Source organism: Stegodyphus dumicola, chromosome 8 (genome assembly GCF_044657685.1).
Source record: "Stegodyphus dumicola isolate Sdum_Otavi_A_Nest chromosome 8, ASM4465768v1".
In the NCBI taxonomy this organism is placed as follows: domain Eukaryota; kingdom Metazoa; phylum Arthropoda; class Arachnida; order Araneae; family Eresidae; genus Stegodyphus; species Stegodyphus dumicola.
The window spans coordinates 5,660,210-5,732,298 of record NC_140775.1 but is presented as its reverse complement, the minus strand read 5'-3'; the positions used below and the strand labels follow the sequence as shown (position 1 = coordinate 5,732,298).

Sequence of the window (72,089 nt, the reverse complement as noted above, 5' to 3'; positions counted from 1 at the left end):
AAGACTACACCACCCCACCACGTTCGAGAACAAAATGGCGCTCGATTCGCATGGCACATTGGAGGCATGTTCATGCGCAGATGGTCTCTGCGCAACCAGTCGTACGTTTAGCATTTTTACCATGTTTCAGCTAAACGTCCGACGTCGTACGGGTAGACACTTCCCTCTTCCCCGCTAACCTCTTACTTACAATACAGATGAATGTTGCCAAACATTTGTGTTAAACAAATTCTAAAACTTAAGGCCCGTCTACACGTACCGATTTTATCGGCCGACTTTCTCGTACGATTTTATCTGCGAGAGCTTGCTTGTCCACACGCAACGATTTTGTCTTCGGTACAGGAAATGCCTTAACCAATCACTGTCCGAGGAAGAATTCCCGCCCTATGTAGCGTCACACTATCAACAACTGTGAAAACAAAACTGTGCGGGAGTGAATTTAGGCGACAATAATAAAAATGGATGAAGATTTCCCGTTAATTGCTACTGTAGCAACATCTGCGATTTTGATCCTCGCTGCTGCTGCTGCAGAAGAAGAAAAAAGAAAGCGTATTTGGACGAGAAATTGGGTGAAACGCAGAGAAATTCATGGAGCCCATAATACCCTGTTCCAAGAGCTGCGTTTTGAAGACAGGGTGGAATTTGGAAAGTATTTGCGAATGATGCCGTGCGATTTTGATTATTTATTAAACTTAGTGAGCAGCAAAATTAAAAAACAGGATACGATTATGCGTTGTGCAATTTCACCATCTGAGAGGCTGCATGTTACTTTACGCTTTCTAGCTGGTGGTAAATTAATTTTTATTTTATTGAAAAAAAATCAATTAATTTTTATAAAATTAATAAACAAATTCACAAAAATTGGAATACAAATTCAAACAATAATTTTAACCACAATTTTTTAAATTTTGAGAAATTTATAATGAATAAATATCATAATTATATCACTACATCATTTTTAATAAATTTATTTTTTAAGTTTTTTATTATGTTACAGGGTGTTCCTATTCAAATTTACAGTATTTGTTTAGAATACCTAAACAAACATTGTCAAGAGTGATACCAGAAGTATTGGATGCTTTATGGGAATGCATGCAAGATTACATAAAGGTGAGTTAAAACTTAATATATCAATGTTACATACATGAGGTCTTATAATTCACAACAACATCATGACCTTTTAATTTTTAAAAAAAATGTTCATTTTTACAGGATCAGGATACTAATGTTAAGTTGAATTTTTCTCAAATTTGTAATATTGAATTAACTTCAGAGCTTGTTTTCCTTGAAATGTGATTCATTTAAAAAGAGTATTACAGGAGTGCAATGTATAATTTTCTATTTAGAATTAAGAGCCCCACCAGTGGTTGAGTGGTTAAGACAACTGAATACTGGTAGTTCGACCTGGCTTGGGTTCCGTCCCAGGCGAACAGGTTGGCTGCATGGTTGGTTTTTGTGGTTACCCCATGTGTAACATAAATATGAGCTAGTTTCCCTTAGAAAGGCCTCTACGAAGGTATCCCTCCTCTTACACAGATAGTCCTCGAGGCTTTGCGATATTTAAATTTAAGTAACCTATTTACAATTAAAGTCATAAAATAATAGTTGCATTGGGGTATCTGGATAACGGATAACTTTGAGTTTTTTCTTTGTAAGTACTAGCAGAGAGAGATTTAGTATAGCAATTGGAATTTCATTACTCATGTAACATTCTCTTGAAAATGTTATGCAAACACCGTACTGATGAAATGTCTCTCCAAGTTATATTTTACACTAACCATTATACTTCAGTTGCATAAGCATGCACTTTTTACCATGTAATAAATCAGGGCTTTTTAAACTTTTTTGATTGACACTTTTGATTTTATGGTGGTTAGAGATGAAAATGTCTCTCACTAATATGTTGCAGAAAAAGGTAAAAGTTTATGGCAGTTTCAGAAATTGTTGGAAATCTTTTGCAATTGCTAGCAAAAAATATTCTGAAGACTTCGTATTAAAGATAAAGTTTCAATCCCGAATTATTTGATAAATCAGCAAGTTCTTCTTGTGATTTTAATGGCAAATGAGTAATATTTTCCACATTAATTCTAAATAGTTTCACAATCCATATTAGTTCTTTGACACTAAAATTTGAAGGGAAATATTTCTTAAAGTTTTTCTCAAGACATCATCTTTTTGATTTATCTATTTCATCATTTTCATTTAAAAATTCAATTGTTGCGACAAACATTTCTAACAAACCCTTTTCCATCATAGTTTTCCATATGGTCATTTTCTTAATAAAGCATCAATTTTTAATTTGAATATGACTATGTTGCAACCTTTTTCTTGAAACGACAAATTTAGATCATTTAGTTTTTCAAATATGTCACTCAAATAATGCAGCTTTTGTAGCCATAACTTATTATGAATTAAATTCGCAAAATCAGATTTTTGTTCAGTTAGAAAGAGAACTTTATGCATTGCCTTATCTTTATCTATTTTCAGATACATTGTGTAAAAATATTTGGTAATTGTAAAATTATTGGAATAAGTTAAAGGATTATCAAAAACTGCTAAAATGTTTTGGCGACCTCCTATGGGGGTCGCGACCAACAGTTTAAGAAAATAATTTTAAGTTATAAATGAAATTGTTTTTCCCACTCAACATTAAAATATCTCGTCAGCTTCTTAAAATTTTACAATTCTTTTGCAGGCACCAGTTTGTTGGTCCATGCTCTAGATTATAATTTGACTCAAATTCTAGAATGAACCATTTTCAATGGGAATGTCTGTCATAATGTTGTTTATGCTTTTCAGTATATTTAAATAAAATTTTCATTTATAAGAAGAGATATGATTATTTGATTTTGGAAAAATCATAATAAACATTGTTTTATAATTAGGGAGGCATCTAGCAATAGAATGTAGGAACTGCAGAGATTGCATTGGACAGCAAATTGACAACCTAGTATCCACCCTGTATAAAACACATAATGAATCTGCTAAATTGACCACCTATGGGTTCATCCAAAATTCTTCAATAGACACTTTTAGTTTTGAGTTTTCTTCAAATTAAGAAGCATATATATTCAGTTATAAAATGTTTAAACATCTTGTTTAAATGAAAATTCTGTTTCTGTGTACAAACAAGCATAAGCCCTTTTTGTTTATTGTATTATTGTTTGTACAACAACAGCTTATTTTTTAATCATTTATTTTCCAAAAATTATCAGTTTTTCTGTCTGTATGGGTATTGTGATCAAAAACATTCATTTACCCACAGTCACTTAGCTTTAATTCCATTTATTGTATCTGACACATTCATTACTTTAAAAACTTTAAATAGAATCTATGGTGTAGCTTAATCAAAAACAAGAGAGAAAAAAATGGGGAAAAATTAGATAAAAAGTGAAACATAGGAACACAACCAAAATATATAAGCACATTTTTTTATCTATTTCTTTGATGTGAATTTTATTATAACAAATGAGTAGCTAATATTCGTTGATAAAATATTTGATTTTACTATTTGCCAATATTTAAATAGCATTTTCTGCATTTATATTTTGTATTCGCATCCTTTTTTCAGTTTCATAATTAATACTTATTTTCTCATTTCGTAGACACCAAACACTGCTCAGGAGTGGAAAGCCATAGAAGAAGCTTTTGCTGAAAAGTGGAACCTGCCACACTGTGTTGGTGCCATCGATGGAAAACACGTTATGATAAAAGCACCAGCAGGGGGTGGCAGCACTTTTTACAATTATAAAAGTTTCAACAGCATTGTGCTGATGGCATCAGTTGATGCAGATTATAAATTTACATTTATTGATGTTGGATGTAATGGACGAATATCAGGCGGAGGAGTTTTTGCCCAAACAAGTTTATTTTCGATGCTAGACAATAACTTGCTTGATCTGCCCAGCCCAACACCTTTGATTCCAGGTAGTGAGCCTGTGAATTATTTTATGGTTGCAGATGAGGCGTTTCCTTTGAAATGTTATCTGATGAGGCCATATCCTGGTAAAAATATCTCTCCTCAGCAAAGGATTTTCAATTATCGACTGTCCAGGGCAAGGCGTGTTGTTGAAAATGCATTCGGGATATTATCAAATAGATTTCGTATCTTGATGCAACCAATACAGCTACCTCCTGCGACAGTTGATAAAATTGTTTCTGTATGTTGCTGTTTGCATAACTTTCTACGAGAAAGACCGTCCAGGCAATTGTATACACCAAGAGAACTAATCGATCATGAAGATGAGGACTTTAATTTTATACCTGGATCATGGCGAAATGAGGAATCGCTAAGTAAGATGAAATCCCTGTGTAAACAAAATGGTTATAACACAGGGTCTGCTGAAGCAAGGCTAATGCGAGAAAAAATTTGTGATTATGTAAATAATGAAGGAAAAGTTGCATGGCAAGATAAATTTATAAAATATTATTAATTTCTCAATATATGTTATTCAATTTATGTTCCCTGATTTCTCAATATGTGTTATAATAAAAGATAAAGAAATAAAGATTATTTATAAGTATTTTTATTTTATGTTACAAAATAATGTGGTAAGTAATAAATATATCTAAGTTTCTTATTTATTCTGTGTTGTTCATGGAATCTAATACATTTTGTTCTGTCTGTGCATCTGTGAGAATTTGGTATATTTTATATTTTGTGTCTGTGAGGAGTTGAGGGTCACGGATTAGACTTAGTTCGGAACCAACAAAGGAATCGAACTGTGTAAATGTATTTGGAGTAGTGTTTTTTTATTTTAATATTGTAGAAATTTCTTCCAGTGTTGTTGTGGCTGCTGTGTAAATGTGATCGTGTTTCTGTTTTTTGTTTGAAGTTGTAGTGTTTGATGTGTGTCTTTTTAGCTGTGGTAGTGTTTGTGTATGACATAGTTCTCTCTGTGTCTCTTCAGTGTCTTCAAAATCGTTCATGTCAAACATCTCCTCAGAATGACTGGTAACTTCTGCACTTCTTTCTTGTGTACTAGTATCATTAAAATCCTGAAAATTAAAATAACTTTAATTTTTACTATTACAGCTATCATTCATTCATATATAACAAATCATAATTAACAAGCTATGGGAAAACATGCAGAAATAAATATTTATAAGGATAATAAATATATTTCCTAAGCTTGATTTTTCAAGAGATATCAAAGTTGAATAGTCAAATATCTTGAATAAGAATACGAAAAAACCTCGTAATTCTGCTGTCTAAGTTGTAGCGTATTTGGTATCAATAAAAACATGCAATACATATATTTAAAAGAAAATATATAAGAAGTTAATGCTTATGTTTAAGTATGTTAAAAGTAACAAAATATTGACTAACTTATGTCTGATTTAGCTGTGAATATAAGTTTATCATTGAAAATGATATATATATATATATATATAATTTACAAATATATATATATATATATATATAAACTGAGAAGAAAGCAAAGCTAATAATTACTACAGTAAAAAGAAATAATTTGAGTGTTTTTAAAAAACAGTATCTGTGCATGTACATCCCATATTTTTATAACTTTTCAATGTGAAGCGGAGTTGGACTTCATTTACTTGTAAAAACTTGAACAATATGAGTAAGATTTTGATAGTAATAATTACTTAAAATGCAATAAGAATTCATGTTTCTCTATTAATATTTTAAAATTAGAGGTAGTCACATATTATCTCAACCACCTTAATAAAAATTGCCATACTCTGCACATAAAAATTTCACAGGCAACCTTGTTCATAAAAATCCTTCAGTCAAGCAATGTTTCAATTGTTTATTTTTGTTGTATTTGGAATTCTAATGATTTTGACAGACATCGTAATTTTTTTGGGGGGAGTTGGGAACCTTTAACTTACTTTTAAAATATCACTTGTGGAATCTGCCAGCAATGGAAGAAACTGCAGTAAAAATTCTGCAGAATATAGTATTTTGTCACAAAACCGTTAACGCAAACAACGATGAGATGTGTTTGGTAAACAGTTGATGTGCAGTACAAGTTTATGCAATTTATTGGTTTTTTAAGTGAAAACAGATCACTGTGTACATGGAGAAAAGAATAACGCTAAAAGTTAGAGAAGTATTTTGCAAATTCATAAGTGTTTTATTTTTTAGTACTTAACATATTAGCGTAATCACCTCAAGTTTGGCAAATTTTTATAAATGAAAAAGAATGAGGGTAATGTTGCTTGACTGAAGGAATGTTTATGAGCATGGTTGCCTAAAGTATTGTTATGCTCATGGTCGACAGATTTTAGCACATTCTGGAAATTTAAAAGAGCTTGTACTAAAGTGCTTGTGATAACATGTAAGAACCTATTTTTTAATGTATCATATAATTTTTACTTAATAATTAAAATTCATGTTTAGATTTTTCGGCTTTTTTCGGTAGGTCGATAATACTTTGTTGACTTACTATCAGATATTTGGGAATGGTTTTTTTTAAAAAAAAGTCATAAAAACCACTAACTTGTACCAGTAAGTAATTTTTACCTTTACATTTTACCTTTACATTACATTACTTAACTCTCATTTCAAAATAAATTACATATGCTTTTCTGGATGTTAGACTAATTGATTAAGACAACGCAATTCAAGGACTATCTGCCTATAGAGAGGGATGCTTCATAGAAGAATTTTTAGGGGAAAATGGCTCGTATCCATGTTCTGCATAGGAAAAAACAAAAACCAACATTACAGTCAGCTTATTTGCTGGCATTCGAACACTGGTCAAATTACCAGTTATTTAGCAGTTTTACTGCTCAGCTATTTTGGAAATTATCAATAGAATATCATTCATTGGAAAAAAGATTAGGTCTTCATATAAATTCAAAATATAACTTCTACTAACTCTGACACTTCTGATTTTAGAAATTAAGCCCTGGTCCTTCAAACAAGCTTTTACCTATACTTTAATGGGTATTGCACCTATACTTTAATGGGAAATGGGATTATTTTTAAGTAAATGAGCTTAAGAATAGTCTTTAAATATAAAGATTTCATTTAAGAAATTAAATAGCACACATAGTTGTAAAAGGATAAATAAAATAATACTTTTGTACTGAAGTTATATAGAAATTGCTGTGAGTGTGAACTTTTGCAGATGACCCATCTGCTGCATGAGCTTGAAGATTTGGCTAATATAATTTACACAGCTAAGTATGTATAACAATATTATTTTATTTATCACAAAAACTGTTAAAGTTTTGCCTATATTAAAAACAATTCTATAAATTTTCAAATAGTAAAGGGAAATTATTTACTTTACAAGCCAAATTATATAAATTTAAAAAGTAATCACTTACCAAAGAAGTCACAGTATTCCTTAAGGACACGACATCACTTAAAAATTGTAACGATGTGTAAAACTGCCATGCCGATTTGTACTGCATGGCAGTGCTTGCACCAGATGTATAATTTTTTTCTCTTTATGTTTCTCCTTTGTAAATTGAGTACGCAGGTTACTCCATTTTTTTTTTTTTTAATTTCATTTTCTGGAACGCATATTTGTGTGCTTAAGTCCTGAAATGTTAAAATAACCATGCTTCAGAAAAAGTAAATAACTACTGTGCTTTAAATGATAACCTTTACTATTAAATAAATAGACAATAATGTTATGAAAACCGCAACAATATGAGTAAAAAGTACTAATACAGAATAAAGATTACTATAGTAGAAAGGAATAGTGTAATTTCAATACAAAAATTTCAAATAAGAAATATAAATATGCAAAATCTTAAAATAGCATATCATACTGAATATTAAAAAATACTATCGGTATAGTTTAATAACTAACACAGTTCTGAAAACTGTAATCATATTGCTATATCAGTCAATCAGCTAATAAAATTGAGCAATATTGTATTAAATTGAGTTGTAATTTGTTTAACCAACATAAAATAATTTTCATCACGAATAAAAAAATATTTGATGATAAAGTAACGGGAAGATAACTTACCAAAATAAGGGAATCCTTTAACTTTTTATTTTTATAATTTATGTTATTTGTGTCCCACAACACAGCATGGTCTGTATAAAAATCAATCAATTGAAAAATTTGATTTTCGCTCCAACGAAAAAGCGCCATGTTTCCAAAATGAGAGAGAAAAGCACGTGATCTCTGGAAGCAATCTAATTGGCTAGAGTCGCCGATTTTATCGTCGGCTAGTGAGCGGTGAACACTAGCTCTGAAATCGTCGCAGAGAACATGACAGATTTTTAGCGCATGCGCACATCCTGAAAATTGTTCCTCTGCGAGAAAGTCGGCCGATAAAATCGGTACGTGTAGACGGGCCTTTAAACTAAATTCTGCGAAGGCACTAGTCCAATGCTTTCAGCCTTTTTTTTTTTTTTTTTTTTTTTTTAATTTCGAAAAATAAATACAATTTTATTGCACTCTGTACTGAAACTTACGTCGCGTACTTAAATTATCAAAAATAAGGGAGGGGAGACAAAGAAACACAACCTTTCCGATTTTTTTATTACCAGAACTCAAATGCATTGACATGATCAGTATCAAAACAAAACGATTTATTACATTTTGTAAGAAAATGATAAAAAATTATTTACCTTTCTTTATTCTCCTGTTTAATTTATATTAACATTTAAAGAACAATTTTCAAATTTCTGCCAGAGAGAACTGGAGCAGGTTTGGTGGCATCTATTCTAACCTCCTTGGTTTTAAGTTCCGGGGACTCCTAAAGATTTTGCGCCCCTTTCTCTGTTCCAAGATTGGGAAATATTTCATTCTGAAATGTGTATCATCAATTTGGCGCCCCTTGGATACTGCGCCCGGGGCGTAATGGCAGACCGCACATTGAGTTGAACCAAGGCCAACTTATACTCAAGGCCTGCCAGCAAGGAGGTTAGAATACATGGAGATGCCCTGCGCGCAGTCCAAGTGAAGCCAAAAAGTGGGGGAAAGCATGCCCTTAGTAGTCGTGGCTTTAGAAAGATTGACGAGCTCTTCAGCCAATGAGGCAGAACCTAGCCACACCCAGTTTCGTAAATTAAAGACCGTGGATTCTTCGCGCGCTTTTTCCTTCACTTTTTCCCGCCATTTCATTTTATTTCTACATTTTCTATCATCTTGTAGACGGCTGCAATATTGTTCCGAGAAGCAATTTTTATTCTTGCCAATATGGTAAATTCCTGCGTCGCTTTCGGCTGTACAAATAGAAGAATAGCAGGATCCGGTATTACATTTCACAGGTAAATATTCTTTTAACATATATACTATCATTTATTTAATTATATTTTGCTCAAAGTTAGATAAAAATTTGCTGTGCATGTTTAAAACATATCCAAGGAAACGGCTGCAAGTGCTGATAATTGTATCAATTCTAATGATTATCAGGATATGCAGAGGGAAAATATATGTACAAAGGGACTGATTCCATTAAAATGAGTTAAATGAGAAATGCATTATGTAATTACATGCTGTCATTAATGAATGCTAGCAATAAAGGTATTGTGAAAATAAATAAATAAATACTCAAACCATTAATTGATTATATTTTAGTTATTCTAAATATATACAGGTATAATTCTCAATTTTCCATGTTAGAAATACTACTTACGTTTTGAAAAATATTAAATTGCATGAACAATGATAAAAAATAATATTTAAATTCTGCATTGTTATTTTTAAAACTCCCACAAATTTCACCCCAAATTAAATCCTGTTATTAAATATTTACTTGAACAGAAAATAAAATTAAATACATAAAATATGACTTGTAATGTAATATGATCACACCTTTAAAATAACGCGTTTTCTTTTCCACGATGAGGTGACCACTCCCCCTTCCTTTGTTTACTTACCGTTTTGCTTTTACAACTCAGTTAATTACGAGTATAATACTCAAACCATTAATTGAAGAAAAATCTGAGAATTATAGATGTTTCTTCGCGCACGTCACACCGAGAAAATACTCAAACTCTTTTCTGACGGCTTTTCAAACGCACATTTCAATTATTCTACTTATTTATGCATGTTAAAAAAAACATTCTTTTATATGGAAATGAAACCCGAAATGTAGACATTATTTCAATGTAACCATTCAGTACCTTATAACCCTCTCACGTCTTCACATAAGAAATCAGAAAACACACTCAAAACTTCAAACAAGCTGACGTTTAACCTCACTTCACATAGTAAGGGAAGCGTTTTCTTGCCCTCACGAGGCGTGGCTTATTTGCTTCCCCCGGCTTCACTCTCCTCGTATTGCGACAGCAGAGACGCCATCTCCATGTATTCTAACCTTAAACCGCAACAAAATCCAACTCTCTCACAGAACTATCGCCCTATCAGTTTACTTAGCCACCTGTCTAAAGTTACTGAGAAAATTCTACTTTTCCACATCCAAAAAATTCACCCTTCCATGAATTTTCTACCAGAAGAACAATTCGGTTTTCCTAATCATCATAGCACTTGCCACCAACTTCTTAGAGTTATCAACATTATCACTGAAGGCTACAATTGCAAGCTTCCGACCGGTGCTATATTTCTCGATATCGCGAAAGCTTTTGACAGGGTATGGCATCGAGGACTTATTTACAAACTAATCCCTCTCAATTTTCCAGATCATTTTATTCGCTTAATAGCCTCTTTTCTCAGCAACAGATCATTCAGAATCAAAATCGGTACTGCTTACTCTACCACCAGAGTAATCAATGCTGGTGTCCCACAGGGGTCGGCACTTTCGCCGTACCTTTTTAATATTTATACTCAAGATATCCCTAAAGACCCTTCTGTTCATCTTGCACTCTTTGCCGATGACACCGCTATACTTACTAAAGCCTGCACTGTTATCGCCGTTAGAAACCAACTCCAAAGCTATCGCATAAAACTGGAAAAATGGCTTACCCTTTGGAGGATTAAAATTAACACTGATAAAACTCAGGCAATAATTTTCCGTAAAGGAAACATGAAATACTATCCTCCACCCCCTGAAATATTTAACGAAGAAATAGACTGGATTAATGAAACCAAACACCTTGGAGTCACCCTTGACCAAAAACTTACCTTCAGAACCCATTTCCGGTCTGTAGTACAAAAATTTAAAATCACCACAGCTACTATGCGACCTCTTCTTGGTAGAAAAAGCAACTTATCTACTACAAATAAATTAATTCTATATCGTTCCATACTGCGCCCAGCTCTTCTTTATGCAGCACCGATCTGGGGACATGCAGCTAAAACCAATATTAAACAATTACAAATTCTACAAAATAAAATTTTACGAGAAATTATCAATGCTCCTTGGTATATTCCCAACATCTATATCCACAGAGACCTTCGAATCGAACTTATTCAAGAGTATATTAAACGATTAGCGGTCAACTTCTTTTATTCAGTACAAACCCACAGTAATAGCCTTATTAGCACTCTCAGACACTCCCCACGTCCCAGAGAAAAACATCGCTACCCTTCTGATATCCTCCCCCATAAGATTCACAACCTTAATTGACTCATTCACGCAAAACTGACTCTGCGGTTTTACCACCCGCGGCTTCATTTTATAACGACACTGAACTTGACACCCGCCTTTTCTCGCCGCCGCTAGTGCGGACGCGTATTTCCAAACCCTACCCTACTTTTCGAATTTTTGACGTCTCGGAAATATCGACTAGTTTCACCTGGCAAAACGGCGTACCCCACTTTTGACTACTACGGCGCGCTTTCGAAAAAATTGTGGTGGCGACTAGTGTGTTTAGTGTGTTCGCAATTTAAATTATTATGAGTGGAAATTTACGCAAAATCTTTAGTGAATGGTTATTGTTTATCGCCGTAGGGTAAAATCCTAGTATACGGTGCAGCCTTGGCGCGATTTTGAAAATTATCGCCAACACCAAAAATGACTATACACTAAGTATATACTATGTATAACTATATATATTCTTTGAATGACCCGTTTACTAATCTTATATGTCCCGTTTTTATTGCTCATCATAAAGTCGCCAAATCCCGTGTGCACCGGATACTAGGATTAAACCTCGCCGTTAGTATATCTGAGGAATGAGGAGAATAATTCACTGCTAATGCATACATTAACAGTATGAAAAATCTGGAAGGTGATACTCGGCAATAAATGTGATGCATTCATCGCAAAATTCAGCGACGCCAGTAAAACAAACGAGAGTGTTCGAAAAACTTATCCATATCTGAAGTCACTATACAAACATTGTATGTGTGCCAATACAGATATTTTAATAATAATAATAAAAAAAACATTTGCAGAAAACTTCAAATCAAGGAATAAGAAAGAATTGCAGTGCCTCTGTGTGCTTAAAAACTACGAAGCATTCTGCAGACTTTTATGCCAAAATCAAGGTTGACAAATATATTAATAAATTTTAATGTTTCTTTTAGTGTATATATTTTAAAAGTATTAAAATAACTTGGTCACTTGTTTAATTGTTTAAAACAGCAATAAAGTTCATTTATAAAGATATACAAGGAACTTTATAATTATCAAAATATTTCATTGCTTTGGTAAAAAACTGAAATTTACTAAATTAACTAACTTTTATAACATTAAATTTGTTCATAATTGTAGTATTATGCTCTGCTTTAAAAAAGCTTAAAGACTTTATTAATTTGTTATACATTAAAATATTTTCTGATTTATTTACTAAATGTGTAATCAATTAGGAGGATTACTAAATGTGTTAAGAATTTCCATACATGCTTGTGCAGTGTGATTGCATGTTTGTGTAATGAACTTTGATTTTCATGAACGAAAAAGAAATACAATCTCCGAATAAGTACTTTTTTGTTTTCCAGTTCCTGTGTTTAGCTGTAAAAGGAAATTTATTTCAAGTATGTGTCTGTGCAATTTTGACGATGTAAAAAAATGATTGTACAGAAAAAACTCAACTAAAAAAATATCCGGAAAGCTCTTGAAATTTTGGATAGTCGAGCATATAAAAAATGAAATAGTGTAATAAGTGAATGGAAGAATAAACTCATAAAAACAGTTCATCTTATTTGTATCAACTTGACTATTTAATATTATGCACGATTTTGAAAAAAATGTAGCCTGCTGATCTTTGGAATATGATAACGAGTGATTTTTACAATGGTTGTTACGTGGATTAAGACTGCAAGTTGAGACTTTAAATATGAACAATAGTAATCTGAAAATTTGAAGTAGTAATTTTATATCCAACAATCTCTGCTAAATAACTTCCATATTTTAAGCAATTAAAATATATATTTTTAACCGCTTATTAATTTTATAAAGTACATTCTATAATTTAAATTTTATTTACTTTCATCTATTTTAATGTTTGCCATTATAAATTTTATACTACTTTTTTAAGATTTCATAGTTGCTGATTAAACTTCCTTTACAATTTATTTAGTTATTTTATACATACATTTATATTTTATGTAAGAAAGGGATTTATGTGCAATAGATATACAGTGAAAATCATTTAACACAAAACTGAGGGGACTGAAATATTTTTTCGTGTTAAAGAATATTAAAATATGGTAAAATCCTAGTATACGGTGCAGCCTTGGCGCGATTTTGAAAATTATCGCCAACACCAAAAATGATCCAAAGAACATCAATATACTAGATACTTATGTGTGTGCATAGTATATACTATGTATAACTATATATATTCTTTGAATGACCGGTTTACTACTCATCATATATGTCCCCTTTTTGCTGCTTATCATAAAGTCGCCAAATTCCATGTGCACCAGATACTAGGATTAAACCTAAAATATATATATATATATATATATATATTCAACAAAATTAAGCTTATTAGAGTACATTTTATTTATATAGATATGTGTATATGTATGTATTTAATAAAAATCAATGAAACAAAAACATCCACAAGAACTTAATAGAATTTAATACAAAATTTTCAAGTTTTTTGAAAAACAATACATTTATTGAGTTTTGGGAAAATAATCTGATATTTTTCTTTGCATTGTCTTTTTTTAGCATCAAATTGTTCAATGTCAAACATTTTGTTATTCATTTCACCATTGGAATGTGCGTCTGAATAACTGTCCATACCTTTTATGATGTTCCTCATTTTGGATGAGGTGGGAACAGGAGCTGCATTATTCATTTTATTTTCGTCCCCAGAATCTGCATCAATGATATATTTTTAGCTTTGAACAAACTCCAAAATAACTTTGTCCGCCATAATTGGGGCTGTACACACATTATCATAAATTACTGCAACAAATTCTTCCGATAGTACAGTACGACAGCTCATTAATACAGAAACTTTCTCAAACATTTTATTAAATGTCAGCTCAGTTTCACTATCCTACTTCTCTATTTCTTTTGGTGCCAAAGAATCTGATACTTTTGAGAATTGTGTGTAATGAAAATAATTTTCATTCATCCTTGGAGTTGCTGAATTCCATGCAGTGCAACATATGAGCCAAACTCACTAATTTTTACTCGCTCTGCCATGTACTCGTCACCGAATTCCAAAGCTAACTGATGAGAGATGAGATGTTTGTGTGGCGTTTGTAGAGGTGGATGGCGAAAGTAGTGTAGATAAACAAAACTGACTCGTGTCGCAGGCTATTCCTAGGGTATTTTAAAGCCAAATTAGCCTCTTTTCTACGAAATATGTGAAACCACCTCCCTTTTATTTTACATCCAGCTTAAATCTCGCCTGCGATGCCAGTGCTTTATGTATTTTGTTCATTTCCAGAAAGGACATCTTTTCGTGTTAAGAGAAACAAAATGCATGAAAATACATAGTAGTTTGTCGGGACCGTTGCATTATTTCATGTTAACCGATATTTTGCGTTAAACGTATTCCACCGTATACAGATGCGTTTGGACTATGTATATACAAATAATTTTTTAAAAGGAAAATTTATAATCCTTCCAAAAATTTTCGTGCATTATGCTGTTAAAAATTGATCAGTAAATATATAAAGAAAGAAATTTAGAACCAATTTTTCAGAAAGAATAAAAATTGAAATTAAAATTAACTTGATAAAATCCTGTAAATGTGGAATTAAAATATTCTTTTTAGACTAGTAAAATCTTTTTAAATTGTAAGATAATTTTATTTTACTCACTCCCCCCATTTTTCTTTGCTACTGCTGTTTGATAAGAGATTCTAGTAAAGTTTTGAGTTAAGATTATTTTGAACTTTCAAAGATTTTCCACTGCAGGATTTTAATTTTTTCTACATTTTTAAGGGCATGTTTCCATTTTTTTTAAAAGATTCTTTTTAGATTAGAAAAATATTTTTAAATTGGAAGATATTTTTAATGATTATCCTTCACTTTGAGGAGAAGGACTAGAATTTTCGAGTGAACTATTTAATAGTTCAAAGTTCAATAGTTTCATTCTCTAAATGAAAAAGAACAATTAATTGATATTTTAAGTGATGGAATACTGTGTGTTCAAGTTAAGTCTGTAACTTGCCAAAAATTTCAGTTATCCATTGGAAACGAATATGCCGATTTAAACGGAATGAAAGTAAATTATTACGTTCCTTACATAAAATTGTACAACAAACCTTTAGCTTATATTTAAAACTTCTAAAATGCTTATGTTACATTTTTCTGTTATATAAGCATTGAAAGTGGATTTCTCACTGAAATAGAAATAATTTTGCTATTGAATTAACATGGGGGACATTTTTATTAAAATATTTTTTCTCTGTGACATTAGTTGCATCTACTACAAACTAAAGATTTTAGAACATTTCGAATTCGTTGTCATATTGATCTACGAAGCACCAGATTAATGAGTTTTTATTACATTATTGACAAATATAGTTTTTAAACAATCAAAAATTTTCAGCGGAGATAATTATTTGTCAAATATGAATGTGTTTTCAAAGCGGAAATAAATAATAAGTGATAAAAAGAAAATTAAATTAGAACATTCACATTTCTAACAAAGTAATTTAATCTTTATAATACAATATATTTTACAATGATAACGCAAAATACAATGAGAAAGGTTATGCGAAGATTATGATAGTACCTAGAGTATTCAGCATTTCGTATAATCCTATGACCAGATAATAATAATATTAAAATAAATTTTATCTGAATGAAGTTTTCTTATTACAGAAACAGTCAAATTATGCAATTACATAAACGAATGCACTTTCAAACAACATACTTAATACTGTTTACAAGTGCAAGCCAAAGTTCTGTTTATGTTACTTCTCGCGCTTCAGCGCATGCTCAAGAATTACCATCCAGGCAAAACTAGTCGATTTGTCCATGACGTCAAAAATTCGAAAAGTGGGGTAGGGTTTGGAAATACGCAGTGCGGACCTCACTCTCTTTCATCCGCCTCCCTCACTCCTTTCACCCTTTTCCCTCTCTCCCCCTCCTGCTCTTTATCAGAAGTCGAGTAAAAAGATGTTTCTACATCTTGACACTCGAGAATAAAAAACGATCTGTGTGTGTATTCTAACCTCCTTGCCTGCCAGTGTGAAAATATTCTTTTGTGTTTTCGGTTGCTTGCGTGATATTCCTACTGACCGCAAGATGGCGCTACAATTCTGCTACACTTTGCGATGTTTACAAAAATCGGAAAAGTACCAAAAACGAATTCTGTTTTGTTATATGCTGTCTTGTTATATAAGTTTAAAAACGGTTAATCCATAGTAGTCAGAAATTGTTGATTTCTTATTAGTAATTAGAAGGAAAGCATGGAATTTTAAGCTATCTCACCTTTCTTTTTTTCACACATAAACACCAGCTATTTGATCTCGATTTTAATTCCTGCTTTCATCTAGACATGCGCTATTCTGAATTGTACGCATTACAACTATTTATTCTAATTTAAAGGTAATTCAGAGTACACACCTTATTTTTTAATTATTTATATAGTAAGCAGATCATTTACTATTTCAGTGAAAAATTTTCAAAATATTTCTGTCGGCTGTACTGGGCCAAAAAATAATTTAGTATCCCCTATCAAAGATGTAATTAACATATTAATACACCGTGATCTAAAATTTGTATATTTGTTTCCACAGCATTGGAGTAAAAATATTACTTAAAGAGATTAAATTTTACATACTGAAGAATTTTTTTAATTATTAAATAACTGTTTTTAGGAAATCTTAAACAATAAAAGTTTAAATAATGCAGATTTTGATCTCTGTGCAGTATTTGCATTGCAGATATTCAAAGACATTCTAAAATTATTAGGCAAAAAAAAAAAAAAAAAAGTTTTACTGTGGGGATAGATTTTAAATGAAACTCAAACCCAAAGTTGCTTTTTTGACTAATTTTAATATTACACAGGTGTGTTTCTCTTCACTTTCATTTGTATTCTAAATTTCATTGATGTTAACATTAAGAAACTAGTAATTGAATTAAGTGCATTGCAGCAATTACATTTTCAGTGTTAGAGAAACTTCAATTTTTCAAATGAAAATAATGAAATTTTTGATAAAGCTATTGATCAAATCAAGTTTGTTATAAATAAAAGAGACACAGACATCATAAAATATATTTTAACAGCACACAAAAAATAATAACTCTCATAATCACAATATATATTTAAGAAAACGTTCAGTTCTGTATATCAAGGGTGAAACTTGAAAACTTGCAATGGCTCAATATAAATTATATATCCATCACACATGCCCACAATGCTGAGTAGAATGAGGTATATACACAATTTTAGATATATATGCATTTAAAGTTAGGCAAAAAAACAAGCTTATTAAATGCATCACTTAAATATACAGCAGGTAGACATTTTTACACACATACAACATTTATCAGAATGACATGTGTACAAAATTTTATGGCTGGCAGCGTGAGATATTGATATAGTTCATTATCAAGAATAATGTATACATGAAATAAAATTACTGAATTTCACAAAACAATATTATCACTATTAAGCACACATATACAAGAGTGCCATCTTGATACATTACCTACATGTAACTACCTGACATAAATCCATGTGTACCATTCCCATTCCATATTAATCAGAAGAAAGTTACAAACAAAGTTTTGAAAATAACAGCATTAGATGCACAAAGATTTCAGAATTAAATAAGCAGAATGAGGAATTTCAGAACTGAGTTCAATGAGGTATATACACAATTTTAAACCTATATGCATATAAAGTTACGCAAAAAAACCAAGCTTGTTAAGTATAGCCCTTAAAAACACAGCAGCTAGACATAAAATACCCTTTTTGTTAATAACGAGCCACGTTACAAATAGTGAGCGTATAACAAAATTGTAGCAGAATGCGAGCGCCACCTAGTGATGAATTTCGCGAAAGCCACTGAAAACTGGGAACCGGAATTTCGTTCAGTCTGGCAGGCCTTGAGTATAAGTCGGCCTTGGTTGAACTGTGTTAAGCGAATTTCGCTTATTGCGCATGCTTGATGGTGTACCTTTGGCGCGGGGAGAAATATTGGCGACTAAGCAACCCTACGTTAGCTTATTCGTGATCTCCATGGCTCTCGAGTGTGTTCGAGTGATGTTTAAAACTGCAATGTTGTGAAACTTTGCTGATTAGTTATTTTAACGTCCCTGCCGATTGCACTTGTTTATTTTTCTAATATATGTTTCATTTTAATTTGTCAATAACAGTGCATTTAATATTTGTTAATATATGTTCGTAATAATTCGTTATTTAAATGTAATTTGTTTACATGTTATAATTCAGTAATTGTAAACTGGAGTATCTCGCTTAGTTTGTTAGCGTACATTCGCGCTTTCATTTTCTCATTTCAAAGAATTTAATAACTAGCATTATTAAAGAATTGTAAAATTTCTTCAGTGTTATTTGCAAGCACTTGTTATATTCCTCAGTGTTTCTTTATGTATGTACGAATGGAACGTGTGGTAAATCCTGAATTGTTTTTATTGCTTAAAAGTATAATGAATAAATTTTCAACTAATATATCCTAAATTTCAGTCTTTTTCTGAACGAAAATTTGTACAGTTCCAAAGGAATGTGCAGAATTTCATCAGTATTATATTTTATATTTTGAATGCAATCACTGCTTCACATTACTTCGCAATAATTTCAGCTTTCTAGTTGTTTGAGCAGTACAGCAAAAAATAGTATTTTAACACAGTAATTAGTTTACAATTATACTCTACGAAGATTTAAACTCCAGATTTGTTTACAATTAGATGGCGATACATCTACCATATACCGTATTTATCTTCTTTTCAAATCGCGCCAACATAGTAATTACGCCAAATTGTTTTCTGGGCATGTGCAGTATGCAACATTCGTTTAACACTGTTCAACTCAATGTGCGGTCTGCCATTACGCCGCCCGGGGACGGATGTCCCCCCTTGCCCCACCATAACTACGCCAGTGCGCGTATTTTTACTTCCTTCATAGGAAACGCAAGCCGCGACTAAATTTGGCGATTTATCGGGTCTTGGCGAAATTGTGACACCAAGCGCATGCGCAAAAGGAAATAACGCTTTCGGTTTATGTTTCAAATTTGTGATGGCCGCGAGTATCTCAAAGAAAGTGTAAAATGAACTTTATAAAATTTTATTTGATGGATATTCCTACGAAGTAGTGTCTTCCATATGTGTCAACATGCAAGACTAAATAAGAAATAGGCTAGTTTCAGAAATAAAGAATGTTTAGCTGCTTTGCATGTCAGAATTTTAAAAAATAATAAGTATACAAGATGTCGTGATGAGTATGTAAAAAAGAATCTGTGCACTTCGATTAAAATTTCATTTCGGCATACACATCGATGTGATGTTGCTGAAGCGTGGAATTGCTTGCGCCCAATTGATTCGGTGAAAGAAGTGTTCATCAACTACTTTCGTGCTGATAAAATAACAATTAATAATATAATATTTTTCTTCTGCTATACATCCACAAAATTCACTGTTAGTAAATACCGTCAAAATGGTGACGATAAAGGTGGTGTGTTGAGTTATGGCAAAGCACACGAGGGCTATCTGCCTAAGGGGAGGGATGCCTTCGTGGAGGACTTTCTAAGGGAAACTGGCACGTTACACGTGGGGAAAACCACGAAAACGCCCATGCAGCCAGCCCGTTCGCGGGATTCGAACCTCGGACCGAACTACCAGTGTTCAGCGACTTTACCGCTCGGCCGCTGGTGGGCGGTGACTATAAAGGCAGTGTCATAAACATGTATCTAAACATAGAATTGTTCTACCTAATGTTGGTGTTGGTGTTGGTGTATTTAATTATGGCAAAGCACATTAGGGCTATCTGCCTAAGGGGAGGGATGCCTTCGTGGAGGACTTTCTAAGGGAAACTGGCTCGTATACACGTTACACATGGGGAAAACCACGAAAACACCCATGCAGCCAGCCCGTTCGCGGGATTCGAAGCTCGGACCGAACTACCAGTGTTCAGCGACGTTACCGCTCGGCCGCTGGTGGGCCCGTTCTACCTAATGAGCAATATGTTTATTACTTTTCGTGATATTCGGTATCTCATACTTCGTACAATGAATTTTACTTAAGATATCGGCATTAATTTAATTGCCCTAGTTAAGAAACTTTGAAGGCATTTTTTGCAACAGCTGAAAGCACATTAGATTGCAATTGCTTAGAATTATCCATTACATTATGGAATAATGAATAAATTTATAATTTCTATATGTATATTGAAATGACAGCTTCAGAATATAAAATTATTCAGACACGATAGAAGGAGAAATCACTTAACTAATTGATTATTTAATAATAAATTAATTGAATGTTGAAGCAATTAATAACACCTAGTAACTTTTGATTTAGTTAAATTCTAAGTATAATCACAGACTCCTCTGATAGTAACATCAAAAACGTCTACGAAATCATTGGCCAAGAGTGCACTTGATTATGTCTGTCATTAGTTTAAACCTTGGACACATTATTAGGTGATGATATGAATTTTCCCAGCTCATTTTGAAACAATGACCAGAAGATAAATCCAAAGATCATCTACCCCTCTTCCGTTCCCATTAAATCTTGAGGACTTATTTTTCCATGCTATATACCAGGGCTTAATTTATAAAATTAGAAGTGCTGGAGCCATATGGAAGACTGTGACGAAGGAAAGAAAAAAAAAAGAAATTCAAATAGCTAATAATTAGATAATAAATTTCAATTAATTTAAATTATATATATTTATTACATCAGTTTATATTTTAGTAATTTTAATTAGTTTAAATATAATTTCAATTTTTTTTTTTTTTTTTTTTTCTTAAAACCTTAGAACCTTTTTCCATTTAAATTAATGGTAAATAGTCCTTTGATATATACCAATTTGTTTATAAAAATGTTCAATGAAAGATTGCTTTCATTACGTATTAAAAAATCTGATTTTAATTAAAATTTGGAAATTGTTCTGTAATTATATCAACTTACCACTATTAATTAAAATAACTGCCATCATTTTTAAACTTTAAATTAGTGCATATTAGTAGCACATAACCTAAAATAGTAACAATATGCCAAACTTATGGTGTATATAATCCTTGCTGTATAATAAGAGGGGGAAAATATTAAAAACAAGTCTTAAAATATTTTCATGCTTTTAAAATAAGATATATTTCTTGCAAGAGAGGTAGCACATAAAATTGTCATTTTGCCAATGTAATTAATATTTAAACGCTACAATTGTCAAATTACTTAGCTGACACATTAGAAATAATTTTTCTTTTGCAGTAAATGCTTCTGTATTGTAAATCTTATGTCGATTAAGAATTCTCTTAACCTGTTCAATGTCCATACGATTGCCTTTAACTCCAATTTGCTGGCATGATAAATGCTTCTATATATTTTTTAACAATTTTCATAAAAATTAAAATTTGTAAGAAATACTTTCCAACATTTAGGATTGTGCAGTGTTGTAGTTTAAATGAGAAATCAACTAGGATTTGATAAAATAAATAACATTTATTAACAGACTTCAGAAACAAGCATGAGACATACCTAGATATAAAATGCTTAAAAAAATTTCTGCATATAACTGTTCCAATCAACAACTGTATTGCATATTACAAAACTCAACTGAGGTCAGTCCATGGTACCAATGTTACATAAATTTTCCAGCTCCAAGGAAATTTAGATGTGATCCTTCTGTTTCGGCCAACAGAGCTCTCTGCCTGTCTGTGAGATATTATTTCGCAATGCGCAGATTGTATGCGTAGCTCGCATTTGTTCTTGCATTCTTGCAAACGCTAATTGTAACTCTGTCGTTTTACTTTGTGCTGTGTTGTGTTCAAAAGTTCAAACTCCCGAATAAAGGTTAATTTACAGTCCACTCGCATTGATGTATTCTTAGGTTTATTAATTTAAAGTTAAGATACCGCTTCGCTACATTATTTGGTCGTCCTACGCCGGAGCTTCGAGAAAACCCCGCGCTTGTGAATAAGAATTCTACGTGTCCGTAATGGTGGTGATAATGCAATTTCGGTTTAGAATTCTCAAGAGTTACGCAATGGATACAGTGTTCGAGGTGAGTGAAATAGTTAACGCATTTTAATTGCATTTGAGATTTCGTTATAGCTACTATTGTTGTGTTTAAAGTATTAGTAAAATCGTGAATTTAGAATATTTTCAAAATGTCAGATATAGGAAAAAAAAAAAACGAAAGAAAATTTTGAAAACGCAGTTAATGAAATTTGTCGAGAGAATATATTATGATAACTTAGATAATGCTGAAGCTGAATTAATCTTAGAAAAATGTAAAATCTTTAAGGAAGATTTTAAATCTCTATTTAGAGAAATTTATACAAATTGTGATGATGAAAAAATAGACACTTTCGTTGAGGAAGAACAGTCGATTTTAGAGAAAATTGAGGAGGTTCACTTAAAAATTATTCGTAAGTTAAAGATTTACAAGGTCGTAAATGCAAATGGCGACAAATCTGTCGTACCTGAATCAATCTCTGAAAGTTTAAAGTTACCGAAATTATCTTTACCCACAATTAGCGGAAATTTAACAGAATGGATAACATTTAAAGATTTATTTAACGCTAGTGTTCGCAACAATCCAAATCTATCTGAAGCTCAAAAATTACAATATTTAAAGAGTTCTTTGAAAAATGATGCTTATCGCATTATTCAGTCAATTCCCATAGCTGATCAAAATTTCAGTATTGCTTGGAATTTACTAGAAGAGAGATTTTCTAATAAGAGAGAACAGATATTTGCTTTTATTAAAAGAATTCTTAACGTTTCACAAATACAAACGAAATCTGCATCCTCGATATTAAGTTTAGTAGATAACGTAAACGAAATAACTCGCTCATTGGAAATATTAGATCAAAGGATAGATAATTTTAGTGATACTTTGTTGTATATTATTTTGCAAAAACTTGACGTTTCGACAAAGTTGTGGTGGGAGCGTCAATTAAAAAAAGACGAAATACCAAAGTTGAATGACTTGATAGAATTTTTGAAGAATTACGCTAGAACATTACAGAACAGTAAACCTTTAATTAGAAAAACGCATAAATCAGATAAACCAATGTATAATAGGGTTACTTCTCTGATTACTAATTCTACTTGCTTATTTTGTAAAGAAGATCATTTTTTATACAGGAGTTCTAATTTTTTTAATTTACCAGTGCAAAAACGAATAGAGTTTGTTAAGACTAATAAACTTTGTTTTAATTGCTTGTCTAATGTCCATAAAGTTAAAATGTGTAAGAGTGCAAACACCTGCAAGCATTGTTTTAAGCATCATCATAGCATTTTGCATTTAGAAAATAATTTCAAACCAAAAAATGCATCTAAATTCCCTTCACCGGAAGCACAAGTGTTTGTTCCGAAATCGCAAATTAAACCAGAAAACAACTTGAGTGAGGTTTCTCCAACTGTTTGTGCAAACAACTATGAAAATAAACATTTTGGAGCTCATGCTAATGGTAAACGTAGTCATGTACTTTTGTGTACTGCTGTAATTAAGGTTCAAAACTCAAAAAATGAATTCATAAATTGTAGATGTTTACTAGATTCAGGTAGTGAAAAATCATTCATTCGTCGGAAAACAGCTATCAATTTAGGATTGAGTATAAAGGATTCGAAGATATAAGTGTCATGCTTAGGTACTTTCAATACAACTACTACTGGAGAAGTAGAGTTGTTGTTTACACCTCATTTTAATACTAATTACAGAATTTCAACGTCCGCTTACATAATAGACAAAATTACAGGAAACATTCCAAGTGTAACATTACCTTTGAATTTATATGAAAGTTTCGAAGATTTAACTTTAGCAGATCCTACATTTCATGAATCGGGAGAAATTGATATTTTGCTTGGAGTGAATGTATTCCTTACTTTTATCAATGGCGAGGTAATTAAAAGGGGCAAAAATCTTCCATTTGCATGTTGTTCTAAGTTAGGATGGGTAATTGCTGGAACTACACATTTTGAATTCCCAAACCGTAAGCAGGTTTCAGTCAATACGCTAAACGTAATCACGGAGGAATTAGTTAAATCATTTTGGGATTTGGAACAAATTCCCACATCGAAACCTTTAACTAAAGAGGAAAGATTGTGTAAAAATCATTTCGTGGAAAATCACGTGCGTAGTGAAAAGGGTCGTTACTCAGTAAAACTGCCATTCAAGCCTAAAAGAAATGAGTTAGGTAATTCCAGACCATCAGCCTTTCGAAACTCTCTTAGTCTAGAACAAAAATTAATAAAAACTCCTGAAGTATATCAACAGTATAAAGACTTCATGTCCGAATATTTATAACTTGGACACATGGAAGAATTATCCGATGATAATCCAGATAAAGTAAATTTTCATTATTATATACCTCATCATCACGTGCTAAAAGAATCCAGTCTTACCACAAAACTACGCGTCGTTTTCAATGCTAGTGCCAAAACTACATCAGGGATATCGCCTAATGACACGCTAATGAATAGTCCCAAGGTGCAAAACGACTTATTGAAAATGTATCGACAAGTTCAAATTCATGACGAAGATCTCGATTTCCAAAAAATATTTTGGAGAGATGATCCATCGAAGCCGATTAAAACTTACAGGTTGTGCACAGTTACGTACGGCACTACTTCCGCTTCATACCTGGCTACTCGCATACTCAAACAACTAACAATTGACGAAGGAACTAAATTCCCAAACGCAGCTGAAATAATATTACACAATTGCTATATTGATGATGTCCTATTTGGTTCAGACACAGTAGAAGACGCAGTAGAGTTAATTTCACAACTGAGTGAACTTTTACAAAAAGGTAGCTTTTAATTGCATAAATGGTGTACAAATGATCGCTCGATTTTGGAAACTGCTTTGAGTGCTCGGAACTCAAATTCTTCATGTACAGTAGTTGATACTAAATCAATAAAATTATTGGGTTTGGAGTGGTATCCAACGCAAGACGAGTTTACTTGTCACTTTGGAAATCTCGAAAACAGAGAGTGTTCTACTAAAAGAATAATTTTATCTTCTATTTCGAAAATCTTTGATCCACTTCGTTGGTTAGCACCTTTTATAGTTGCAGCAAAAATCTTGCTTCAAGACATATGGAAATTACAAATCTCGTGGGATGATCCCTTGCCAGATGAAATCAATCAAAGATGGAAAATCTATTGTGAAGATATCGCAAATCTTGAATGCATTCATATTCCTAGGAGAGTATTATTGCCCAAATCTACAAATGTAGAACTTCATTGTTTCTGTGACGCATCAGAGAAAGCTTACGCCGCAGTGATTTATTTAAAGTCTTCAAACAATTCTTCAGTTTCGGTGCAGCTACTAACATCAAAAACTCGCGTAGCTCCCCTGAAAGTAATCTCTATTCCCCGTTTAGAACTCTGCTCTGCAGTTCTAGTAGTGCATTTGGTTCAAGCTGTGCAGAATTCATTGCAAATTCATGTTGACGATATTTACGCATGGAGTGATTCAATGATAGTTTTGTCCTGGATACAAACAGAACCAACACGCTGGCAAACCTCCGTAGCCAACCGCGTTTCAGAAATTCAATCAGTCTTACCTTCATCGCATTGGAATCACATAAAAGGAAAGGAGAATCCAGCTGATTGCGCATCAAGAGGTCTTTTGCCTTCAGATCTTTCTACTGATGACTTGTGGTGGACAGGTCCTCAGTGGCTTAATTCAAATAATATTCCGTTCTCTATCAACTTACCATTTTCAGAAGAGTCTTTAAGGGAACAACGGAAAAATATTTCTTGTTCAGTTGGAACAGTCGCTTCGCAAATTCCAGTCCTTAATGAAGTTTCATCATTCTTGAAACTTAAAAGAATCATCGCATGGTGTTTTCGGTTTGCGAATAATTCAGCTAAATCTACCGCAACAAGGATTAAGGGTTACCTTAAAACCGAAGAATTGCAATACGCTAGAAATGCAATTGTTAGAGTAGTTCAAATGGATGAGTTTTTTAATGAATATAATCTTCTGAAACAGAATCAACCTTTAAACTCAAATAGTAAGATCCTTTCTTTGAACCCCTTTATCGATAAGAATGGACTTATACGCGTCGGAGGAAGATTAAGACAATCCAACATCGCGCAGGACAGAAAATATCCTATTTTGTTGCCCAAGAAACATTACATAACACAGATTATAGTGAATCATTTTCATGAATTCAATCTTCATGCTGGCCCCCTGCTATTGCTATCAGTAATTAGAAGAGAATATTGGATAATCCACGCTAGGTTATTTGTAAGACAACAGATTTGGAAATGTGTGAAATGTCATCGTGTACGAGCTAAAACATCTACTCAGATAATGTATGATTTACCATCGTCTAGAGTCGTTCCGTCAAAGGTTTTCTCCAAAGTTGGAATTGACTACGCCAGGCCATTTCAAGTGAAGCCCAGGCAAGGCCGAGGAGTAAAACCAATGAAATGCTACATTTGTGTATTCGTGTGTTTTGCTACAAGAGCTATACATATTGAATTAGTAGGTAATCTTACATCAGAATCATTTATTGCCGCTTTGAAGCGCTTTGTATCTCGAAGCGCTTCAAATAGAATCTTCCAATGGAAGTGCATAGCGATTGTGGCACAAATTTTATTGCTGCAGATAAGGAATTGAAAAGAGTAATAAACTCCTTGAAGGAAAATGAATTGGTTAATAAATATTGCTCTACTGAAGGTATTAAGTGGATATTTAATCCTCCCGCAGCGCCACATTTTGGAGGATTATGGGAAGCTGCAGTCAAATCTACAAAGTTACATCTCAAGCGAACCATAGGTGAACAACTTCTAACGCAAGAAGAATTTATGACATTGCTAACTCAAATTGAAGCTTGTTTAAATTCTCGACCGTTGTGTCCACTGTCTGAAAATCCATCAGAATTTTCTGCACTTACGCCAGGCCATTTTTTAATTGGTACCCCGCTAACTACCTTACCAGAAGAAAGTTTACACGATCAAAAAGTTCCTATATTGCAACGTTGGAAGCTTGTTGAGAAAATGTTTCAAAGCTTTTGGAAAAGATGGTTCAATGAATACCTTTCTAATTTGCAACGACGTTCAAAATGGTTGAAAGTGCAACCTAATTTAAAGGTTAATGATTTAGTTATCATAAAGGAAGACAATTTACCCCCGCTACGATGGAAATTAGGAAGAGTGCTGGAAGTTTTTCCTAGCTCAGATAATATTGTGCGTATCGTGAAGATCAAAACTGCTAACGGAGTTTTCAAAAGGCTAATTCACAAACTTAGTGTTTTGCCTATCAATGATTAAGTTTTTTTTCCCTAAAGCATTATAACTTTGTATTTTACTTTAAGTTCCTGAATTGTATCAAGGCTTCTGTGCATCTGTTTCGAGAACAATTTAGTTTCATTGCATAATTTCATATTATGTTTTCTTGTGAATATTTTAATGATACATTTTTGCATAACTTAATATTGTTATGATAATTTCATTTTGTAAAAGCTATTTAGTTTGAAACGATGTTTCAACGCCGGGCGGAATGTTTCGGCCACCAGAGCTCTCTGCCTGTCTGTGAGATATTATTTCGCAATGCGCAGATTGTATGCGTAGCTCGCATTTTGTTCTTGCATTCTTGCAAACGTATTAATTGTAACTCTGTCGTTTTACTTTGTGCTGTGTTGTATTCGAAAGTTCAAACTCCCGAATAAAGGTTAATTTACAGTCCACTCGCATTGATGTATTCTTAGGTTTATTAATTTAAAGTTAAGATACCGCTTCGCTACACCTTCAAACCAAGTCCGAGATCCGAGACTTTTCTGAGCAAGATCTAAGATTGAAACATTATTTTGGTGTATCGTAATTGGTAAAACATATCATTTCAGGATTATTTTTATACAATTTTCAGCTATGAGGAATACCTGTTCTCTGTAGTAATTTCACTGCTTCCTCCTCTTTCTTTCTTTTTTCTTTTTCTTTTCTTTTCTTTTCTTTTTTTTTTTTTTTTTTTTTTTTTTTGTAAATCCCAGGCAATTTAGCTATTGAACAAGAATTTCTATCTATAGAATTAAAGAGAAAGTGTTTTCACAAAAAATTAAACAAATTATATTGAAATAAATGCTTAATAAAGTAAACAAATAAATATTGAGCTTTTCTTTTTTGTACATTTTGATTCCTTTTAGGTCATACATACTTTGTTATTTCATAAATCACCATTTCATATTTTTAATTTTATAATTAACATCTTACTGGATATAAACTTAAGATCTAAGATGCAGCAAAATCCCAAATCTGAAATTGCCAATGTCGTGAATATTCTAGATCTTTGACTTTGTACTATATTTCTAACAGCAGTCAGTATAAAGCCATGCTATACAGGATATAAAAAATTGCAGTGACAGTTTCTTTTTCAAGGATGTTCATGGTCTGAACAACATTTTTTTGTTTAGGAAATGCTGCTTAGCACAGCCAAAAACAAGTCCAGCAGAAATTAAATTAAATCGATGGAACATCGTACATAATTTTTTCAAAATGCAGTGGGGGAACGAAAAGAAAACTTTAAAAATAATAACATTTTAATTTTTAAAATAATAATAATTTGCAAAAATATTAAATATTTTTAATTTTAAACAGTTTAAATTATTAAATATTTTAATTTTTAAAGTACTTTTAAGCGTATATTTTAAAAGTTTCTCTACAGTCACTAACTTAGAACGTAGTAAAATAATAAAGACAATAATGATAGTTCGAAAATATGATTATTCTAAAATATTATTCAAATATAAATTCCGAAAACTTAAACATCATATTGGATATAATAATATAACTTGAAAATGTATAATGACAGTTTCATGCATAATGCTTCAAAAGTAATCACTAATTTCAAAGTGTAATTTTCCTAGCTTTAGCTGCTGCAAATTTATCGATTAGTTCATCAAAATTTATACTCTGGGCAACCTGCTGTTCCACACTGAGCAAAGCTAAGGCAGACAATCTTTCCTGTGCCATGGATAATCTCAGGTAGGACAAGATAAGTTTTAGTTTACTGAAAGATCTTTCACAGCTGGCGATAGAGGTTCCAATAGTCAGTAAAATCTGAAGACCAACTCTCAGATTGGGAAATACATCTTCTCCGTACTGTACAATAAAGCGAAGCAGGTCCTCTGGCGTCGAAAGCTTAACATTAGTCTTGAGTAGCATTCGGCAGTCCATTATTTCAGTATACACCTCCAGGCCATCCAAGTCTGTATCGTAAACGTTTTCCATGGAAATGCAGCACTGTTTCAAGTTTCTTTCGTTGCCTGTAGCCATTAGTCCGTTTATATCTAAAAGAAAGCCAAAATTAGAGTCTACTTTCTTTAAGCTGATGAATCTGTCTGCCATTTCTATGTGTATTTTGTCCAGCATAATTTTCATCAATCGCAGCATTTCATTTTCTGCTGTGAGTCCTACATCTTCTGCAATTTCTCCGGGCATTTTCTTCTTTCTCTGTCGTCTTCAGCTTAGACATCACAAGCATTACACAGTTCATTGGCGTTTTCAAGAGATTTCATGCGTATCTCATCACTGTTTTGTAGAAGATAGTCTTGTAAAGCTTGAATATCTCGAGCAGTATTGTGGAAATTCATAGGGGGGTCTTGAAGCCTTTTCGGAACCCTGTCAATCTGTATTCCAGAATCGAAGAGGAACAAAAAACTCAAAAGTTAAGATCCTTTACTTCGTCTAGTTTTTGAAAGGCTGGAAAAAAAAATTTCCTTTCTGTTCTCGACTGTACAATAAACGGAAAAGAGAGCATGATGAACAGTATGCACCGTACTTTAACTGTAAGCCATAAAAGCCACTCATGTTAGAAACTCAATTTTTGTTCATCCAGACATTTTTGCTTTTGGAAATACATAAAAGTATGGAGGCTGAAAATGATTTGTGAAGAATGCGAATTAGGTGTCTTTGCTAATAAATGGTAGTTTGTTTTGAAAGAATATAGTGCTGATGTCCAAAGCATATGAAGGAACAGAAAGAAGAGATAATTTCTGTTGAGAATTGGAATGTTATGACGAAAATGAAGTAGAATTGGAATTGTTCTCTAGAATTTTCTCGGTTTATCTTTTAACTACGCATATGAGAAGCGAATTAATCTAATAAATTTCACATTTTATTTACAAAGGATGCAAAAAATTCTACACAAGCGTACCCTCCCTTCATATAAAATTTTACTGAAGTATTTTAGGTGAATTTTACTGAATTATTTAAATCTGCATAAAGTTATTCATGCTGGAAACAATATTTTACTATCGCTATTTCATGCGGTGATTTTCGTTAAATTGATAACAGTTTTTATGAAGAAACTATAATTATTTCTGAAAAAATAAACTTTGTTCGAACACTTAAATTATGAACAAAATAAATGGATAAAATTAAAATATAATAACCTATTTGGAATATTTGTGAAAGAAAGATAAACTTTTATAATAATTTATCTTACTTTTTGAAACTGAGAAGCCACGATTTTGCGTTAAAAAGCGCAATTCATTTGCGTAGCTCTAAAAGTGAAAACTTAAGTTGCTCAGAGATGATTATTCCAACAAAGTTCATGCTTTGCTCCGAGAAAAGTTAACCTGAAACCCTAGAGAAATGTACCAGCAGTACATACCAGCCATGTAAATACGTCCTAATGAAGATATTTAGCAAAAAAGCTTCAGTTGTAATTGTTTGTTTAAATGTAACGAATCAGACAAGGGCTATGAGGGCTTTCTAAGAGAACTAATACCTACGTTACACTTTGTGGAAATTTAAAACATTAATGCAAGCAGCTTACTTGTCTTGATTCGAACCCACGTTGAATGAAAGTATTCAACGCTCTTATTTATTTGCCCACTGCTAGGCTTTTTATGTTATTAAAAATCATTGAAAATTCTGTTTATAAATAAAAGCAATACATAAATAAATCAGCTCTCATTTGGAAGTCATAATTACAAGGCCGGTAACATAGCATTTGACCGTGCTGTGCGGCAGAATTTTGGGGCGGCAAAACTTTTAGATTTAGGAACGAACTGGGCGGCAGAATTTTGGATTTGCGGAGCTTGCCCCGAGCGACAAGCGCCGGATCTGCATAATTAAGTTCACCAATGAACGAAGATGCATAGTGCTGCTCCATTGATATATTTTTATAATTTTTGTGTTAATTCGTGTATTTTGTATTTGTGTTAAATTAATTGTGTGTTTTGTGCTAAATTTTTACAGGTAAAAAACACATAAGCGCTATTAGTCTTGTTTCGGGATTTTGCATCGGAAACACTTAAATGTCTGAGTAACTTTTTAGATTGTTGCCACTAAATATGTTATCGCTCTGTATTATTTTTAAAGAAATTAAATAATGAAAAATCTGCATGTATTGTAAAAAAACGATGGTACGTAGAGCCATTAAATTTTGAATAATGTAATCCTTCACCTGGTTAGGTTTAGGTTAGGTTATTTAATTACGGCAAAGTCTCGAGGGCTATCTGCCTAAGGGAAAGGATGCCTTCGTGGAGGACTTTCTAAGGAAAACTGGCTCGTATACATTTTACACATGGGGAAAACCACGAAAACACCCACGCTGCCATCCCGTTCGCGGGATTCGAACCTCAGACTTCTCAATCCTTCACCTAAAAGCGCGAACTTTGAATTTAGAATTTGTTTTATTATTTTTTCATATTTTTAAAACTTTCATTTTTAATTAACAATATCAAAGTTTGAAAGCGAGCAGTGGCAACACTGTTCGATTTTAACATTAACATTTTTATATCCAACTCGGAAGGCAGCTGCAATTCGGGAAAAATGTAAGAAGAAACAGGTAAAACGACAACCTTGATTTTAGCTTAGATTTTGTAAATTCTCAATCGAAGGCAAACGCGTCCCTTCCCATCGATTGAGAATTGACATATCTACACCAAATACAAAGTTGTCGCTTTACCTTTTTTGTGTTCTACTTTGGCTTGATCCTCTTGTGCCTTGAAAAATGTAGCATATTTATCTTGCAATATCAAATATTTTGTGATTTTGTTGCTGAATTGAATTTTATGTAATGAAAGTTTGTATTTAATAAATAAAGTTAACAAACACAAAGTTAGTAATTGAAAAGGCAGGAAACAAGTTTTGTAAGCCATCTTTTACTAATATTGAGCATTGATAAATATGAAATGAGAAAACACTGAATAAAATATAAAAATATATGGCAACATTTAACACTGCATTGAGAATTCTAAAAATATGCTGCTTTTAAAAAAATTGTGATTTTGCTGGTGAATTGTATGTGGCTAAGTACATGAAAGCGATGCTTAATAATACAGCTAAAAAGACAAATAAAAGTGGGTTAGCAGGAGGGACGGGAGTTATATGAGCTAGCAGGCGTTAGATCGGATTGTAAAAGCAGCCTAAAAACTCAGCGACAGTGTTAAAAATCTTTAACAAACCACAAAATGCCTCTGCCTCAGTCATCTTGTTCCTGGAAATTTAACCTGGATCAAGCTACTAGTGTTCAGCGGTTTTATTGATGAGCATATAAGCATTTGTAATAGAAGATAGAATGCGTAAAACTTTGAAACTCTGTTTTTATTATATAATCCAAAATAAAATGTGGTACGTAATAGAAAACAGAAGTTACATGTTTTATATAACTAAATTACATAATGTGTTTGTAAAACAAACATTTATTAATTTTTCCGATATTTCTTCTGCGCCTGTGCATTAATTATTGACGGAATACTCTCAACTTCTGCACTGTTTGTCGCTTCTTTAAATATTTTATAACTTAGCAATTATTAAATAATAGCCCATTTAGAACCTTGTTCAATATGAAAATTTATGTGTTTTCGAAAGTTTCGAATTTTATGTCATTTTGAATATATAGCTACTAGGTTTTCTGTACTATTTAATTTAAGAATTTCAAAAAGTAAATCTCTCTCATGTACTTTTTAAAATACTTTACAAAACACATTTAAAGTCAGATTACTTAAATTATTATTATTAGACATAATTCTTTAAATGATTGTAAATATTAATTTTATTTATAAATCACGGTGCATAATGAAGCAATTGCATAATAGAGCAATATCTACAATGTTTTTTGCAGTTTTCAGTTATAAATAACTAAAAATTGGTGAATGACTTAACTTTGGTGAATGACGCGATCTTATGAATTTAGTGTAATCAAGAAAACAAATTTGTTAGCCACCAAAACGTAAGACATAATAATGTATAAATAGTCTTATATTTGGACCTAGCTCACTTTACTCAAAAGAAAACTTACTTAAAAGAAGGTCCATTTAATAATTTTTTGTTGCATTGAGGAACATAAGAAAGGTCTGAAAACACTATTTAAAACTTATCGTATAATAGTTTCACTTCACATTTTTTACCTCAATATAAATAATGGTATTTCAAATAAAACTGGATTTTAGGAAAGACTTTATCTGCAAACCGAATAACTGTTAAGCTATCAAACGCCATTTTGCGTTTATTTACGTTCCCCAGACGGTATAGTGATTAAGGTAGCAGATCGAAGGGCCCAGGTTTGAATATCGGAGAAGGCATTGGTGTATATGTCGTACCTTCATAGGAGGTAATGGCGGCTATCTATCAGGTAATAACCCTGAAGGATTTGTAATTTTTCACTTAGCAATTTTCATCTAAACGATTTATAAGAATTTATTAATTTTAATGTACGATTTAATGTTTTATTTATATTATTTAAAAACGTACATTTTGTCTTGATAAATAGTTTTTAATACGTGGACATATAGCGGCGAACATTATACGACCTATTAAATTATACACATTTTTTTCTATAGTTTATTTAAACTTATTTCATCGAATTATTCTAACTTAATTAACCAATCCCTCAATCAAGTTGAAAATGATATAAAAAATTTCAAGTTTTGAAATAAAATATTTTTGTCAATTTTTATCGTACGGAAGCCAAACTTCTTATATATTTTATTATATATTATATTTTATATTATTATATATTATATATATTATTATATATTATATTTCTTATATATTATATTTTAACAAATATAAACTTTATCAAATACGAGTATAGAAACCGGGAGATCGCAATAAAAGTTTGATTTCGATACTCGACGAAAATTATTTTTTATTTCATTTTATTTATTTAATACTTTTTTTGATAAGAGGTGAATATTTTCTTCATTTAAAACACAACTATAATTAGAAAATATATGAAAAGACCAACAATTGAGAAAATAAAGGCTGGGTAAAGGGGTGAGTGCACATATATTTATATATATATATAATTAATAAAACAAAATAAACTCTCTTAAAATCTATTATATATATATATATATATATATGTATCCACAGTTACTGCTACAGCAGTTCAATGTACAAAATTTCAAATTCTACAGCTAATCATTTTTGAGTTAATGTGAGATGCATATGTACGGCGTACAGACGTCACACACACACACACACACACACACACACACACAAAAAAAAAAAAAAAAAAAAAAACTTTTGAGTATATTTTAAATCCGTTTTGGAAAAAAATAACTCTTTATTTTGTCCGTACGTACTGACGTCATACTAAAAATTGTCCGAATTGATTCGCGAAAGGTCAAAATGAATATTTGTATTGAAATACGATACCCGAAATTCTTCGTAATTACAATATATCCTTTTTTTTTTTTCGTTCAAAGAAGTAAAAATGTTTGCCTTTTATTGTTTTTATTAAACATGAAAAAAAATTCAAAAATAATATAGTTTTTGATCAACTTACTTTTAAATCAGAGATTATGATTTAAGTTAAAATTATTTCTAAACTTTTATTTTAATTCTGAGTTTACTAATTTATGAATTAGAATTTTGCGATAGATTCTGTAATACTTTAAATATGCTCAATTACACTTTAACTGTTTCGTAAGTGAAAAGTCAAATTACATTAATTCTTTTTAATTGATAGAAGCAACAAAGATTATAACTTGTTTACAGTTAATTCTTCATTGTTAAAGAATTAGAAAGGGGGCTTTATTCTTTTTCCCACATCACTAACTCAGTGGTTCTCACATTTCTTAGAATTTTTAATACAGCATAAGAGTTTCAAGCACTTCAATTCCTGTGTATGGGAACAATGAAAATGTTTTGGCATATAGATAAGTATAAGATATTATCCCTCTACAGCTCTATAAAATCAGTAAAGTTCAGGCATTATTAGCAAATCTTAATTGAATCAATCATTTGTGATCAGCTACTCTTCGAAGAAAAATTTTTACATAAGAATTAAAATAGCTATTCTCTCATTAATATCATACATTAAAGGAACAATTTTGTTAAGACAATGATTTTTTCTAACTGCACAACGAGGAATCAATAACTCTCTGTGTAATAGCATCACTGAATAGCATATTTAATAAAATTGAGATTATTGCAAAAGAAAAAAAAAGTTTCAAGTACAATTCTTAATCAGATAATTAATAATTGAACAAATTACCATTAATAGAAATTTTCAGCTTAGGTAAATACATTTAAATACACAACTGCATGAATTTTTATATTGCATGAATGTTTAATGACATAAAAAGTTATTTTTCTCATTATAAATAAATTATATAATATCCATAACTTTCAATAACTTTCAAAAAAGGGGGAATTGCTTACCTATTCCAAAACAGAAGTGCACTGAGTAGAATTCATTTAAAAAATGTAGAATTTCTTAGAGGACTCTCATAAAAAGGATTTTTTTTTTTCCTCCGCCTCTCTTTTTTTAATTACTTTTATTCAGGACGTCCCATATTAAATTTTTTATAGTAACTCATTACAAATTAAAACATTATTTTTGCAACACACAAGTAAATTTTCATGAAAACTTTCAAACTATCTTTCGAAGATGTTAGGTCCTTACTGTTCCCTTTCTCATTTTCGGGTCAAGTTGGCTGCACTCCTCCTGCTCCCTTTATCCCTAAGGCTGATTGCGCCTCCTATGGTCATTCTCTCAATTGCGTCCTTTCTATTCGTTCACACGCCTTTGTTCTTAAATAGAAAAAGAGTTTCTTGCTACATTTAAATGTTTACTTTCTGTAAAAAAAGAAAAGAAGCTTTATAACTGGGGGAAAATTTTTTAATAATAAATACGTCTAGAATCGAAAAATGAATAACTTTCATATTAAAATTTTAGAACTTAAATCTAAACTATTATATGATGAATCCAGAAAAAACAAAGGAAATGTTCGCATTCCCGTCCGAGGACATCAGTGATAGCCTTTAATATTAATATTGCACATTTTTGTTTTTCATTATGATTAAAAGTATAATGCATTTGTTTTTGATAAACGTATTAGAATTACAGTGTAGAAGAGAGGTTTTCAGCGGGGTCGGTATTGACCCCCTGGTTGTCGATAAAATTTTAAAGGAGGTAAATAATGATTAACGAATACAATGACAGTCGATAGCCGAATTTGCATGGGCAGTTAATCGGCACAATAAAGATCCCATTAATTACGAAACTTTATTTGATAAAAGTGATATTTAATTAGCTATATCACAGGAAGACAAGACTTATTCAAAACACATGCGTATAAGTTGAATTTTGGAGTATAATTATAATAACTTTAAGTCTTGGAATAAAAGTCTTCCGAAAGAAGTATCACAAAATAAAAGCTCTTATCTAGCCCAGCACCATTGATTTTCCCATCTCCTTACTTAACTGAAGAAAGCTTTAGTCAACTTATTACGGGAAACAAGGAATAATACGGCATAAGCAATTTTATGCTAAATATTTAAAAATTTGCATCAATATATGAAGCGCAGTGATTAAAATAGAACTTTTAGGCATTTAAAATCTGTAATTTTTTTCCTGAAAACTTTTTATATTTGTAAACTTATTAATTATACAAAACATAATAAAACATAAATCTAGTAAACCATTTTTTTTCAAAACTTTTGTGTATGTTCTTAGTCTGAATATTATCTTTGAATCATATATGTGCATTTTTTCAAAATTTTTGTTTATGTTCTTAGTTCTAATTATTATCTTTAAGTCACATATATGCAATTATTATTACTGTTATGTTGCAGACTGTATATTATAAAGAAAAATGTAAGCGGGTAGATGAAGAAACCTTTAACAGGGATCGATCTAAGAACAGATTTGTGAATGCCTGGTGTAGAACATCGATTTTTGCAAAATCAAGCCCATACCAAAAATTTATGAGGGGAAGTTATTATTCTCTTCTGCATTTACGAGAGAAATTCTTATTTTCTGCATAAAACTGATTTCGTTAATACGTAGTTTTGGCTTGCTGTTGATGATGCATGTAATCTTACAAATACAAACTTTATGTCGCTATAATTAGAATTTTATAAATGCTTGCTATTATTGAACTGAGTACGGCAAAGCAAGTGGAGATTATCCATCTATGGGAAGGGATGACTTTATGGGAGACTTTCTAAGGGAAACTGGCCTGTATTTGAATTTCATATAAGGGAAAATTATAAAAGTATTTATGCAGTCAGCCCGTTCGCTGAGATTATAAACAATATCGAACTAGCACCGTTGACTAGACTTATACATTCTACCCACTAATGAACTATATAAACCATCTGCATATTTAACACCTGCTCCCTTAAGTAATTTTAAACAGAGGATTTAAATTACTAGATGACTAATAGCGTGAAATTCATTGTACTTAACGCAGCGAAATTGGCTTTCTCTCTGTATTATAAAAAATAATAATAATAAAAAAAATAAAGTAAAATAAATTAATACTTTTGATACGTTTAATTGACTTAGCTTGTGCAATATTTGTGTAATAATTAATAAATGTAAAATTAAATACCCTAACTTACTTTTTTTTTCTTTTTTGGAATACTTAATTCTCTTAATCATTGTGATTTTAAATATTTGGTTCAAAATGAAAGGGCTTTTGCTATTTTAGTGTCTCCACTTTGAAAGAATCGCGACGCTAAACTTGATTGCAGGGGGGGGGCCCAAGAGCGATGCGTAGTGCAGGGAGAAAATTATGCCACCTGCGCATGACGTCATGTGGGTGACAGTCGTTAGTTCTCGGCGTTTGTTTACATTCGTTGCATTTGATCTGGGATACATTTGATTTGTGTTGTTAATTTGCTTTTATACCTAGTCGGAAATGGCAAGTTGTGCTAAAGCGTTGTGTCAGAATTATAGAAGGAAAACTAAAAGTCAAGGCATCACATACCATCGTTTTCCAAGTGATCCAGAACTTCGTAAGTTATGGACTATTCGCTGCAAAAGAGCAGATAATTTCAACATCGAAAATGCCAGAATATGTGCTATTCATTTTATCATAATTTTCCTTTTATGAAGTAGACTTATAGCGAGATATTTAATCTCAGTTTCGTGTTTACCAATAGTGACTACCTGAATGATTAGTTGATAAATTCGCTTATCCAAGTTAATTCACATGTTTTGGTTACTTTCTTTACATCCCAAAAGTAATTCTGTGTATTGAAGCAATGTCTGGGTTAAGCATTGAGAACTAAGTAAACTGATACATGCTTCAGAAGAAAGAACAATTTCTCGACCACACTATGATGCAAACATCGATGAGCGAGCAACATATTTCCTTCAATGTTGTTTAACTGATGCATATGTCTGATGTAATTTAATTGATATAACTAAGTGAACTTACACATAGCTGCTCTGAAGGAAAACAAATCTGTGTATAATGCTAGAATACAAATAGCGAAAGAGTAAGTAGATACTCTTCAGTGTTATTTAACTGCTGCATATGTTTTAATTTTGATTCCATATAACTTGTTTTTAATTATAAGAGAAAGAAAAATAATTTAATATTGAACACATATTTTGAGTATAACAAAAGTATTTTAAGAAACAACCTGATAAAAATACATTAGTAATTAAAAATATTTTATTTGTGTACAGGCTGAATTGAAACTAAGATGTGGTGGTGTATTTAATTATGGCAAAGCACACTAGGGCTATCTGCGTAATAGGTGTGATGCCTTCTTGGAGGACTTTCTCAGGTAAACTGGCTCGTATACACATTACACATGAGGAAAACCACGAAAACGCCCATGCAGCCAGCCCGTTCGCGGGATTCGGACCGAACTACCAGTGTTCAGCGACTTTACCGCTCAGCTGCTGGTGGGCTGAAACTAAGATGTATGGCAAGTTTATTATTATTATTATTATGCGTATATGTCTAAGAAAATGTATTTTAATTGTTCCATTTTTAATGTATGGAAGGAAGAATAGGATGCCAATATCGAAGATTATTTACTATAGCAAATAATCACGTCAGGATAAATGTTATATAGAAATCTTGGGAGTGTAAGGGATTATAAGAGTACTTTTAGATTATACTGAAAAAATATGCACTTCTGCTAAAATCTGAAGTGAATCAGTATGAAGTGACTTTTCACTTTAAAAAGAATGTGATAAGTATACTATTTAAAAGTATAATGACGGATATTAAGAAATTTGTAGAATTTCATGGTATTTAAATATGAACTTGTTAAGTCAAATCTTTTTATATATATTTTTGCTTGAGATATGTAAATTAAACTGAAAATCACGATCATATCTTTCTCATGGAATGTCAAAGTTCATTTGTATTAAAAAAAGTGCATGAGCAATGAAAATAAATAGAATAATACTTTTTGATTATGTTTTTACCATGGTCTTAGCAGTTATGCCATCATGTGTTCTGTTCAACAAAAAATTTATTTAGTGCAAACAATACTACGAAAAAATATTGAAAAATACCTTGTTTTACAATATTTATTTCCCTTAGTTAACTTAAATATCGTTTTTCATTTTCTAAGGCTTCCCTTTACGAAAAGAATTTAATGTTTACAATTATTTTCAGCATTCGTACGAATTCTATGCATAAAATAAACATTTTCTTTAACAAAATACTTAATCGGAAAGTATATACCCGATATTTCCGGTGTATCTACCACATATAAAATGATCATTTTGCTTTAGTTTACATTTTTTCCATTACCAAAATCATGTAGCAGACGCGTCGGCCGATGCGTCCTGTCTCCCGGGTGACGTCACTACCAGCAACCAATGGCACGCTTTTTCCGTTCCTGGCCTAACCTTAGTATATTAAAGAACCTTGACTTGATTGCTACAGGGAAAATGGGACCGGATACGGAGGGTTATTCAAAGCTGTAAAAGGACAAAAGCTTTACGACTTAAAAGTATCACATAACCTTCGAAGTATTTTCTCGCCGTTTGCTTAGTGGGGAAGGATGACTTTCATTGACCTTACTTTTAAATCGAAAACCTAGCTTTTCTATTCAATCTTTGCTAATCACATGACAAAAAATGTAGGAAAAAGATATCCTTATTATGATAAGGCGATGGACTAAGTATGCGAATTTTTTAAATTTATTTTTATTGCATTTAAAAATGAAAATAATTTATTCTAAAATTTCATAACATCCATTTGGCGCCAACTAAATGCTGCGCCCGGGGACAGATGTCCCCCCTTGCCGCTCCCTAGCTACGCCACTGATTATACAGGCTGCAATAGTCAACCAATGTTAAATTTCTGCAAGTCGTCCCTACTCCTCCGGATGTGATCAAGGTGACAGCCGGCAACGCCTCAGACAAGGGAGAAAATCCGTTTGGGTTAGTCTATTTCTTATAAGGTCCATGTATAGTGTACTAGAAGATCTAGTACACTATAGTCCATGTTTGGTTTAGCTTTACATCAGGTCACATGACGAGGAATGGCCAATGGTGGATGAGAGAAGTGCTTTTCTGGTTGAGAGCTGAGGGGTCCCATGCAAGCAGTGATTTTTGTGAAATTAAATGTGTGTTTGGACTTGGAAAAAATTTTTCAGATTTTTTTTCACCTAATGCATTAAATAAAGATATTAGCTTCCTCACATATATTAAATAAGATGAGTAGTTTTTCCATTGGTGTATCTACTGTTCTGAGTTGGTCTATGTTGGTTTTGACCAAGGACCAAGGCGTTTGAATTACGAAGTACCTTTGCAATTAAATGCAATAACCTCCACATCATCGTTCAGAGAAATGAATTAAATAAGACAAAAAGCAGTGGCTAAAGTTAACGAAAGAACCAGATAAGCTAAAAATCAAGAATCGTTGAGAGTCCTCTTGTTTGGACACAGGAGGAGAGAACAAGCGTTGAACACAATTGAAGGCGATCAGCCCCCCCGCAGTGAGTCAACTGCTTGCGCTCGAATACAATGGATACAGTGGCTCTCAAAAGTGTTCGTACACTTGCGATTTTCATTAATAAGGCTCTATCAATTAATTAAAAGTAAACTTTCTGAATGAGATTTTAATAATAAGATCTATAAGATTTACATGAAACATTTTAAAAATATACCGAAGCTTTATTTTTAAGTAATTAATATTCAAAAAATGGCAAACATATTATTTCACAAAAATCTTCGTACACTTCAAAAAATCTTGACATAATAATAAATATTTTCATTTTTCATTAAATTAATATTTAGTAGGATATCCTTTAGCATCCACAACAGCTTTTAAACGTCTGGGAGTAGATTTTACTAGTTTTTTTGTAACTTCTGTATAAATGTTCATTTATTCTTCCATTATGACTGTTTTGAAACGCTTTTCGTTTTGATGTCGTGTTTCCGTAATCTAACCTCCAGTTCTTTCCAAATTTGTTCTATGGGGTTTAAGGCATGAGATGAAAGGAAAGACTGGTTTTATCAAGAGGGAAAACGTCTTTAGGTGGCATCCATATACATCATTGCATAAATTCGTGAATATTTCAAATAATTCGAATAAGAATTCATGGGATTTGTGATTACATGATGTTCTATAACGTAATTTTAATTCGACTAAGAATTCATAGGATTCTCCGTTTATGATTACATGATGTTCTATAACGTAATTTAAATTTATACAAACATACAGTCGAAAACCAGTCGCTCTTCACTTTAATCTGCAATGATGTCGTTTTTGTCTTTTCCGTTAGCACATGCTCAATTAATGGTAGTTGCTAGTGTACACGTCCAAGTGTTTTCTCTTTGAACACCCAAATTCCTTGAACTATTCTGAAAGTGTATTCAAAAGCATCCAACTTTTCGAAACACCTTGGTATTAGTGACAGCCAAAATGGCCTTCAAATTTTTGCTTCCTTTTCTCCGTACATTTCTTCCTTCTACATTTGTTTTTAGTGCTCACCACAAGAAAAATAAGATTTTTCGATTGTTACACTTCTAGCCAGACTTTTTTTTTTTTTTTTTTTTTTTTTTTTTTTGACATTTTTGGTTTGGATTTGCTTCGAGCTGGTTGTCTTTCACGCATCCGGATTCTTGGTAAGCATTTTCAAGCTTTGTTCTTAGCGATTGTTTTCTTTTGATGGACAATGCCTTGCTTCGAGTTACGTTAAGGATCTCGTAAAGTTTAGGCTTTTGTTATGGATTTAGATTTTCTTAGGAATAGGGATTTAATTCACGATATTATTAATAATGGCACTCCGGAGGATAAGTATAAGTTATGGATTAACTTAAATACGCATCGTAATCAAATTCTAAATGGAAAGGTTACTGTTGCTCCTGATATTCTTGATGAAATTTGTAAACTCACTGAAGTCCTTAACTTAGGCATGAAAATGTTCAAAAATGTTGATGAACTTAATGAAAATTTTCCCACTGATAATGAATCTTCTGTTAGTAAGCCTAGTACTAGTAAACCAACTGATTCTCAAAATATGCAAAGCATAATAATACCTCCCGATAATACTCAGAAGGCTACTGCTGATAAACAGAAAGAGGAATGGATCTATCCCAAAAAAACCCACAAACGCAATCTTAGCGAAGATAGTAATCATTCAACCACATCTGTTAAAAATAAATATTCCGCTCTCCCTAACGAAGACGATATGGATGTTCAAGTCATCAGTTCTCAGAACTCTCAAGATAGCGAAGGATTCGTTAAACCCAGAAAAACCGCTAATAGAATACCTCCTATAATCATTTCGGACGTAAAACGATTGGAAAAAAAATCCGCGATGAAATTAAAAAACTAACTTCCCAAATGGAATGCGACTTTAAAGGCTCTGATATACACATCAAAGTTAAAAGTTCAGATGATTACAGATTAATCACTAAATTCTTAGATGATAAAACTATCCTGTATCACACATTTCCTCTGCCAACTGAAAAACCCATATGCGCTGTGATTAAAAAACTCCCAGCACACACTAAAACAGAAGACATCTTTGAAGAGTTAACTGAAAAAGGAATCCCAGTTAAAGCTGTTAAGCAGTTCACCAAGAAAATTAATGGCGAAATTGTCAAAATGCCCACCTTCTTATTGGAAGTAAAAAGAAGCATTGAAGGGAAAAATATTTATAAAATTACACATATCCTAGATTTAGGAATTAAAGTTGCTAGCTTCAAAACTACGCCAGGCCCGACACAGTGTCACAACTGTCAAAGGTACGGTCATAGTAAAATGCACTGCAAGCATAAAACGCGCTGCCTAAAATGCGGCCAAAATCATGCTACGTATACTTGTACTAAAGACAAAAATCTACCTGGTACCTGTGCCCTTTGCGGAGGTCCCCATATAAGTTCTTATCGTGGGTGTGAAATGCATCCTGATAATATAAAAGAGAAGATCGTAATACCAGAAGAAATAATCCACCCCCACCTCCAAGGGACTTAGAAAATTTTCCGCCGCTTCCTACTCAAAATCAAACCCAAAACGTTGAAAATAATAACAACGAAAATAATACAAGTCAAACCAATCGGAACACAGAGAGTTCAGGAGAAGCACAAAACTCCGCCCCCGGATTCATATTATGGCTAAAAAACTTATTCAACCAAGGCAAATTACTTTTCCAGAAATTTATGACAGCAAAATCACTAATTGACAAAATCCAAATCGGATTTGAAGCATTTGAACTCTTAAGCAATATGAACTATGAATTCTAATCCTTATATTAATGTTACTAGTTATCATATCACTGCCTCGAGTAGTTTAAATGTCGCATATTTTAATGCAAATGGTATAAAAAATAAAAATACCGAGATACTTAATTACATTAATCGTCATGATATTGATATTTTTCTCGCTAACGAAACTCATCTCAGAGCATGGGACAAATTTAAAATACAAGGATTTAGAACGTATCGTTCCGACCGCTGTCATAATAGAGGAGGCGGAACTTTGATTCTTGTTAAAAATTATCTTCGCTCCACTCCATTTAGCCTCAGCGGCAATACCAGCATCAAACACACAGCTATCATTGTGCAATCTCGTACCAACGAACCAGTGGTTTTTATCTCCGCCTACAATTCACCAAGGAACACCATCAGTGGTCACGATCTCATAAGCTTTAGCAACATCGCTTTTCCGGTTGTCATAGCCGGCGACCTTAATGCCAAACATAATTCATGGAACTCAAGAATCAGTAACACTAATGGTAACATACTCTATGGTTTCGCACTAAATAACAATCTCAGAATTTATGGCCCTACTGACCCTACCCGTTACCACCATGCAGGTACAGCTGATGTTCTTGACATTGTCATTACGAAAAATATGCTTCAAATTCCATATCTTAAAGTCAATAATGAACTGAGTTCAGATCACCTTCCAGTCAATTTCACATTTTATGGATATGAAAGGTCACTCCCTCTCAAAAGCATCACTAACTGGACTAAATTTAAGGAAATTCTTGAAACACTACCTGCACATCCGGTTTTAGCTGATATTTCCAACATCGAAGAACAAATCACTAAAATCAACAGAAGAATTAACACTGCTATTATCAATTCTACTACTTTTAAAGAATATCAGAAGCCCAAATTACCTGACTGTTTAATTAATAAAATTAAAGACAAAAATAGAACTGCCAAGCAATGGAGAAGGACGGCTGATCCTACTATTAAAAACAAATTAAATAGAAAAATCCGTGAAATTCAGAAAAAGCTATTTCTGAATATAGGTCAAATTCTTGGGATGATCTCCTTAATTCCATGGGCTTTAAACCAGGAACTGTCTGGAAAATTACAAAAACACTCCGCAAAAATCCAGACTATAATATTGGTCCTATTAACACTAATAATGGCATCGCCTACTCTGAAAAAGATATCGGAGAAGCTCTTGCTGCCCATCTGGAAAATACTTTTACTAACAACAGTTATTACAATGAGGAAATAGACAAGAGGATGTTTATAATTTTAATATTCACCTCCCGGACCGCATTGGTAATGAGCATATTAATCCCACCTCACCTAATGAAATTTATGACATCATCAAAAATCTAAAAGTCAGAAAAGCCCCGGGTTTCGACGGGATTTCGAATAAAATTCTAAAAATTCTGCCTAAAAGCTACATTGTCCTGACTACTAATATCATAAATGCGTGTCTCAGGTTAAACTATTTTCCACAGCAGTGGAAACACGCAAATATTGTTACTTTCCTTAAACCGGGAAAAAATCCAAGAGAGCTTAACTCATATCGTCCAATTAGTCTGCTTCCTGGGCTGGGCAAAGTTTTCGAAAGGGTCATACAAAGAAGACTTACAAAGCACCTTCAAGATAAAAATATCATAAATAGTGAACAATTCGGCTTCAGAACTGGACACAGTACTGTTCATCAACTGCTTAATGTAACAGAGTATATCGCTGATTCATTCGTTAAAAAGAATACTATTGCAAGTTGTTTTTTGGATTTAGAAAAAGCATTTGACAAGGTGTGGCATGATGGTTTAATTTACAAGCTACACCTTGCTCATCTGCCAATTAACTTCATTAAACTTCTAAAAAGTTATCTGAGAAACCGTACCTTTCAAGCAAAAATTAACAACACTTATTCTACGAAGAAATATATCAAAAGCGGAATTCCACAAGGAAGTGTTCTTGGACTCAGTCTTTTTTGCATTTATGCAAATGACATGCCCGTCCCACTTAATTCAAAAATAGTTAAGTTTGCTGATGATACAGCAATATTGACCAGATCAATGAAACCTCAACTTGCTGTTGATAAGCTTGAAATTGCAGTGGATCACGTTGTGCATTACCTTAAATCATGGAGACTCAGCATTAATCCCTCTAAAAGCAATATTCTACTTTTTCGCCGACATCTAAAATTCACCCCAGTTGAAGTGAACATTAAAATTAATAATCAAGAAGTTCCCGTGGTTAACAGCACTAAATATTTAGGTATCTATTTTGATTCACAATTGCTCTTTAAAGAACATTCCGAATATGCACTCAGAAAAGCGATTGTCGCAAAAATTGCTCTTCAACCCTTGATTGGCAGAAAATCCAAGTTAAATGTGAGAATTAAAAAGAAAATATATATTACACTTATTCGTCCGATACTTCTGTACGCTATCCCTGTTTGGGCCACCATTTATAAAACCTACAGAAGAAGACTACAAATTTTTCAAAATAAAATTCTACGCGATATCATCAATGCACCGTGGTTTGTCAGAAACTTACAGATTCATAAAGAATTGAAGATCCGGCCCATTCCTGATGAGATACTCACTACAAGCCACAATTTCTTTCAAAAAATTGCTAACTCAAGATATGACCATATAAGGGAGCTAATTAATTATGATTCTACCCTGGAATGTGCTGCAAAAAGGCCCAGGAGCATCTTCCATAATGTGAAGTGGTGAATTGTAAATAGTGCATATAAAAAATTTTATTATATGAGACTGTATAATATCTCACAGCATCGGACTTTGGATTAAAGCTCACTTATTCTTCGTATTTTCAACTACCTCAGATGGACATTGCGACATCCTAATGGATAATGGCATTGCTCTTTGGTAGCTTTCTATATTTTTCATGTTCAATTTGTTTTCTACTACTTATGATTGACTTTGCGACACGCACATGGGTAATGGCTTAGCTCATAGGTATCTGCTTTTATGTACATATTGTGTATATAGAGAAATTCACCACTTCGCGTTTTGAGAATAACAGCTACAGAGTACAAGACTAAAACCACTGTGTTTGTTGGTTCATCAAGTGTTCTATTGCTATTTCACTGTGTATATATTTAATTTGCTATGCTTTACAAGTATTGTATGTTTTCAAGTGTGAATTCTTCATTTTCACTTTATTATTGGACTGTGCTTACCTGCAAGTACTGTTTCTTTTTCCACTGGTGTGTGAACTTTCAAGAAGCATTGACTGAGGTCAGTTTACGGGAGAGTGACTCCTCTCATAACTGCCGCCGACCTACGACGTTTCAAGTCACACCCACTGGGTAGAACTCATTGCAATTTAACTTGGCAAGTGCCATTTGATCTAAATCCTGAAATTCAATGTATTAGTGATTTAATTATGATTGTTCATCACTAATTTACTACATAACTTAATATATTTTCATATTTTATTGCCAGCTCTAACAGTTTTCCCATATGCACTTCTAATATAGAAATATTGTATAATAATTTATATTGTATAATTTCTATATTAAAGGACGTTTTTTATATAATCTACAACACGAGACAAAATTACTACTTAAAACATTCTTTAAGAGGATTTATGCAAAAATTTATATATATATATATATATATATATATTTTTTTTTTTTTTTTAAGCTTTGACATGAACCAAACTTTCAACGTTCTGTTTGCTTAAAAACATTGTGAAAATAAACATCAAACGAACTTTCTCAATTTTAGACAATTCAATTTAAATGAAGTTAAAGTAAAGTAGCAGACGATTACACGGAAAAGGTAAAAATTTACTCTTAAAAATATTTTTAAAAAAAGAAGAAGTAGAAGAGAGAAAGAAATTTTTTTAAAAAGTTAAAAATATGAATAATATATAATTTAAAAAAAATAGCTTTTCATATAGTATTATTTATTACGCATCACTGAGGTACGAAATTTCATATAATTAATTCTTCGTAAAAATTTATTTGAAATTTAAGGTTAAAAATAGCTGTGTTAATTCACTGTAACAAAAATCCATAAACCACATTTGGCGTTATTATCGCGCTCTTATTTTTGCAAGTATGCTTAGAACTACACCTACTTTAAGATGATCGTAAAAATTTTATAGGTTATAATTCAAAATTTTTTTCGGAAAATTTATAAAAATTATTTTAAAATAAAACACAAAAAATGGCTGAATTTGATTTGAAATGAATCTAAGTTTTGAAATGTGAAAGGACGAATAAAAAAAGTTTAATAAAAAAAAGAGATTTTAATAAATATATGCCAAATTCAATTCAATTAACATTGAGGAAATAAAATTTTAAGAGCTAATTTTTTTTTAAAATTACCCGTACGATTTTTACAAAACTTAGCAATCTTGCATAATTTGAGTCGTAGAATCGAAATATGTAAAAAATTCCAATTTTTTGTCAAAATACCTAGGTGTGAATAGTGAAATCTAATATATCCTAAGTCACGGTTTCTAGACATGAAGAACACGATTTGAATTTTGTTAATGGGAACAGTACAAAGACAGACGTAACTACTTTTTTCAAAATAGGGAGAGCGCGAACGCAATCCCAACTATCAAAAATTATGCACCCCAAGCAACCGCAATTTGCGGATGTGGCGAACGTCAACCCCTCGTTGTGCAATGAAAGGCCTCTGCTCGGGGGAGCCTCCTTGCTGATGAAGGCGTCCTCAGTGCCAGGTAAGTATGACAAACAATCTTTCAGGCAAACACTTTATGAAACGTTCGTTATAGGAGAAGTGGTGGTGAAGAAAACTTTTACAGATTATATGGAAATGGTATACCATTCATTATTTGAGTGCAATACTTAGTTCTGGTACTAGTAATTTTTTGTAGTAACATTAATTTTATCGTTTCAGGAAAGAATAATATTTCTCTAACTGGATTTGGATTTTTAGTAATATCAGTTTAACAGAGATCCAGATAATTTTTATCAGTTTTAGGAGAGATAAGTATCGCGGACATTACGTGGCAGGGTGTCAAAATTTATATCTTACACATCACATGGAGAAAAACCAAGAAAATTTCCATGCAGGCCAAAAAAAAAAAAAAAAAAAAAAAAAAAAAAGACATTTCACCGAAAGTCGAATCCGGGTCAAACTACTAGTGTTCAGCGATTTCAGTGTTTGACCGCTAATGAGTCCAACTGTAAGGCACTTTAAATTTTTTTAAATTTATTTTTCATTTGCAAAAGGCATCTGCTTAATAAACTTACCAGTACATAGAATCTTATGAAATTTTTTGAGCGGCCATTATTTGAGGTTTTGTATAAATACCCAAAGTAGTTTTTTTTCCCCCATATTTACAAATAAACTAGGTATCAATTTTACTATTGGAATTCTTAAACATGGAACGCGAAACAGATGTGAACATGCCATTCACTGATTGTGATATATATTTTAAATAAATTACTTTATTAATTTAAATTGTTAATATATTTTTTTTTTTTTTTTTTTTTTTTTAATTTTAGAGGTTTGTTTTCGAGAAATGAAACGAACAGAATTTTTTTTTTTTTCTTTTATGAAAAAAATTATTATGATTTCTATGCACATTCCTGTTTGAAAACATAAATTTACCTTTATTCATTCTGCTTAAAAAGAGGTGTCCCCCCCTTTTTTTTTATTTGTACTGTATTGGTGCGATATCATAATTCTCATATATTTAAATGTTGTAAAACACATTTTTCATTAGTTTGAACAATTTTCAATAATGCCCTTTAGTTCTACATTATTTTTTTTTTCTTTAAATGGGGGAAAAGTATACATTTTGCATATATATTACAGGTAACCTTATAGTTACTCTGAATATCGAAATGATTTCTAGAAATCTTCCACCTTTCAACACAAAAATATGACACTGTCTTCATAAACTATCATTGTCTGTCAAAACTAACTAAACCATGTAATATCTAAATACCAGAAAAAAATCTTATTTATTGATTCAGGTATTCGTACTAAGAGAAATATTAAAAAATAGAGTTATGTTGGATGACAGAAGAGAAATCATGAGCAGTGATTAATAGCATTTTCTAAATGATGAGTATATGTGTATCGAATCATGATAATTATTTACCTTAACCTAGAATATTTTAGAACGGTATATGAGATGAAATATACAAACCTCATCTCTAAGAGAAAAGGAGGAGGCGTAGAGTGTCGTTGAAAGAGGTGTGGCTAACTCCCTTTTTCGGAACTTTTTCCCAAGAGATTGGACTTCTGGCGGGGTTTTGATAATTTTACGGTAAATGACAATAATACCTGAGCTGTAATTAAAGTAACCCAGAATGAATTAGCATTCAGTTTGTCATGTCGCATATTTTAGTACTCGAATTACTGAATGTTAAAAGTAATATATATTGTATATGAACAAAACTTGAATGTGAAGTTTGTTCAAAAATATTGAAATTGATCATTTATTGCCAATATATATGTTTATGTGTACCAATATACCCACGTGCACGCACATATATAAAGGAAAATTGCATAAATTTTCTGCAAAGATCTCTCTTTTTTTTTTTCTTACAATAAATGAAACATAATCAAAGGGAAAAAAACGAAAAACTTTAAATAATCAAAAAAGCAGCCTTAACTTTGCGTAAGTTTAAATTATCAAATTCGCGGGCAATTAGACGTGCTAATTTAAAAGTTGCTTTTTTACCTAATTTTAAATGAAATATCTTGAATGTCCAAAATTTGCTTCTGATTTATACAACATCTCTGTATTGTTAAAAAAAGAAAAGAAAAAAGTAATAGGTTTTATAATACAGTTAATCTTTCAGTTAATTTTTAAGGCATAATCTTGCATTTTTGCTAATCCCTGAGAAACATAGGACAAAATTTTGATAAAACTGATAAACTTAGTAATCTTTATTTAAAAAAGTCTATTTTATTTCATTTGCTCATTGATTATATTAAAATCAGCATAAACAACTAAACTTAATTAAAATCAATTTCGCAAAATCATTAAATTATACTAAATACGTATATATTCATTTCAAGAGTAAGTCAATTGTGCTTGTAAATGTGGTCAATCTTTTGAATCCTTTTGTACCGCCCATTTTGCAGGAGTGTAAAAATTCTTTTACGCCCACTTGTACTTAGATACCCAGTTTAATGTAAATTTCGCGAATTTTTCTCAGACGTGGATTTATAAAGCATATGTATTTAATTTTCGAAAAGTAAATTGCGAAGATGGGCGAAAACATATTTAAAAAAAGTAAAACTTTCGAAAAAGGAAGAAGAATGACAAAAAAATTGACAGACCACTCGGCAGTGCGTGGAAACCACGCTACTGGGCCGACTTACTAAATTAACATTTTGCAAGAGGCATTTTCAGTTTACTTTTAAGTCTAAGCAAAACTTACCACAAATTTATCTTAATTAAAAAATACCGTGGATCAGTTATTGATATATATATATTAATTACAATGAATCAAGCTATGTGCTTGAATTTTTGAGCATTTGGTATCATGCGTGAACGATGCGTTCCTTTTGAAGGGCGCCCGGACTGGAATGTCCTATCCCTAGCGATCTTGCATCAGTTTTCGAACGTTGGAGAACTTAAAGTTGTTGTAAGTCATAATCTCGGTGAAGCAATACATAAGGCATGGATTTTGAAGTTCGATGAAGAAATGATGACGATACATGCACTCTGGGAAAAGTAGCCGGAGAGTAAGTCCGTGAAGGCAGGCAGGAACCGTGCGATGAGTGTAGCATGATTGAGGGCGGTGTCGATGGGTGGAGAAGAGGCTGTTTGGTTTCATGGACCTTATAAGAGATGGACTAACCGAGTGGGCGGGGCGCGCGTCACCAACATGTCGGCAAGAAAGATTACAGACGATCTGGTTTACTTTAACACTGAAACCTATGGCGCTTGTATCATATAACTCTTTTCAATTATTAAACGCGATACGTTGTATAGTGATGAGATTATGAAAGCCACAGTTTTTTCCAAATAGGATTTAATATATTTCATTAAAGCACTTTTTACTGCATTTCGCGCATTTTTTTCACGCGTAATTCTTGTACAAACATCTTTACTTTGGTAAAATGGTAAAAACTCTTAAGCACAAAATTTATGAACTTAATTTTGCGTAAAAATAAAGTAAAATTAAATAAGATTCATAGTACGTGATGCTTTGAAATAAATAAGGTAAAATTAAACAAGATCTGATAAAAGAAATTTTAATTTAATGAACATTTTCAGGCAGTGATTTTCCAAACTATAATAACATTACAAAACGATCATATTTATTTGATTATATGATCATTAAATTATTAACATTAAAGTGGATTAATTATTTTAATAATTTATAAAATTCGGAGCATAAAATTTTCTAAGCGTAATAAAGGGGGGGAAAAGATAAAATAAAGGTAATTAATTGTGCTATAATTCTCATCTATAATTTTAAAAAAGCAGCACGATTTAGAATTTTAAGCAAAACTTTCAAAAATTCGTTTTTAAATATTTTAGTACATTTTACTTATTTACACCAATAAAAAGCATAAAAATTCCAATAGAAAATTGCTTGTTTGAAATTTTCTATTAGTTCAGATTTAAAATATTATTTTCTAAAAGAAGTAGTTACAAATTTCCTGACAGCATAGGAAAAGCTAAAAAAATATCCAGCCCTGAAAGCATGCTATAGCTTTATAATTATTTGGAACGTTAATTATGCTTGATAAATATGCTAAAGTTTTAAAAATTAATCTCAATTTCAAAAATAAAAATATATAGAAATTATAATTTGTGAAATGAGGCGCTACATACAGCTTATTCTTGATAATTATACTTATACAGGCTGCAATAGTCAACCAATGTTAAATTTCTGCAAGTCGTCCCTACTCCTCCGGATGTGATCAAGGTGACAGCCGGCAACGCCTCAGACGAGGGAGAAAATCCGTTTGGGTTAGTCTATTTCTTATAAGGTCCATGTATAGTGTACTAGAAGATCTAGTACACTATAGTCCATGTTTGGTTTAGCTTTACATCAGGTCACATGACGAGGAATGGCCAATGGTGGATGAGAGAAGTGCTTTTCTGGTTGAGAGCTGAGGGGTCCCATGCAAGTAGTGATTTTTGTGAAATTAAATGTGTGTTTGGACATGGAAAATTTTTTTCAAATTTTTTTTTCCCCTTGTAGGGTTTATATTTATTTTAACTAACATTTATTTTAAGTTTAAACTATCTTTCCTGTCAAGCCTTACTTTCCCCTGGAACTGCCAATGCCAGAATATGTAAATTTGAGTAGAACGCGCAAGCATTCAAATTATCAGCGGAAGTATTCTGATTTAAATAGAGAGGAAACAAGTTCGGTGTGATATTCTTACTGCACGAGCGCGGAGGTAGTTAGCGAGAATTGAAGAACCCCGTGTTGCGGCCTATGTGCTTGGCGGGAAGTAGTGGTAATCGTTCCAGTGAGCTTCAAGTCTGCTGAATTAGCAGCGGTATTGTAAAACGCGGTGAGTTAGTTATTTTAGAGAGCCTCGTAGTTAGAATCTTGTCTTTACTTTCTTTTCAGGTTATTATTTTTATTTGACTGCCAAGTTGGCACAGTCTGTGAGCGTCAAGAGCACGCAATTGTAATTTATTACGTTGAATAAAAAGGGACTTAAACCCTTCACAAGGCTCTATCTTTTATACAAGTTTTCACAGTCACCTCTTGGTTGCGTGCAAGTTGGAGGCGCGCAACGTTATATTGGCGCCCGAACCATTATCGAACTGAAATGGCCGAAAATTGTATGGAAGCCGCTGGACAACACCAAGAAATGACAACTCAGTTAGAAGGATTTGGATACCTGGTCCAGACTTTGAGAGCGTCAATCAAGCCAAACGTCCATTTCGACGGAAAAAATTCGGTGGCGGTATTTCTCGAAGGTCTAGAAAACCACTTTCAGCTCTACCCTGTGCCTGAAAGACAAAGAGTTGCCATCGTCACATCAACACTAAGAGGACAGGCCGCGCTATGGTGGAAAAATATAGGTAAATTTTTATTAGGGGAATTTGCAAGCCAGACATATACATTTGAAAATTTCAAAAAATCGTTAGTAAAGGCCTTCCCCATAGTGAAAGATCGCGCACGGCTGGAAGCCGAACTATATAGTTTCTACCAACGGGATACAGCAGAATTGACGGACTTTATTCTACGAAAAATCAAGCTAACGAATATGCTGTATGGAAAGAAACCCGATGCGGAGATTATTGAAATAATATTACCAAGATTGTTACCCGCTGTTCAAGACTACTTTGAAATTAGAAACCCAAGAACATTGCAGGAACTCTTCGAATTGGCGGTGAAGTTTCAAAATCGCAGAATAGCGGAAAAAGCGAGAGGGGAAACATATTCTCAAAGTACCCGAAGGAAGGAGGAAACCAGAAATGGAAATCGCTCTTATGGGGGAAAGAACTATCAAGCTAACGCATCGAAACTCGAAGGTCAAGGCCCAAAAAGAAAATTTGAAAATAAACATCCGCGTACCCAGAAGACACAGATTGAAAGGAAAGCTTTAAACGAGTAGAGGGGCCTGTGAAAGGGAGGGTCCAGACCCCGGAAGTTTTAAAAAAACCCTCAAATAGACATTTAAACACGGTCATCGTAAAAAACTCACAGCTACCAATTATACAAGTCCTGGTTGGCGATGTACCAGTAGAAGCCCTCATCGATACAGGAGCAGAAGGAAATTTTATGAGTGAAAATTTCTTCAAAAAGAATTTTTATAGGATACGACTATTTAAAACCAAAAATACGGAAATTATAGCGGCGCAAGGAAAAACATGTCACTGCATCGGGAAATTATCATTAAACTTACAGGTAAAAGAGGAAAGTCTCAAAGTATTAATTTTTGTGGTGAAAGACCTGCAACACTCTCTTATTTTAGGTATGGACTTTTTAAGGGCCGCGAGGGCCAAATTAAATTTTCAAGATAGTTCGGGGTGTTGGAGATGGACCAGAGGGTGGTGGAACCTGTGGAGACACCTGAAGTGGACCTTAGCCATCTGAATGACCATGAAAGTAAAGCAATACAGCAAGTGGTGAGTAATTTTTCTCATTTGTTTTCAGAAAAACCAGGAAACTGCCAGATAGTAACTCACAAGATTCAATTAAATGCCGAAAAACCTTGTAGGACTAAACCGTATCGTTATGATAAACAAAAAGACCTAATCATCGAAGAACATATTCAGGAGATGTTAAAGAATAAAATAATAACGCCCATAAATAGTGAGTACGCGAGTCCAGTCGTACTATGTAGGAAAAAGAACGAGTTTCCTCCTTCGGATAAAAGGGCTTGGATAAAGAGAGCTATGGACATTGTTCTAAAGCCTGTCCTAGGAAAATCAACTTTAATTTATCTAGATGATATAATTATAACGTAGTACGTTGGAACAACACATTAATGACCTCGAACAAGTTTTTAATTATTAAAAGAGGCCGGTCTTACAATTAACGCCTCAAAATGCAAGTTCGCAACTAAAGAACTTAACTATCTCGGTTATAAAATTTCGCAAAAGGGTATAGAAACGCAAGATTCAAAAATAAAAGCTATTAAGAATTTCCCACCGCCCAACACCGCCAAGAAACTTTCATCTTTCCTTGGATTATGTTCTTACTATCGATCTTTCATAAAAGATTTCGCTAATATTGTTGAACCACTCTTAGTAATCAAAAGAAAAAAGAGTAAGTTTACGTGGACAGCGGAAGCTAACACAGCTTTTGAAAGATTAAAAGAAGCGCTTATTAATGCCCCTGTTTTAAAATTCCCTGAGGGGGACGAAAACCTGGAAATTGCAGCAGATGCGTCAGACTATGCGGTGGGTGCGATTCTTATGCAAAATAACCATCCGCTGGCATTTTTTAGTAAAACGTTGAATCAGACACAAAGGAATTATACAGCTACAGAAAGAGAAACATTAGCCGTATTAATGGCTGTACACAAATTTCGAGTTTATTTCGGCAAATCGCCAGTAACAGTCTTTTCGGATCATGCGGCTGTTGGTAGACTTTACTCGGGAAAAAACCTAACGCCCAAGTTAATAAGATGGGCTTTAAAACTCCAAGAATATATTATCACAATAAAATATAAACCGGGTAAGGAAAACAATGTAGCTGACGCACTTTCTCGTATAAAACTGGACGATGAAGGAAATGAACTTAAATGCGCTGTGTTGACTTCAAAAATTTTAGATTCTAGAGATACGGTTATTACTGAACTGAAAGCTGATCCTGAATTTGGAAATATCTATGCTTATTTGAAAGACCCCGAAAGCTTTGAGCTTACAGATATCGATGCGATAAGAAATAGAGCACAAAACTATGAAATAATAGATAATTTATTATTTTATACGAAAACAACAAACGAAAATCTTGAGTATAAGCCAGTCATCCCAGCCTCGCTTCGATTAAGCATTTTGAAGGAGTTGCACGAAGAAAAAACAGCGGGCCACCTCGGGGTCAGAAAGACTATAAAAAGGGTACGCGAGGCGGTATATTTCCCGCAATTATACAAAATAGTAACGGCGTATGTCAGGTCCTGCAATCAATGTCAGTTAATAAATGATATTAATTACAGCCCGGCAGGGTACTTAAATAGCATTCGCGCTACATTTCCGAATGAAATTTTAGGCATAGATCTCCTTGGTCCCTTCCCCCAGAGCGAGTTAAATAAAAATCGTTTTCTTTTAGTAATAGTAGATCATTTTTCAAAATGGATAGAAATTGTTCCACTTAAACGCGCGTCAGCCAAAACAGTCGCAGATGCATTCTTACACAGATACATTTTAAAATGCGGTGCACCGATAAAAGTCATTAGCGATAACGGAAAACAATTCATTAGTCAAATATTTGAAAACACATGCAATGGACTTGGCATACGCCATATCAAAATGGTTCCGTATAGACCACAGGCTAACATAGCAGAAAGAGTTAATAAAAACATAGTAAAAATAATTCGCAGTTACGTGAGCACACATCACAAGCGCTGGGATGGCTACATAAATGAATTAGCTTATGCTTTAAGAACAGCCCATCATGATACTACGGGAAAAACTCCAGCAGAATTATTCTTAGGCTGAAAATTAATTACGCCTTTAGATAAATTATTCTTTGTGCAACAAAGAGAGCAGGAGTTTAAACAAAAAGATGTGCAAAAGCTAATTGATCAGGCACTTAAAACCTCGGATACGGCAAGAAATAGGCAGAAACTATATTACGACATCCGCTCTGGGGTAGTAAAGATACAAATTGCCGAGGAAGACAAATAGAGCAGATGATCGAAGATCATAGCCTTTGTCTCCTGAATAATGGGCAGGATACTTACTTCCATGAGCCTTCAAGGACATTCCACGCTCTCGACCTTGCCATCTGTTCACCACCTCTGTTGCCATTTTGCACTTTTAGTGTCGGAAGTGATCTCTACAACAGCGATCATTATCCCATTTTTGTGTCTCTTGCACGAAGAGGAGCAAACCCCATGTCTAGACTCCCTCGGTTTATACTAGATAGGGCAGACTGGGAACTCTTCTCTTCCATTGCAGACCTGACAGATGAAATGGTAGAAGATGCGCACATCGATGATGCTGTTGATGCTGTTACAAATACTATTATTGAGGCAGCTATGCTTTGCATTCCTAGAACATCAGGAAAAATATTTAAATATTCGAAACCATGGTGGAATTGCGACTGTCATGAAGCACTGAAAAAACAGAAAAAAGCATGGGGTATTTTTCATAGATATCCTACTCTGCGAAACCTCATAGCATTTAAAAGAGCCAAAGCAAACGCACGAAAAGTAAGGAGGCAGAGCCAAAGGAATTCTTGGATTTCCTATGTGTCCTCAATTACATCCTCCACGCCTAGTAAGCGAGTTTGGGAAAGAGTTCGAAAAGCATGCGGCATATATAAAGACCACTCACTTTCCTTTTTGGAAAAAGATGGCCGAGTGATTAGCTCCATAGAAGAAATTGCGAATACTATTAGTGAGACATTTGCTGCCGTTTCTTCAAGCAGAAACTATTCACCTGCATTTCTCTCTATCAAGCATCACTCTGAAATAAATCCCATCACATTCAACTCTTCCAACTCTGAGCCTTACAATAGAGACTTTACTATGCTGGAATTAAGGAGAGCTTTGTTTCAGACGCATAAGTCTTGTCCGGGTTTGGATGGCGTTTATTATGAAATGCTAAAGCATCTGTCCTATAAGTCACTGACTGCCCTTCTCACATTTTACAATAGAGTGTGGAAGGAGCGTACTTTTCCCAGTGCATGGAGGAGAGCTGTTGTAATTCCTATTGCGAAGCCAGGGAAAGATCCAAGAAATCCCTCCAACTATCGGCCAATTGCCCTTACCAGTTGTGTTTGCAAACTCTTTGAAAAGATGGTAAACAGCCGCCTAGTCTACTTCTTGGAAAAGAATAAAATTATATCGCCTTATCAAAGCGGTTTTCGAAAGGGGAGAACTACCGTAGATAATATGCTCCTTTTAGAGACATCCATTCGAAAATCTTTCGTAAGAAGGAGTCACCTTGTCTCGGTATTTTTTGACATTGAGAAAACATATGATAAGGCATGGAGATACGGTATACTTCGGGATCTTCACGAGAGTGGCTTGCGCGGCAACCTACCAATTTTTATTCAGAATTTCTTGAATACTAGAACATTTCAAGTAAGGATTGGCTTTGTTTTGTCTGATGTTTTTGAACAAGAAGAGGGTGTGCCTCAAGGCTGTGTGCTCAGTGTAACTCTTTTCAGCCTAAAAATAAATTCTGTATTAAAACAACTTCCTCCCACCATTTCAGGGTCTTTATATGTTGATGATTTACAAATTAGCTGTAGAGGTGTGGATATGAGACATGTAGAGAGACAGCTCCAGATCGCCTTGAACAGGATCCAGGAATGGGCAAAAAGACAAGGATTTACGTTTTCGAAACAGAAGACTGTCTGTGTGCATTTTTGTAGAAAGCGAGGTCTCCATCCTGAGCCTAAATTATACCTTAATGGGTCTGTGATTCCAGTAGCATCTGAAGTAAAATTTTTAGGGGTGATGTTCGACCAAAAATTGACTTTCCTTCCTCATGTCCTAAACTTGAGAAAAATGTGTATAAAAATTTTAAATATTTTAAAAGTCCTGGCGAATACCTCCTGGGGTGCAGAGCGTTGCTCCATGCTTCGAATTTACAGAGCTCTTGTTCGCTCTAGACTAGACTACGGCTCAGCTATTTATGGATCCGCTCGGTCTTCAGTGTTGTTAAAACTAGACCCTGTTCATCACCAGGCTCTACGGATTTGTTCTGGAGCCTTCAGGACGTCTCCTGTCCAAAGCCTTTATGTTGACTGTTACGAACCATCACTCCGTTTGAGGCGTGAGGAGTTGTCTCTTTTACAGTATTTTAATATTTTATCTCAACCTGACCATCCTTATAACTTGTGTATATGTGACAATAGCTGTGACCTTTTATTTGAGGCACGTCCATCCTGTGTGCCTTCTTTTCCTGTTAGAGTTCGTCCCCTCATTGAAGAATTCTCCCTGTCTCATATTTCCCCACAGGCAGTACAGCATTTTAAAATTGCACCTTGGGAAAATGCACAAATCCACCTTCTTGACATTTTCCACAATTACGGAAAAACAACTACTAATGAGAGCATCTACAGACAAATTTTTGCTGAGCACAGGCATAGTTACAGGAGTTATGTTCCGATATATACGGATGGCTCTAAGTCAGCTTGCCATGTTGGCATGTCATTTATAATAGGTGACCACATGGAAGGCCGACGTTTACACGACGCTTCCTCTGTCTTAACCTCCGAACTGACTGCCATATATTATGCGCTTTTGTACATCTCAACGCTGCACCATCGAAAATTCATTGTATATACGGACTCCTACAGTGCATTGAAAGCTTTAGAATCCTTTTCTAGCACTGAGAATCCTGTGATAGTGGATGTTCTCAAGTTGAATATTAAATTGACATGTCGTGGATTTGAACTCTTGTACTGCTGGGTCCCCGGACATACAGGAATAAAGGGCAATGAGCTAGCGGACATCGCAGCGAAATCTGCTGTTGAAATGTCCGGCCGCCTCATCCCTTTTAAAGATATCCGTTGTGTCATAAAAGAGAAGATCCGAAAGAAATGGCAGCAACTTTGGGACCTTCAACTTCATAACAAGTTGAGAAGGGTGAAGTCTAAAATAGAGCATTGGGATACTACTAGCAATCGCAGGGAGGAAGTTCTTTTGACTCGCCTTAGAATTGGTCACAGTAGAGTGACACATAACTACCTTCTGAAAGCTGAGAACGAGCCTATTTGTGCAACTTGTAATGTTTGTCTTTCAGTTTATCACATTTTAATTGAATGTTCATATTTTAATAATCTTCGTGAGAAGTATTTTAATAGCTGCGACCTGCCTCTCGACCGTTTAATCGGAAGAGAGGTCAATAATAATTTGTTTCACTACCTCAAGGAAACAGGTTTCTATTATTTAATTTGATTTTTGTCCTGAGATTTTATGTTGGAATTTTAATTAATCAGATGTTTTAGGATTTTATATCTATACTGCATATCTCATTATTAAAGTCATAATCAGCATTTTCATCCCATCATTTAAATATCTTTTTACTTGCCTCGATTTTAAAAGTGTGCTGTTGTCTTTATATTTTTTTTCCTTTAGTTTATATGTTAAAAGAGAATCCTGTGTTTGGCGCATATGGCCTATTGAGCTTTGCGCCATAAAACTACTACCACTACCACCACCACTACCAGCGTTTAAGAAAAACAAAAATACAGATGCACCGGGTAAAGAAACCGTGGTAAAGAGAAAAACACCACCTACAAAGGATAGCAGGAGAAATTACACATCAAGGAGAACGCGCACACGGCCACAGAGTCAGGTGCCAGCAAGTCCGCCGTTCCGGAAACTGAAACGCCAACAGGAGGCACAAAAATACGAGGAACAGAAGAAATTCAAGAAGGACTCCAGACCGGAGGACGTCAAGACCAGCCGTCCCAGGGGGAAACGAAAAGGCCAACAACCAGACGATTACTCCGCCAAGAGGCCAGCATGTAGAGGACGCAAAAGAAAAAGCAACGTGGACGACACTCGGAGATCAATAAGGAGAAGATTGACATCCATGAAACCTCTAACTTGGGATCAATTCTGCCAAAAACGAATGACGGAGTTTCAAGCATCGAAAACTCAAAGATAAGTTAAAACCTTCTATAAATTTTTTTTTCTCTTTTGTTCCGAAATGTTATGCATAAGTACGAAGTTCTATGTTTTGACGAAAGTCAATATGTCTCGGTTGAGACTTAGTTTTGTTTTACTTAATTTAGCTAAGGCAAAAGTATTATTTTCTTTAAGTGTAAAAGCTAAAAACAAGAATTTTCTGTTGGTCGAAAGACTAATTCTGTTATGTTAAAGCCAAAATTTGGCCGAAGATAAAAATAACTTCGTATTCTTGTATTAATAAGAATTTTACTTTCAGTGCCGCCAGCTTGGCGAAGAATGAGTAAAGTAAAAATTTATTTTCTCTTATTCATTTTATGGTAAATTGTAAAAAGCATATGGATTAAAAATTTGTAAATGTACGTAAATACTTGAAGGTTATGTAAAAGTAGAATTTAGTCTAGAAGCATAAAATTGTAGATGCTAAAAGTGAATGCTTAAAAGCAATGAAGTCAAAATTTAAGTATTAAACTGTAAAGTCATGCTTTAGAGCGAAAGCCTGCATGTTTAAAGATGAATGAGGGGGAAGTTAGAATGAATGTGTTTTGTAGGGTTCTCCACCTACATTTGAATTTTTAAGACTATTAAAGTAGCTCATTGAGTTGTAGAATGTCGAGTAAGGTGTGTCTATTTGGTCGTTGAATTCTAACAAATCATGGTGGTTAGGGGAAGTGTTGTAAGACTAAAACACGAATATTCCCGTTTGACACCACACACGGTGGAGAGCCAGGGTAAAGTTAAATTAATGCTTGAAAAATTGAATGAATGTGAAGTAAGCAATAACTTAGAAAAACGAATCGTTAAAAACAAAAATTTATTGTGTCAAGAAAGTGTAAATTATAATGTATGTAGAAAGATACTGATACTTATTCCTTCCAGATGCTGGAAGGAAAGACCAAGATTGATTGATGAAGTCCAGGAAAAGTTGCTGTAAGAAGAGAGCTTTGTAACGTTCAACAGAATTTTAGTATACAAATGGTTACATAAGATTTTTTTTTTTTTTTTTTGTGTAAACGAGGTTCTCGCCAATTAGTTCAGAATTAGAGAAACTTACAACAGGTCGTTTATAGGACCTGCTTCCAAGTTTTCCAAATTCTGGCAGCGGCAAATGTAGGGTTTATATTTATTTTAACTAACATTTATTTTAAGTTTAAACTATCTTTCCTGTCAAGCCTTACTTTCCCCTGGAACTGCCAATGCCAGAATATGTAAATTTGAGTAGAACGCGCAAGCATTCAAATTATCAGCGGAATTATTCTGATTTAAATAGAGAGGAAACAAGTTCGGTGTGATATTCTTACTGCACGAGCGCGGAGGTAGTTAGCGAGAATTGAAGAACCCCGCGTTGCGGCCTATGTGCTTGGCGGGAAGTAGTGGTAATCGTTCCAGTGAGCTTCAAGTCTGCTGAATTAGCAGCGGTATTGTAAAACGCGGTGAGTTAGTTATTTTAGAGAGCCTCGTAGTTAGAATCTTGTCTTTACTTTCTTTTCAGGTTATTATTTTTATTTGACTGCCAAGTTGGCACAGTCTGTAAGAGTCAAGAGCACGCAATTGTAATTTATTACGTTGAATAAAAAGGGACTTAAACCCTTCACAAGGCTCTATCTTTTATACAAGTTTTCACAGTCACCTCTTGGTTGCGTGCAAGTTGGAGGCGCGCAACGTTATACCCTAATGCATTAAATAAAGATATTAGCTTCCTCACATATATTAAATAAGATGAGTAGTTTTTCCATTGGTGTATCTACTGTTCTGAGTTGGTCTATGTTGGTTTTGACCAAGGACCAAGGCGTTTGAATCACGAAGTACCTTTGCAATTAAATGCAATAACCTCCACATCATCGTTCAGAGAAATGAATTAAATAAGACAAAAAGCAGTGGCTAAAGTTAACGAAAGAAGCAGATAAGCTAAAAATCAAGAATCGTTGAGAGTCCTCTTGTTTGGACACAGGAGGAGAGAACAAGCCAAAGAATCTCTAAGGAGAAGTAAAGGTTTCCCGAAGCAAATGTGGCTCCGCCAGACTGAAGAGACACTCTGCGTATGTCCCTGAAGCTTATTTTAAAGGGGCAATCCATCCACCCTCCGTACCTTTCTGCGCATGTGCGAAATAGCAGGCAAGAAACCGGCATGTCGTCAGCCATATTAGCAATCTTTTACCACGTTGTTCGAAGAGGTTCATTGAAAGTTTTTTTCAGTTCTTTTCTCTGGTTATTTAAGCTGATCATAAGATGGATGTTTCGCAAGGACGATCACCGGAATTCACCCGATTCTCTTTCTGTGAGGTAAGCTTGCTTTTTTAATTCGAAAACCTATCATAGATTTTAAAAATTGATTTTGTATAGTACATTAACTTTGATTCCCAAGCTCCAAAAATATTTTGTCTCATTGTATCACACAGCAGCTAGATTTTCATTCTTAATATATTAACTTTGCATTTTAGCATATGAATCTCAATTTATATAATTAATCATATGGCAAACAAATACTATAGTTTTTGCAGGCATATTGCTATTTCTTTCCAAATTTTTTTACTGAGTTTTAAGCTTTAAAGTCAACTAATAATAATATTACGACAAAACGAGCGATCAGGAATAAATTTGCCATTTATAATAATGCGGTAACTAATGGCATGTATGATTGCATAAATTAATTTTATTAATAAATTGTATTACGCTTCAGCTTTAAATTTATGCTTTAATTACCAAATAATTTATCTGAGAAAATTTATAAACTTAGTTAATATTAGTGGCCACTGAAGACTATTTTTAATGTAGTATATTGATAGTTATATACAATTTTTCGTATTTTATGATTATTTTTGAAAATTTTATATTCATTATTATAAAAATATAATTTTGATTTCTCTCAATATTTGATGTGGTTTAGTGAATAACAGACTAACTCAATCTATCTTTTACTTAGCAAACAACCCAAATCCTGGTATCGCTGTAGTGTTTGTGGGACATCTCGAAAAACACCAGACAGGAAATTTTTCAGATTTCCTAAGGATCCTATTAGGTAAATCATTTCTAAGTTTAAAAGAAACTAAGCTTTGATAATTAATAATATATATATATCTCAATTTTTGATAGAGAAGCAAATATTTCATGTATTTGGAATAATTTAAATAAATAGCTTGTTTTTTTCCATTAAGTGTTCCTCATCATGGACAAATAGTTCAGTGTTCTTCTGTAAATATTCAAGATAACTGTGCTTGTGATACAGTTGCTCCCAAAAGTGTTCATACACTTTAAGAATTTGTAAAAAATGCGCTGTAGCCCGGAATTGAATTTGATTATAAAGCCCAATATTTTCTCATATCTCGAAGTGATTTTGAATAAAACCAAATTTTTTAAAAATTTTTTCTTCTAATATTTTAGAGGATAATTTTTGTAATTTATGTATTACAAGCTTGAATGCTGCAGGATATCCTACAAAAACTGACAGAAATTTAACTGCAATATTTCATAATAGTGTCTGCAGATTTCTTTAAAGTGCATGAAGATTTTTGTGAGGTAACTTTTTTGTTACTTTTTAATTATTAATTCCCCCCCCCCAAAGTTTTACTGTATTCTTATAATACTTTTATAGAGTTTTGCTAAGATAAATTTATAGATATTAAAAAATTCTCACAGCACTATTTCACTGAAACATAAGTGTACGAACACTTTAGGGAACCACTACATATTAGTGTGAATAAGGAAGGAAACATTTTAAAGATGCACTTTACGAACAATGTGTACTTTTTATTGGTGCCTTATCCTTTTTTAGTCATATTGTTAACAAAACTGTACAAAGAAATGCTAAATTGTTTAACTAGATACTATGACCGGTAACTACAATTTAACACAATATCTGCAAAATTATTGGTTTTCGTACATCAAAATAAAATTAGATGAAATGCAATCGTTTCAGAATTTGTTACTAATGTAAAAGGAATTTTTTAACAAGGTTAAATTTCTAATAACACTGAAAAGAGGTTCTTTTAATTAAAGAAAATAAAATTGTTTTTTTGTTTTCATAGATCAAAATAATAGAGAATTAGTATAAATATGTCAGAAATGTAATAAATCATATTATGTACATGAATTTTTCCTTAAATTATAATTTAATGTTTGTTCTTAAAAAATATATAATCCTTCTCGAGATTGTGTAACTAATGTATAAGGAATGTTTTCAGTTTGCTATTTTTCTACTAACACTGAAAATGGATTTATTGAAATTTAAAATATAAAATTAATGTTTTCATTTTTATAGATCAAAACAATGGGCTCCCGCATGCAGTAATCAAGACTTGTTAAATATATCACCAACTAATTTGTATAAAACTGCACTAATATGTTCGTCACACTCCAAAGATCATGATTACTGTTCACCAAAGATGCGATATTTACATTCCTGTGCAGTGCCGACAAAATTTGAACAAACAGGTATCTACAGTGTTTACTGTTATTATTTCAATATGCTTAACAATAGTGCCATCTAAGAAATAACTCATCAATAATAGTGGATCACCTGTCATGTTATGCTCAAAGAATACTGTGCAACAAAATTGATGTTTGGATCGCCTGTCAAGACTTGTTAAATAAATCACCAACTGATTTGTATAAAACTGCACTAATATGTTCGTCACATTTCAAAGATCACGATTACTGTTCACCAAAGATGCGATATTTACATTCCTGTGCAGTGCCGACAAAATTTTGAACAAACAGGTATCTACATTGTTTATTGTTATTATTTCAATATGCTTAATAATAGCACTATCTAAGAAATAACTCGTCAATAATAGTGGATCACATGTCATGTTATGCTCAAAGAATACTGTGCAACAAAATTGATGGTTTGGATCGCCTGTCATGTTATGCTCAAAGAATGCTGTACAACAAAATTGACGGTTATTAGTCGAAATATTGACTGTTGATTTTTGGCAAAATTAAAATTATGTAAAATCCAAGCATACAGCATTTTTAGAATTATTATATGTATAGTGAAGGTGGAAAATAGGCATTTCTTGCAATTGCTATTTAAAAGAATTAATTTCTAATTTCATAATTTGAAACAATCTTCATCAGGATGAGCTGCAGCAATATTTATTTGATTCAGTGGATTATTTACAAAACTTCTTAATACCTATAGGTTTGATTTTCAAGTTAAGTATTTAATCTTATATTAATAAATGTGAGAAGTATTGAATATTTTATGAACAAAAAGAATGAAATTAGTTATTTTAGTAATTTATGTGCAACTTATGTAAGACTTTTTAAGTGTAATCTTGTATTTGTTAATTTAAGTGAAATACTTTTGGCTTTTGGTTGCAAACTTTGCTCTTTTTTCATAATGGTCATTCCAAATAATTAAAATTTCTCTTTTTTTTTCTTCTTTAAAGTTGAGGTCAGATAATTGTAATGTATTTCAGTGTTTTCAATTTATTTAGGGGTACTTTTAATTGTTTTTAATTATTTTTTTCTGTTTTGGTTAGTTATATGCAAATTTTGCTTGTAAAATTTTAAATATGGAATCATAAAAATTCATTATGTGTTGCATGGTATGTGTTTTCTTCTTTTTTAAGCTTACAGAATTAAATGTACTCATTGGTCAAATAATTCTTTATTAAATAGATTTTTGGCAAAATTAAACTTATGTAAAATCCAAGCCCAAGCATACAGCATTTTTAGAATTATTATATGTATAGTGAAGGTAGAAAGTAGGCATTTTTTGTAATTGCTACTTAAAAGAATTAAGTTCTAATTTCATAATTTGAAATAATCTTCATCAGGATGAGCTGCAAAAATATTTATTTGATTCAGTGGATTATTTACAAAACGGCTTAATACCTATAGGTTTGATTTTCAAGTTAAGTATTTAATCTTATATTAATAAATGTGAGAAGTATTGAATATTTTATGGACCAAGAGAATGAAATTAGTTATTTTAATCATTTTTGTGCAACTTTTATAAGACATTTTAAATGTAATCTTGTATTTGTTAATTTAAGTGAAATGCTTTTGACTCTTTGTTTTCATAATAGTCATTCCAAATAATTAAAATTTCTTGGTAATTTTTTTTATTTTATTTTAATTTTTTTTTTTTTTTTTTTTTTTCTTGAGGTCAGATAATTATAATGAATTCAGTGTTTTCAATTTATTTAGGGGTACCTGTAATTGTTTTTAATTATTTTTTTTGTTTCAGTTAGTTATCATGCAAATTTTGCTCATAAAATTTTAAATATGGAGTTATAAAAATTTATTATGAATTATATGGTATGTGTTTCTTCTTTTTGAAGCTTACAGAATTAAATGTACTCATTGGTCGAATAATTCGGGATTAAATAGATTTTTGCAAAATTAAAATTATGTAAAATCCAAGCTACAGCATTTTTAGAATTATTATATGTATAGTGAAGATGGAAAATAGTCATTTTTGTAATTGCTATTTAAAAAAATCAATTTCTAATTTCATAATTTGAAATAATCTTCATCAGGATGAGCTGCAACAATATTTATTTGATTCAGTGGATTATTTATAAAATTTCTTCCCAGGTTTTAATAACACCTGGAAGGTTTGATTTTCAAGTTCAGTATTTAATCTTGTATTAATAAATGTAAGAAGTATTGAATATTTTATGAAAAAGTAATGAAATCACTTATTTTAATAATTTATGTGAAATTCTTTAAAAGGCCTTTTAAGTGTAATTTTGTATTTGTTAATTTAAGTGAAATGCTTTTGGTTCTTGGCTGCAAAATTTGCTCATTGTTTTCATAATGGTCATTCCAAATAATTGTCTAAAAAATGTCTTGGTATTTGTGAAGATGCTTAAAATTATTTTGCATATGTATATTCTAAAACTTGAGAAATGTCAATAAAAATCATTTTTTTACCTCAAATGTGTTATTCTTTGTTTTAATATTTAATAATATGCTTGATATGAAAAGAAAAATAGCGTTATTTATGTAATTAATTGCAGATTTGTTAGAAATCTAACATCACAGCAGTAGTTAATTTTGTTTTCTATTAATTCTGATGTTAGTTATAAATTAATACTAGATATTATATCAAAAGAATAACAATTCTGTGAGTTTACAGAAAGAAGAGTTAAGGGGTAAAATAAGGAATATAAAAATAATAAAATTTATTTATTTATTCATTTATTTTGCAATTGAATTTTAGGATGTTCTATGCGAAACATCTAGACGATTAAAGATTAGAAGATAAAAGATCAGCTACACAATTTATCTGAAATGTATGAAAATAAAACATTTTGAGGAATTTCAAAGTAAAAAAAATTACTATCTCCTCGGACTGCGCTATTTAAATTCCACCCTGCGCTGCTGTTTCACTGCATAGCAGCCGTGGTTCCTCGATATAGCGGCGCAGAGGCGAAACAAGTTTACATTGCGTCTATGGAAGCTTTCATTCTTTTCCTTACAGATTCTTTGAACAAGCGTTGAACACAATTGAAGGCGATTAGCCCCCCGCAGTGAGTCAACTGCTTGCGCTCGAATACAATGGAGAGGCAACCGGAACGCAAAGTGCGTGGATGGTTGCCATGGAGACGAGTCATCTGATGGAGAGAGGCGCGGTAATCCGGGCCTCGGGAAAGGTAAGACACTGTATTCAAGCTATGAGCTAAGAGCCATGGGGAGGGACGAGGTCATTGACCGAAGAAGGAGAAAGAGTCGAAAAAGCGCGGTTGCGGAGGAAGAGAATTAATGTTAATTGTGGGAAAAACTGGAGTAAGCTTTGAACGGCGAAGAACCGAAGGGTAAATTTGGAGTGCAGGCAGAAATGAAGCTTGTATTGCAGGTTGAATTATAATTAAAATTCTGGAGCAGTTGGATACTTAAAATTACAGCAGTATAAGGCATTTTTAAAGTGAAATTCTATGGAATTATTTTTATTGAATTTATATACCTAATTTTAATTCTGATGAAGTTAAAATACTATTGTATATTGTAGAAGTCTGGCGGAAAAGGTCTTGGCAAGGGCAGGTATAAATATTATAAAGCAGCACGGGGATGTTTACGTGTAAAATGATCCCAGATTAAGTCTGGGGGTAAGAACAATTAAGTATAGTTGGGTTAAGCCCATGAAGTACTGGTAGTTAATCCAGATTAGGTTCCCCGATCAAGCTAGCAAACCCTTTTAGGCCGCCTAAGGGAAGATGTTGTAGGTTCTGTCCATGACAGCCCTAGGTCTTTTAGCAGAACTGGGTTCTGCCGGATTGTAGGCTGGAATGTCATGCAAGACCGGGTTACTAATCTGTTCAATTCTTTGAAAAAAATTTGCCGAAACATGCTTGAAATAAGCATCAAGGGGAGGAATTTTGAGGTCAGAGTGGAGTACTTCATTGCGAACGTACCAGTGAGCATTAGTTAGGATGCGAAGCCTGACGTTTTGGAAAACTTGAATCTTCTTTAGATGAGAATTAGCTGCTGTGGCCCAGATGGGAGCTGCGTATGTCAGGATCGGCATGATGGTGCTTGTGTAGAGTAGTAGCTTGTTCCGGAGAGAGAGGTGGCTGGTTCTGGATATTAATTGCATGAGTTGGGTTCTTGTAGTTTTGGCTTTGCTGATGGTATAGGAAATATGGACGCCCCAGATGAGCTTCGCATCCAAATAAACTCCGAGATATTTATAATAATCCACCCAAGGTACGTTTTCACTGTAGAGCTTGAGTGGTTGGAGTTGGCTGTGAACATTCCTTTTTCTGGAGAAGAAAACGGTGGCGGCACTCTTTGCAACATTAATTTTAATTTTCCAGTCAACGAGCCAGGACTCTAAATCTGACAGGTATTGCTGGAGATGATGCAATGTGTGGTGGAGAGTTGGGTGTTGAGAAATAATGGCAGTGTCGTCTGCATAAAGTGCAAGATCAACAGTGGGTAATTGAGGTATGTCATTAACATACAGGTTGAAAAGGTACGCGCTAATTATTCCTCCCTGAGGTACACCGGCCAGGATAGGGCGGGGGGAAGAGAGAGAATTTTTAACTTTCACACAAAAATGCCTATTACTTAGATAAGAGTGAATTAGTCGCACAAAGTCAGCCGAAAGTCCGAGTCGCATGAGCTTGTAAATAATGCCGATGTGCCAACACCTGTCGAATGCCTTCGCTACGTCTAAATAAACGATTGCAGTCGGCATTCCATTGCGAGCACCCGCATGAATGATTTCCACTACTCTCAGTAGCTGAGCCTGAGTGGAGTGTTTAGCTCGAAATCCGAATTGCTGTGGAATAATGATATTTCGGTTTCGGCAGAAATCTTTCAGGTGTCTAAGCAATATAGTTTCGTAAAGTTTACTTAGTGAAGACAGGAGGCTGATCGGCCTATAATTTTGAGGGACTTTTGGGTCCGAAGCAGGTTTTAGGATGGGTATGACACAAGCATTTTTCCAGCTATTAGGATAATATTTTAGCCTTAGCATAGTATTGAACAAAAATGCTAGGTAAAATATAAATTTATCAGGGAGATTTTTGATCATGCGATTATTGATGTTATCCAGACCGGGTGCCTTTTTGGGGATTAAATCACGTATAACATACGCTAATTTAGTCATTGTTGTTTTTATGGGTTCTCCTGAGTCAGGAGCTGTGGCAAGAAAATTGTCAACCTGTATTTGGACTTCTCGCCCATGCGGAGTGCAGGTATCGAACAGAGGTCCAGTATTAGGTGAAAATTGTTCCTGTAGACTGTCTGCAAGGCGTTCAGCCTTGTCTGTGTCTGTGATTGCCATTCGGTTATTAACCGTGTCCATTAGGGGGGATGTCATTTTTTGGTTTGTGTAGCCGAGCGCTAGCTTCCCAAAGGCTGTTATTTGTAGTCTTTAAGGACTTAAGGTAGGTGTTAAATTTGTCATTTGAATACCTTTTGATGTCAGATTTAATCTCGTTCTGGAGTCTTCGTAGTTGGGTTCTGGTAGTTTCAACTCGGGTTCGTTGCCAATCTCTACGAAGACGATTTTTAATTTTGATTTTGTCCTTAATGTTCGCCGGGAGTTTGGAATAATTTGGTCTAAATTTAGGGAATGAGGCCGCATCAAATGCACTTTTGATTGTGCTGGTGAGTTGCTCAATAGAGTTACCAACTTCTTGATTATTGCTAATTTTGAGGGAGGGTAAATTTTTGAAGTCAAAATATGCCGGAAATTGTCCCAATTCGTGGAGACTAGCGCCGGAGGTGAACCGGGTAGTGGTCACTTGACAATTCCGGAATCACTTGTAACGAATGAGCTAACGGTATATTTTTGAACAGAGCCAAATCAATAATGGATGGAGCACCTATGCCACCAGGAAACTGATAATGCGTAGGTACTCCTGGCGCAATAATTTGGATGTGGGCGCCCTGAGCCCAATTTTTCAGCTTATCGCCATAGTTATTGGCAGTGACGCAATCCCAACTTCTATGGCGGGCGTTAAAATCTCCTGCAATAATCATATTATTTAAGACTCCGCTAAGTTTTTTAAGATCAGGGAGAAAATTTAGTCCCTTTCTTGGAGGCATATAGCAGGACGCTACTGCTATTGGAGGTAAATTTTGAATATAAATTTG

The 72,089-nt window shown here is 33.0% G+C and overlaps 2 protein-coding genes, 1 long non-coding RNA gene and 1 other non-coding gene across 4 annotated transcripts in view; 1 reads left to right on the top strand and 3 right to left on the bottom strand.

Annotated features, from left to right (window-relative positions):
- Window positions 1–22, bottom strand: part of LOC146995628 (uncharacterized) — a 7,479-nt gene extending 7,457 nt beyond the window's left edge. Inside the window, exon 1 of the long non-coding RNA XR_015042469.1 lies at window positions 1–22. This exon is cut by the window's left edge and continues 218 nt beyond it. This is a non-coding gene — a long non-coding RNA (uncharacterized LOC146995628).
- Window positions 23–4,662: 4,640 nt separating this feature from the next.
- LOC118199371 (uncharacterized) lies at window positions 4,663–7,799 on the bottom strand. Its single transcript, XM_085821532.1, has 2 exons — window positions 7,303–7,799; window positions 4,663–4,998 (listed from the first exon to the last, which is right to left on the bottom strand). The coding sequence occupies exons 1-2, from the start codon at window positions 7,387–7,389 to the stop codon at window positions 4,753–4,755; spliced, it is 333 nt and encodes a 110-aa protein (XP_085677658.1). The 5' UTR covers window positions 7,390–7,799; the 3' UTR covers window positions 4,663–4,752.
- A 41,043-nt stretch (window positions 7,800–48,842) lies between these two features.
- Window positions 48,843–49,004, bottom strand: LOC146995627 (U1 spliceosomal RNA). The gene has a single exon (XR_015042906.1). It is a non-coding gene; the product is annotated as a U1 spliceosomal RNA (small nuclear RNA).
- A 14,650-nt stretch (window positions 49,005–63,654) lies between these two features.
- On the top strand, window positions 63,655–68,423 carry LOC146995626 (52 kDa repressor of the inhibitor of the protein kinase-like). Its single transcript, XM_085821531.1, has 3 exons — window positions 63,655–63,818; window positions 64,459–64,554; window positions 65,794–68,423. The coding sequence occupies exons 1-3, from the start codon at window positions 63,664–63,666 to the stop codon at window positions 66,020–66,022; spliced, it is 480 nt and encodes a 159-aa protein (XP_085677657.1). The 5' UTR covers window positions 63,655–63,663; the 3' UTR covers window positions 66,023–68,423.
- The last annotated feature ends 3,666 nt before the right edge of the window (window positions 68,424–72,089 follow it).

What these genes read in the sequence shown, in the direction of transcription:
- LOC118199371 (XM_085821532.1), bottom strand. Translation starts at nt 7,389, where the DNA reads ATGCAGTACAAATCGGCATGGCAGTTTTACACATCGTTACAATTTTTA. An exon ending in GGAATACTGTGACTTCTTTG is followed by an intron (nt 4,999 to 7,302) that starts GTAAGTGATTAC and finishes TTTAATTTTCAG; the next exon opens with GATTTTAATGATACTAGTAC.
- LOC146995626 (XM_085821531.1), top strand. Translation starts at nt 63,664, where the DNA reads ATGTCGTCAGCCATATTAGCAATCTTTTACCACGTTGTTCGAAGAGGT. An exon ending in CCCGATTCTCTTTCTGTGAG is followed by an intron (nt 63,819 to 64,458) that starts GTAAGCTTGCTT and finishes TCTTTTACTTAG; the next exon opens with CAAACAACCCAAATCCTGGT. An exon ending in TTTCCTAAGGATCCTATTAG is followed by an intron (nt 64,555 to 65,793) that starts GTAAATCATTTC and finishes TCATTTTTATAG; the next exon opens with ATCAAAACAATGGGCTCCCG.